This window comes from Antechinus flavipes, chromosome 1, assembly GCF_016432865.1.
Source record: "Antechinus flavipes isolate AdamAnt ecotype Samford, QLD, Australia chromosome 1, AdamAnt_v2, whole genome shotgun sequence".
Classification (NCBI taxonomy): domain Eukaryota; kingdom Metazoa; phylum Chordata; class Mammalia; order Dasyuromorphia; family Dasyuridae; genus Antechinus; species Antechinus flavipes.
Genome location: NC_067398.1, coordinates 137,730,620 through 137,802,708, shown reverse-complemented (window position 1 = coordinate 137,802,708; position 72,089 = coordinate 137,730,620). Strand labels below are relative to the sequence as shown.

The 72,089-nt window shown below is 36.2% G+C and overlaps 2 protein-coding genes across 3 annotated transcripts; one reads left to right on the top strand and one right to left on the bottom strand.

Moving 5' to 3' along the window:
• The first annotated feature begins 41,789 nt into the window (after positions 1–41,789).
• Positions 41,790–50,034, top strand: CDC20B (cell division cycle 20B). Its single transcript, XM_051990749.1, has 3 exons — positions 41,790–42,530; positions 42,768–42,839; positions 49,741–50,034. Exons 1-3 carry the CDS (start codon positions 42,468–42,470, stop codon positions 49,867–49,869), a joined length of 264 nt encoding a protein of 87 aa, XP_051846709.1. The 5' UTR covers positions 41,790–42,467; the 3' UTR covers positions 49,870–50,034.
• A 956-nt stretch (positions 50,035–50,990) lies between these two features.
• On the bottom strand, positions 50,991–57,935 carry GPX8 (glutathione peroxidase 8 (putative)). Of its 2 annotated transcripts, XM_051990737.1 has the most exons (3): positions 56,641–57,100; positions 55,773–56,034; positions 50,991–52,074 (listed from the first exon to the last, which is right to left on the bottom strand). In XM_051990737.1, exons 1-3 carry the CDS (start codon positions 56,842–56,844, stop codon positions 51,911–51,913), a joined length of 630 nt encoding a protein of 209 aa, XP_051846697.1. In that variant the 5' UTR covers positions 56,845–57,100; the 3' UTR covers positions 50,991–51,910. The 2 variants fall into 2 exon arrangements, with proteins under 2 accessions (XP_051846697.1, XP_051846704.1); XM_051990744.1 differs by lacking the exon at positions 55,773–56,034 and having other exon boundaries at positions 51,863–52,074; positions 56,641–57,935.
• Positions 57,936–72,089: the final 14,154 nt, after the last annotated feature.

The window sequence follows — 72,089 nt, the reverse complement described above, 5'->3', positions numbered from 1 at the left end:
CTCTATCCGTTGCACCATCCAACTGCCTAAAAGGGCTGGTCAGCAGTCTCCAACATGTGTCATCTATGTTTTAAGAGTCTATTCCTTGAGAGAATATAATAGGAATTAAGAGATTGTTCTAACATACTTATGAGCACTTTCACTTTGTGTTTTAAATTTCTATGAAGGAAATAGCCTCTGCACTATATCTGATTTACACTGTACATGAGTGCCTCTCTTTTTCCTTAAAGACCCTCAACATGATCCAAACTTGTTTTCTTGAAGTGATTTTATTCAGGGCTAGGTTGGGGGAAGAGTTATAAAGAATCAAAGACAAAGACTGGTTCCCCAGGCCTGAACTTGCATCCTTCTTGCACTGGAGGTTGGTACCTCTTAAGAGAGGGAGTCTCAACATCTCAGGTTATATTACATGCATGGTAGGGGGCGGGGAAGAGGGGAAGGGGGAGAGAAGAAACAAGAGATTGAGAATCTCTACACATGGCCATTTTTGTGGGTAAAGCCCCAACAGCTGGGAGATCTGAAAAGCTACATGAAGATATACCTCCCCCAACTGAGCCTTGTAGGAAATGAGCAATTGATAAGGTGTGAGGAAGACTACATTCCAAGATTGGGATACTCCGTTCCAAGGTACGGAAATAAAACTATTTCCTATTAGGCATCTTGTGCTCCTTGTCCCAAAGGATTCCAAATTTATTGTCTACTTTTGGGGGACTTTTTCCCCCAAATCTTTAAAAAAATTTTTCATTAAGGGTACATTACCATAGTCATCCTGGTTTGCAACCTCATAGTCCTCTACCCTCCATATCTAACCATTTTGCCAGGTCTTGACCCCATCTTCTTCTCATATCTGTCTTCTCTTCATTCACAAGTCACCATCCTAGTTCAGGCCCAAGTCACCTTTCTCTTGGACTATTGCAATAGCTCTTAATTGGTAAGCCTATTTTCTTGGTATTCCATTCTCCACATACTTTTCAAACTGATATTTTAAAAACTAATTTAACTATGTCATTTCCCTGCTCAAAAAGTTTCCATGGCTCCCCATTTCCCCTAGGATAAAACCAATCTTCACTAGGCATTTAAAGACCCTCACAATTTACCTGTTACTTTTCTAGACTGATTTCTCCTCATATACCCTATACTGCAACCATTCAGACTTTTACTTGTTCTCCCCAAACATATTCTATTTCCTACCTGCTCCTTTGCAAAGATTATCTCCTATGCTTGGATAGAATCCCTTTCCTTCACAATACAAAAGTTTCTTATAAGAGGCTTTTCTCAGATCATTAATATTTTCCCTTTTATCAAATTGCTTTGTATTTATTCTTATCCATATACATATTTCCTCTCCAGTAAAATCATCTTTGTACCTCCATCTCAAGAGCCTGACACAAGGTAGTCTCTCAATAAATGTTTGTATTGAAAGGATCCTTATTTGGTCTTTTTGACTTCCAAGATGGTTCTCAATTCATTCTCCCAAAGTCTATTGGAAATGCCTGTCATACGAAAAAACTTAGGATTGAAGGTTGGTGACTAGGATGTTGGTCTTCCTTCTGCCACTAAATAACTGAGCAGAACACAATACAATTTCATCTATCTATAAAGGAGTTGGCTATTGCTTATCTTTTAAGTTTTATTCTTAATGATTCTGTAATTACAAATATAAAATGATAATAAGAGGATCGGTAGGAAAATCCTACCATTTACTATTTTGAGTGGTTTGTCCATTTAAAATAAAAATGGGGGGGGGATGGAAAATAATTAACTGCCATAGCAGACCAAAAAATATTCCTTATATTTTCATTAGAAATGATAAAAATCTAGGATGAAACTTAAGTTTGCTGATAGTGAAAAATGAGAATTCTAAGTCATGGAAAGTAGTTGAGAGGTAGGCTTGTGTTTAAGAATGCTCTTGTTGCTAAAGTACTTTGACATTATGTTGAAAGAAATCAAGATAAGTGACAAATTTATTTGATCAAGAAAAGCACAAAGCATGGGTACGTTATTTTAAAAGATACATTCAGCTGGATATTACCAGTACAAAATTAAAAGGTAGGAGTAACCTAAGTCTGGCTTTTTAAAATCAAAAAATTTTTTTTCCAAATGAAATCTCTGCCTTCTTTCTCTTTCTTTCCCCTGGTCCCTCTTTCTGCCTCCCTTGAGAAAGAAAAGCAAAACCTCCAATTACCTGGTCTTATAATGTAATTATACTCAACATTTTCTTTCAATTTGTATGCATAGACAAGGCCTAAAACAAATGGCAGTAGATTTGAACAGAATTTTTCATGCAATGCAATGATTTTAATGATCAATTTTGTACAATTTTGTACAATTAATCTAGCTATAATGCCTGGCAATTTAGATTCCTACCCCACTACGTGACAGAAATAGCTGATTCCAAAGTTTCTTGGAGATTTCTAAAATTGCTAAATTGTGTGACTTTTTCTTCAGTCCTGATCCTTTACTTCTATATGACTTTTGACCTTATTAATCAACCTTTCCCTTTCCCTGAATGCTGTCTCTTTCCTTGGCTTTCCTGACACCAATTTCACCTACCTTTCTGCTTGTTCCTTTTCAGTGTTTTCTGTGTAATCATCATTCAGGTCTTACTCCCTTAGAGGGGTGTGTAGCATGTGTTCAGAGGGGACTAGTACCTCTGGTATGAGGGCTGTTTTCAGCCGTTTTCAGGACTGCTTTCCAGCTTTGGTGTGTCCACTGTTTCACCTAACTTTCATTTGTGGCTCCAACAAGCTTGTAGCATGTGCAAGGGCAACCCTTCGGTAAACTGTTTTGGCAGGTGGGCTAAACCACTTGAAGGTAACCAACAGATTTTAAACCTGTCAGTAAGTGAAGGGGCAGTGTTTATTAACCCAAACATGGGATGACTACCCCTGGTGGGACAGGCAGATGAGAACAGTCTGTTCTAACAGCCATGAAAGTAGCTGAAGCAGATGCTGTGGAGGGCTGAGAACCTGGTTTACATACTGAAGACACCAAGGTCATCTAGTGCACCTTGGGCCATCACAAATAGTCTTGACATTAAGTCTTGCTACTGGACTTGAATGACTATAGAAGAGAGTGAGAAGCTGACCACTTTGAGCAGCTCTGCCTCACTTACATCCAATTTATGCTCAAGTGAAAAGCTATCATTCAAACCATATTTTTACCCATCTCATGATCCTGTGATGACAAGCAAGTGATGAAGCAATAGGTGCAGATACACTGGGAGCTGTAGTCACAGCTCTGCACACAGGCAGCCCAAGCCATAGGGTCATTTTCTCACTGGACTGAAGCAATCCCCTTGGTATCTAAGCAATCTTTTTATAGGACTTCATGGCATGAAAGAAGAGGCTAGAAAAGTTGCCCTAACATTGTCTGCTTCACTCAACGCTGGTCTGCTTGCCTCAGTAGTCAGGGATCCCACCCCAGGGTTGAAAACATTTGTAATGATGATTCCACTCACCATGAGTACATGGAATATATGCACATTTATAGACAACACAAAACCAGTAGACCTGAAAGACGAACAGCTCTTGTTTCAAGAGAACTCAGCAGATATCACATTCAAACAACAGCCCTAAGTGAAACAAGGCTGGCAAATGAAGCTCAGCTTAGTTAAGTTGGAGCTGGATACATGTTTTTCTGGAGTAGCAGGAAGCGAAGAGGAGTGGGTGCCTTGAAGCTGGTATCAGTTTTGCAGTAAAAACTAATCTAATCAACAAGCTTATATGCCTACCAAAAGGAGTGAATGACAGGTTCATGACAATGTGATTGCCACTTGCAGGAAAGTGCCATCATCAATCAGTGCATGTGCTCCCACCATGATAATAACCCTGATGAGGTCAAAGAAAAATTTCATGAAGATCTGGAGAACCTTACCATCCAAGAGAAGTCAAGCTTCTATTTCTGGGTGACTTTAATGAAAGACTACCAGACATAGCAGGGAGTCCTTGGAAAGAATGGAGTTGGAAACAGCAACAACAATGGTCACTTACTACTGCAGACTTGTAAATCTCATGACCTTCTCATTCTTAACACTGTCTTCCATTTACTTAAAACACAAAAAAACATCGTGGATGCAACCTCAAAGCAAACATTGGATATGTCATTATGTCATTATAAAGAGAAGATTAACAGAATGTGAGAGAAATGAAGTTGATGTGGGGCATAGAATGCTGGACTGATCATAGACTTATCCTCTCCAAGCTAAACAATCACATTCAACAAAAGCAGTGGCCCCAAGGCAAGATGACTTACTACAGGACTTAAATGTCACCAGATTAGAGCACTTCTCTTAACTTGGAAGGAAAGCTGAGTCAACACATGGTTGGCAACAGTGGAGCAAAAAAGGAGTTGGCAACTTAGAGATTTGATGTACTGCTCTTACTCATGTAGGTCAGAACACTCACAAATATTAGTTTTGACAAAAATGATGGGGAAATTCAAAAGCTGCTAAGTGAGAATTCCCCAGGGGTTTACCGACAGGATAGTTCATCTCTGAGAAGGCAGTGTTAACTCCATCAAAATTAAAGTGCAAGCAAAGCTTAAAAGAGATTCAGGATTCTTGGTTCAGTAAGAAGGTAGTTGAAATTTAGTTTTATCTTTATAGTAACAATCCAAAGCACTTTTATGATGCCCTAAAGACTACTTATGAGCTAAAGACTTATGGTACTTTTCAGCTATTCAGTGCTGATGGAGCCACATTGATTAGTGATAAGGACATGATCCTAGACAGATGGGCTGAACCTCCATCGTGTTCTTAATAGACTTGTCATTAATCAATGCTGAAACCATTGACTATCTCAGGTTGAAGTCAATGTTCACTAATTGAACTTTCAACTGAAGAGGAGGTTTAACCATTTGACTCCTCTCATGGGGCAAAATATCTGGTGTGGATTTTATTTCAGGTGAGATTTATGATGCTGGGTGTCTACTGCTCTTAAAAAGGCTGACAAGTTTTCTGAGTTATATGACAAGAGGTTTCCCTCAGGAGTTTAGGGATGCCTACATTGTCTATCTCTTTAAAGAAAAGGGGAAAGGAAATAGATTGTTCTGTGACAACCACAAAAGGGTTCTTATTTTAGTTATTTCAGGCAAGAGTCTTTCCAGAGTCTTCCTAAATAAGTTAATCCTTCACCTGGAAGATAGTCATCTACTTGAGAGCCAGTGAGACTTCAGAAAGGGACAGGGACCAATTGATATGATGTTTGCTGCCCAACAACTCCAGGAGAAATGCCAGGAGCAGAACAGAGGTCTGGGCACAACACAATCTGATCAAGACCTTTGATTATGTCCATTGTGAGAACTTGTGTCAAAATTTGGTTTCCCAGAGAAGTTCATCAGTACTGTATATCAATTTCATGAAGGCTTGCTTGCCCAAGGTTCTGGATGATGGACAATGATCTCATGCTTTCCCAGTACCAATGGAGTGAAACAAGGCTGTGTGCTTGTCTTCCATGGTTTTTAGCATGATGTTTTAAGCAATGTTGTCAGATGCCTTCAATGAGGAAGAACACAGAATCGAGATCAACTACCACACTGGTGATAAATTATTTAACTTGAAAATACAAGACAAGACTAAAGTAGAGGGAGAGTTGGTGCATGCTTTTTTATTTGCAGATGATTGTGCACCTAATGCAACCTCTGAAATTGAGAAACATCAAAGTAGACATCAATTCTTCATTGCTTGTGATAATTTTGGCCTTCATAATTAAAAAAAACTCAAATTTTCCACTAGCTAGCACCATACCATCCATATGTGAAACCATGGGTTATAATAAATGGAAAAATTCTGAATATTGTGAATAAGCTAATTTACCTTAGCAGTATACTTTCCAGGGATGTACAAATAGATGATGAGGTTGATGCACATATTGCCAGAGCTATCTCAAGTGTTTGAGAGGCTCTGAAGGAAACTGTGGGTGACAAGCAATATCGGAATAATTACCAAACTGAAGAGGGTCTACATTGTGCTGACCTCATTGTTGTATGCTTGTGAAGCCTGGACAGTATATCAGCACCAAGCTTGGAAACTGAATTGCTTCCATTTGAATTGTCTTAGGAAGATTTTGAAAATCACCTGACAAGATAAGGTACCAGATATTGAGGCCCTTTCTCAAGCTTTAACTGTCAGGCATTCCAATTTTACTGCAGAGAGCTTACCTCTGATGCTCTGGCCACATTGTTCAAATGCCAAACTTATGTTTGCTTAAAAGACTATTTATGGAGAACTACAAGGCAGGCACTCATGTGGTGGTTAGAAAAAGTGCTCCCTGCACACTCTCAAGGTCTCTCTGAAGAACTTTGGAATTGTGTGATATGGGAGACATTCACACAGGACTGTCCGGCTTGGTGTGCCTGCATCAGAAAAAAAAGGCACTGTGCTCTATGAGTGAAGCAGAATTGCAGAAGCTCAAAAGAAACATGAGATACACAGCTTTAGAGATATCTCCACTCCAAATGTTCATATGGACTACTTGGGCCTGGCCCACGGTAGAGCTTTCTGAGCTCATATTGGTCTGATCAGTCCCAGCTGGATACATTGTATCTTAATTCTAACATTGTTCTCAAAGATTACCAAAATGACATCACCAAGGATAGTAATTACCCAATATTCTTAATGTGCTTTTTCCAAGGAACTGACTAGGCCCCTTGATTTTGTTTCTCCATATACTCTTTCAGTGATTTCATTTGTGCCTATGGGTTTATTACCTCTATAATGATGGCTCCCAAATCTCTGAGTCCAGCCCTAATCTTTCGAATTTCTTTCTTGCTTTACTAACTGCTCAACTGGATATTTCCACTTGAATGTCTTGTAGCTATCTCAAATATATCCTATCCAGAATAGAATGAATTATCCAACCCAAATTTTCCTCTCCCTCCCAACTTCCTTTTTTTTTTTTTTTAGTCCATCATCACACTTCCCGTCACTCAGGCTTACAACTTCATAGAAATCCTATTCTCTGATCAAAGGAGATATTGTAAATGCCTTTTGTTAAATGAGATTTATAACAAGTTCTTAGCACAGTACCTGGGCACATTTTAGGTACTATGTAAATGCTTACTTTCATTAATGCTTCCTTTGCTCTTAAGAACCAGTCATCTTGCATTTGTCTCTTCTCCATTTACATGATCTTCACTCTATAACAGATTCTTATCACCTCTCATCTGCCTCCTAATTGGTTTCCCTGCCTTTTAGTCTCTCCTCTTTATCCTTCACTATCCTTCACACCAATGATAAACTCTTCTTGAAACACAAATCTTAAAAAGCACAAAATCAAAGCACGTCATTTCTCAGTTCAAGAATCTTTAGTCTCATTATTTCTTGTCCTCAGCCCGGCATTTAAAGCCCTTCACAATCTGGCTTCAGCCTACCTTTCCAGACTTATTTCATTTAAATGACCTGCCTGTACTCAATGTTCCAATCGAAAGGGATCACTTTGTTATTTCTGTTAGTACATATCCTGCCAGTATTGGATCTTCCCCAATGAGCTCCTTGAGAGCAGGCATTGCTTTTTGCCTGTTTCTGTATCCCAGAGATAGGCACAGGGCCTGGCATGTAGTGGATACAAAATAAATGCTAATTGACTGACTGATCGTGTTGTTAGCTTAACTATTTGCTTGGGAACTTATAATCCTTTTTAAATAGAGAATTGAACTTATCCTGATTGTTCCCAGGAAAACTGTATGTATAGGGAAAAGAGACAAAGCTTCATGTTCCCAGGGGGAAATTCCACTAGGGGATATAAGCAAGAGAGTGATTTGTGGGAATTCTTTTGAATCAGCAGCTCTGTGTTTACCCAGAATTTTGAATTTGAGGCCACAAAATTTAAAAGGTAGCATATAGGGACAAATTTGAGTTTACAAGACTTGTCATAGCCAAATTCAATGTTTTAGAAGAAAGCTGCAAGTAGAAAACGTAAAATGTGGGTATAATTTATAGCTGACTTATGTGAAGGAAAATTTCATCACTTCTCTCAAATCAGACAAGCAAAACTGTGATGTAGTCACTGTTGGAATTTGGCATCTTCCCACCTTAAGTGAATCCCTTCCCTCCCTCTTTCTGCCATCTACCTATTTTTCTTTCCTATTCTGTCAGGAAGCTTTTAACTAATCTCTGCTAAGGTATTAGATGAGAATAGCTTAAAATATGACTCTTTCGGGGGACTTTAAAAAAAAAGCTTCTAAGGTTCAAAAGACTATTTAAGTAATCCAGTAATTGCCTATCTGATTTTTACACATTATAGCTATATATATAAACAACCTTATTGCTGCAATGATTTGAGGTGTGGAATTGTTATTTTCTTATTAGCTTAAAAAACCTTAAAACCCTTCAGTATATAAAATACAGGGCATCTTCTCATAATTATAAGGATTTCTATTTCCTTATTATTTACAACTTTCCCCCACACTATTATGTTTCGAAGTTCATAAGATGATTCAATTCTGAGAAATTCTTGATAAGCATTCCTCTTTTTTGAACTAAACTCTGGAAGAGGTGAAAAGTCTTAATATAAGCCATTTGTAAAAGCTTGCCAATTTTAGAGATGCCTATTACTCTTCAATTTTAATACAATTTGTGAATTTGAAATGCCTCAACTACTTGAGATAATGTGTTACTTGAGATGAAGAAATCTATAACAGTAACTTTGCTTTATTACTGATATTAGAATACAATAAAAAATAAATCCTACCATTTGCAACTCTTGCTCTCACCACTCTTATTAGTCATATAAATTGGGTTGTATGTTGTTTATCTCTCAAAATTGTGAAATACAATGAAAAGTATAATAGTTAAGTTTATGTTAGTCACCCATGCCACACGATGTTTCTAAAGGTAGCCATAGGGTGGCAGAAGAGGAAAAAAGATATCATGTTCGGAAGAAAGAAGACTAGTGGGTTTGAGCTGGTCCATATGTAGGTGGCAATTTCTCCCCTCTCTTCCACAGGCTAATTAGAAATGGGTAGCCCCTTACCCAATTTCTCAGGCTTCTTATGGATGAAAGTTTTATCAACAACAAGAAGCCCAGGCAACTTTCTCCTTTTGTTTCTCTTTATGTGATTCTTATTTTTGAAGTTGAGATGTAGTCAAGACTTGATCCCATTAAGAAATGTGCCTCAAGACTTCCAAATATTGGTTCTAAATAAGTCATAATTAGTGCTGCTATTCTTATGGTAAGTCATGTACCAGAAACAGCAAGAGAGAATTATTAAGTCCTAACTGGGTCTTTAAGAGAAGAAGTATCTAGTTTTGAAGTTCACAATCTAAGATAATTTGAAATTTGAGGAATCAGAAAACAATGAGCAAAAAGTTGGAAAGAATTGGACATTTTTAACCTCAAAAAAGGAACCCTGAAAAACATTGTATACAGTAACAAGATTATGTGATGAGCAACTGTGATGAACTTGGCTTTTCAACAATGGCATATGCGATTCAAGATAATTCCAATAATTTGGGGTGGAAAATAACATCCACATCCAGAGAGAGAACTATAAAGACTGAATATGGATCTAAGCAAAGTGTTTCACCTTTTTTTTTTTCCTCACTTGTGTTTTATCCCCTTTTGATCTTTTTTTCCTTGCACAACACATGACAAAAATGGAAATATGTTTAAAAGAATAATACATATTTAACCAAGGTCAGATTGCTTGCTGTCTTGGGGAAGGGAGAGGTAAGGGAGAAAGGAAGAAACATTTGGAATAAAGTTTTACAAAAATTAATTTTTACCAGTATTTGGAATAATATTTTAAAAGGAACCTTGAAAATGAATTCTTTCACATATAAGAAGATTATAATATTATGATGTTATAGAACCATTTTCTATTTCAACTAACTAGGATAACTAGCTAGGATAAGTTTACTTCTCTTCAAGTTCAATATGACAAAGTCAACATACTTTTTAAAAATTGTTAGCCAGTTACTTTTACCTTAGAGTTCATTGCTTGTGCTCAAAGGCTTTCTAAGGTATATTTTAAAGGCACAAAATTGTAAAAAAACAAAACTTTCTTATTTGCATGAGAAAAAAAAAAGAACAAACATATTTTGCTTGTTAACCCCACTTAATCTCAGAGTTGAAAGGACCACAAGAAGCCATCTAGCCCAGTCTAGGGCTGAAGGAGGACACCTTTATAGCAACCCTGATAAATGAGGAGGAATCAAATACCTCCTAAAAGCAGCCCAGCCCATTTCCTTTTCCATAGCTTTAAATATTAGGGAAATTTTTCTTTATAGAAAATCAAGCTGCAAGTTTCTTCTCTCAATATTTACTTTCAAATTTTGAGATTCAAATTCTCTTCCTCTTTTTTACCCCTCTCTCATCTGTTGAGAAGGCATGTGAAGTCATGCAACACTATTTCCCATATTATTGTGATGCCAAATAAGGCAAGAAAAATAAAAGTGTCAACTATCCTCAGAGTTAATCAGTTCTTTCTGTGGAGGTGGACAGCATTTTTCATCATGAGTCCTTTGGAATCGCCTTGGATCATTGTCTGGATTGGAGGAGCTAAGTTTTGCACAATTGATCACTGCTACAATTTTGCTGTTACTATGTACAATGTTCTCCTGGTTCTGCTAATGAAGTCTGTATACTTCTAAAGCTGATGAATTAAATTGGAGACATTTATATAATGCTTTAAAATTTGCAAAGCACTTGACATACATTATTTCATTGGAATTTAACCATGTAATCGTTAAATTCTTGTACCAGAAACAGGTTGTGAACCCAGATATTCCTGATTTCAGGTCCAACACTTTTATCTACTACAGCACACTATATTAAGACTATTTTATGGAGAACTCACAGGGCAAGTGCTCACGAGGTGGGCAGAAAAAGTGATACAAGAACACTCAAAATCTCTCTGAAGAACTTTGGCACAGAACCACACTCAGCATGGTGTGCCCTCATCAGAGAAGGCGCTGTGCTCTATGAGCAAAGCAGAATTGAAGTAGCTCAGAAGAAACTCAAGATACGCAAAGTTAAGAGAAGCCCCCCCAAAAAAAATGTTCCTAGGGACTATTTGTGTGTCTGATCTTTGGCAGCAGAGCCTTCCAAGTAGTGGTCTGATCAGACACAGTTGGACACACCATAATTGAACTCTAATATAGTGATGTCATTTTGGTCCTCTTCGAGAACAAAGGAGAACCAACCAACCATCAGAAACCAATGCAGAACAACAACAAAAAAAAAACCAACCTGAAATCTGGCTTTTAAGATCTGCAAAACTCTCTCTCTACATTACTCATTTGCTTTCCACCACAGCTCTGTGAGGTAGTTACTACTATCCCCATTTTACAGATTAGGAAAATGAAGCTTGAGTGCTTAAAAGACTTTCCCTGTCATACTGCCTTTCTAAAATAAACCAATCTCTATAGATTTGAATCCAGATCCTCAGAATCACTTATTTGATTCTAGGAGGTTAATATATTTATTGTGCCACAAATTTCTTTTCCAGCCCCATCATTCTATGAATACTTCTATACACTACTCCTTTTTTTCCTTGTTAAAAAAAATCCTGAGAGCTTTTACTTGTCTTAATCCACTAGTTCTAGTCCTTATATATAGTATTACTGAAATGTAAATATAAATGACAAATATCCATTATGTTGAAATTATGACCCACTCGCTAATTTCTACCTTACTAAATGTTAGCTAAATGTCCCTTTATTTGTACAGGTATATTTACTTACTGGCTATAGAGCATAGTTGGAAGTATTTAGTTTATGATGATTTGACAACTCTTTGGTCCAGCTTAGGAACAAGGTTGTATTAAGATCTCTTATCTTCTTGATTCCCATTTGCTCAGTAGTTTTGCCCACTGAAGGGTGAGAGGGTAACAGAATGAACTTTGCTGGGAAAGATCCAAAGCTGTATCAATTGGGACACAAACTCAATCCAAGATTTTCCCTTCTCCACATTCTTATGCAATTTTTCTACTTATGTGACTTGTTGAGGCTAGTAATTATTAAGCATGAGAGAAAGGAATGTCATTTTTCTGGATTATATGGGTTCAAAATTCAAGAATTATTTTATAGCCTTTAAATTAGCACCTAGAATAATAAGCTTTTAAGGCTTTAGATGCTTATTAGCCAAATCCAAACTATTGATGGAATAGGCATCAAGCAATTTTTAAAAATGTGGGTATTTAGGAATGTATGTGATCATTTTATTCTGACCTAAAAAAAAACAAGAGCTGTTTTTATTTCATTTTACAGAAATTTTAATTTCTCTTTAGTCAGATTTTTATAAGTTATATTATTACTATTATTCTAGTAGCAGTTAACAAAGGAAGACATATACCCCAGATTGCCCCCCAAAAGAAAGGATGGAGAATAAAGCATTATAAAATCTATTTTAAATTACCTGTTGAGAGTAATTTGAATTTAAGCACTTTTATTTTCAGTCATTGTAAAAGCTCATTTAAAAAGCTGTAGAATTTGCTTTAACGGTATTCTATTTGATCTCAGAAAAGAGAGGAGAATGCAGATGAAGAAAATGAATTTGAGAAAGTGTTGTAAAATACCAAGAGTCCAGATAAAACTCTTGTTATTGGGGCAGCTAAGGTAGCACAGTGGTTAGAGCACCAGCCCCGAAGTCAGGAAGACTTGAGTTTAGATTTGGTCTCAGACACCTAACACTTCCTAGCTGCGTGGCCCTGGGCAAGTCACTTAACCCCAATTGCCTCAGGGGAGAAAAACAATTGTCTGTTGTAATATTTTTTTTACTCAATAAAATTACAGAATACTTCTGGTCAAATCTATCACCTTTATTAGAATGAAGGGCTTCCCAATATAGTACCTATCCTATGCTTTGCAGTGAAGCATATTGCTTCAGGAAAGCAGAAAGGGTTAGTTCAATGAAACAGGCTCAATAAAAATATTTATGAACATCATGATGTCAGTTCCTAGAGATCAGGGATGAGGATAACAATAACATTTATACAGAGCTCTACGGTTTATGCTGCTAGAGGAGCAGCCTGGTGTAATAGCCAGAAGGCTTGCCTAGGTTTACATTCTGCTGCTGATCCCTACCCACTGTGTGAATGCCGGGCAAGATACCACTTCTGGGCACTTCTCATTTCCAGAGAAAGTTGTTGTTTGTCCTTCCAAGAAGCCCAGGGGCATCATGGGTGACATCATGACTTGTGCCCAATGAGATTTAAAAGCCAGCCAGAGCTCCACAGACTTGCCAGCCTCTCTCTCTTCCAGTGTAATCAGAATCCAGTATAGGACCAAACGCAGGTCGCCTGGCCATGGGTCAGGACACAGAAGGTGCCCTTGGCTTCTTGCTTGACAGTGACTGCTTCGGCTGCCTTCAGGCTACTGAACAAATTGTTCTCTTCCCATCCCACAAGGGGAAGGGGGCTTCACAAAGTTGGGGCAGATGTCTGAGGTTTGTCCCTTACACTCAGTCCGGTTTAGCCCATCTACCGAGATGGTTTACTGGGGCATGGCTGCCACACCACTACAGTTTCTTGGAGCCACAGGGGAGAGTTAGGTGAATCAGGTGAATGAGTATGCCTGAAAAGGGCTTGGCAAGCCCTCACACCAGAGATCCTCCCTGAACACCTCAGACACCCCAAAGAAGGTACTGATTGACCTGCATAGGTAGAAGAAGGTGGTTTCCTTACTTGGTAGTTTCTTTTTCCTAAGGAAATCACAGATATAAACCTGAGCTTTGTCTTTTAAAGTTTATACTGCACTTTCTTTATATTTATTTATGGAGTTTAGATATCTTAATTTATTAGATGAGAGGACTGACACTCAGACTGAAATGATTTGTTCAAATTCACACAACTAGCAAATGAAGGAATTGAGATTTGGCTGCCTGCTTTTTTTTTCTCTAGTATGTATGTTGCAATACTTGTTTTCAAAAGACCAATTATATTTCTTTGAGTGTCCTTAATGATCACTGTTCCTATTATTCTCCAAAAACATCCCCATAGAGACTCCTATGGTCACTTTAATCTTAGAATTACATGCTATTTTTTGATCGATTGAATGCAAACTCCTTAAAGGGGGGTGGTGTTCTAAGAGGTTCAGTGGTATATAGAACCCTGGATCTGGAGTCAGGAAGACCCAAGTTCAAATGTGACCTTGCATACTTACCAGCTGTATGACCTTGGGCAAGTCACTTAACCTTATATGCCCCAGTTTTCTCATCTGTAAAATGAGCTGGAGAAGTAATTGGTATATCAGTCCAGTATCTTTGCCAAGAAAACTCCAAGCGGAGTCTAGAAAAGTTGCGTACAACTGAACAACTAAAATGTGCTAGCAGAGACAAGTCAAATACCTGTTTCTAGGGAAGTGATTAGAATTGATCATCTAGACCAAACTCTATATAGTCTTCCTTCAATAAAGCAGAATGCCATCTTGTTACTTTTTAGGAGCCCCTGAAACCAATTTGCTAATTTTCAGTAAAGTTGAAATCATTATATCCATCAAAATATTCTTAAATAACATCCTTTGATCATACTAATTCCTGCCTTCAGTGTGCTACTTAATTCAACCTTTATAAAGCTCTACTTCCTACAGTAGCAGAGAAATACTATTATAATTGAAATCTCAAGCAGGGATCTCTGTCCTTGTTATGACATTGGGTAGTCAGGGATACTTTCTGGGATACTTTGTCCCAATCCCACATCCTTCCCCTACCACTTTTGACATGTCCAGTCCTACTATTATTTATATAGTTAAGGTTTCAGGTAAGTATACTTTGATTCCTGTATAAGGAGAAAAATAGGTTTTGCTTTTGAAAGGCATCATTAAAAAAAATCAATAGTTTATTTTGAGTAATAACTCCATTTTGAATCTGCTGCTTTTTCATTTTGTTAAGAATCTTTATTACGCTCCTCTGTTCTCACCTGCTTACTTACTCAAGCTATGACTGACACTACCTCCTTCACCATCCTTTCCCCTTAAGTTTGGGGGTCTAGAGTTTAGACTACTAAACTCCTCCCAATACCTTCCTTTACAGCAAGCAGAAACGACTTCCTGGCTCACTCCACTTTGTATCCAATTCTCGGCCTGGCTTCAATTCCATGGAACAAGATACCTTTCTCATTGGTGTCACCTCCCCCCCCCCTCCTCCCCACCTCTACTCCCCCCCCCCCCGGCCTTTTCTTCTTTTGTAGGTTATCTCCCCCATTACATTGTATGCTCCTTGAGCTGTCATACCTCCAGTACTTAGCACAGTGCCTAGCACATAAGTAGATACTTAATGTTCATTGGATTTCTATAAGTATTTGGTGATATGTTTCAATGGAATCAGAGGATATGTTTGAATGAAATAATCCACTATTCTATCACCTTGAGTTAAGACATTAAATTTAATCTTCCTGTGCTTCAGCTTCCTCATGTATAAAATATTAGGGTTGTTTTGAAGATCAAATGAGGTAACATGAATGTCTTGTAGGCATTATTGTAATATATTATGTAAGGCATTATTTGTTGTCATGAAAAAACCTTTCCCTTTCTATGTGTAGCACTGAGGAATGCTCCCTTACCTGTGGAGTGACAAAAAGCTAGCCTAGGAATTTTGGAAAAATTAATTTCCTTAAATCATAGCTTATGAGTCTCTATCTAATTGTTTAAATTGCATTGCTCTTTAACCTGCCTTCTTGCTTTTTCTAATTAAGTCTTTTGTTTTAAAAAATGTGTATCATAAAAACAAATCAGTTATTTCTGAGAATGCATGTCTCATTTTTCAAATTTTAGTCATCACCTCTCATTTATTTCATTGTTAAGTCATTGGGAATTATGACTAGTCCTTGCTTTGGTTAAGAGTTTGAATGGCTTCCCAAGTTATTTCATCTCATATTATTGCAATAATCACATAAATGTCTTTCCTGGTTTTACTCATTCAATTTAGTATCAACTCATGACTTTCTTATTTTTCAGGATTCTTAGAGCTAAATAATATTCCATTAATCTATTACAATGTATTTGGTCATACCTCAATTGATACTTTTTTCACTTCTTTGCTACTATAAATATTCCTCTAAATAGGGGTCCTTCCTTTCTGTTGTGAACATTCTTGGATAGATTACTAATGGTAGTTAGTTAATAAGCATTTATTAAATATATTATGTCATTCTTTGTATTAAATGCTGGGGATACAAAGGCAAAAATAGTCCCTGATCTCAAGGAACTTATGAGTTTATGAGTCTCAAGGAAGAGAAAAGCAGCAAATAATTGTGCACACAAGATGGATGCAAAAAAAAAATTGAATGTAGTCTAGAGGTAAGACACTGCCATTAAGGGAGATTGAGAAAGAAGATTTTAGCTATATTTGAACCTACAGAAGCCCAGGACAAAGAGGTGAAGAGGGAGAAAAGTCAGTGGAAGCCTTCGAGAGATGTCTTACGTAAGGAGCAATAAGGAGACACCAGTGTCACTTGATCATAAAGAGTATTTAGAGATTTAAAAAGAGTAAGAAGATTAAGACGGTAGAAGGGGACCATTTCTGATGGGTTTTTCATAGGATTTTATAATTGATCCTGGATAGGGAACCACTGAACTTGATTGAATGGGGTGGTAGTGGTGATGGTGGAAACATGATCAGACCCGTACTTTAGGAAGAGCAATTTGATAGCTGAGCGAAGGCAGGGAGACTACTCAGCAGGCTTTATTTAACCTTAGTCCAGGTGTCAGGTGACAAGTGTGGGATAGCAGTGAGAGTCATGGGTCAGAAGCAAATGTGAGAGATGTTATTAAAAGTAAAATCAAAGAGGCCTTGGAAACCTTTTGGATATGGGGGAGGATGTGAGAGTGAGTAGTCCAGTATAAGACACTTAGGTTGAGACTCTAGATGACAGATGATGGATGAGCTGGTGGAAGCAATTCATTGGGGTTCTCCTACTCCCAGTCTCTTTTCTATGTATGATATGATTAGTTACGAAAATAGCCCAAGATGCATTATCCAAGATGATTGGCTGGAGGATATGTCAGTTTAATGGTTCTTAAAGATCAAGCTTGGGCTCCTATTGATGTGCAAGAAAGGTCCAACTTTGACAGTAAAGAGACTGATAATGAAGAAGCAAACAAATTGATTAGCAATGGTATCAGAAGTCTTCAAAGACAGAAATCAAGAGGAGGGATTGAATGTTTAGATGAAGCCTTCTCAGAGTCAATTAAAAAAATGTGTTCAAACCTTAGGCCTCAGTTTCATTTACCAAAAATCATCTGATTTTATGAGAAGTAGGAACCCCAGGAAGTCCCCTTCCCCTGAGATGCTTTTTGCTCAAGATTTTGCCACATCAGCAAAGGTCTAGGCCAAATAAGGTTATGAATGCTTTTTTAAAAAAAAAATTTATAATTTTTTTTAGTTAAAAGCATTTATTGGCTGAATTTTGCTCTCTTATTCTTTGTATCTGGGGATAGCTTTCCACGCTTAGATTGTGAGTCTGCCTCCAAGCCACTGGGAGTGGAGGCCAGAGGTAGATGGGGGATTCCTGCATTTAGAGGTGTATAATATAACCTGGTGCTCTCTTCTCCTGTAACTTGCCTCTCCTTGCCTGACTGCTTGTTCGGAGGGAGATGCCCTTTCTCACGAGATCATAATAAAGCTCCTTTCTGCTTTCACCTCAAGAAATCTCCTTGATTATTTGAGTCGGTGGTCTTTGAGCCACACAACTTGATAGTAATAATGAAGTTAGGTAGAAGAGAGAGTTTGGGGGAAGATTAGGTATGGATAAGTAAATCTGAGAATTATCACCATAGAAAATATAATTGAATCCATGGGAGTTAATGAGATCACAGAGTAAAATAATGTAGCGTGGACAAGAAAAAGGACACCAGCACAGGTCCTAGGAAATATCCAGAGTTAGCAAGCAGAACATGGCTAAAGAGCCAAAAAAAGAGACTAATAAGGGATAAGTAGATAGGTAGATAGAAAACCAAGATGTAGTAGTGCCATGGAAATCTAGAGAAAAGAACTTCAAAGAGAAGGGCATGATCAGCAATGCTAAAGGGAGCAGAGATTTTAGAAAGGATGAAGATTGAGATATGGCCATTAGATTTGATAAAGATTGTTTGTTACTTTGCAAGGAGCAGGTTTCACTTGAATGAAGAAGCCAGAAGCCAGACTATATAGAGTTTTAAGTGAGAGGTTAACTATTGATTTTTCAAGATAGGATCCCTAGGAGAATAATTTTTAAACAGGTACTTTAGGTAAATAAATATTCTTACCTTCAAATTCTCAAAATATAGAAAGCTGTGTGAAACAAAGAAGTTGTAATTGTTAAGCTTAAAATTCCTCCTCCCTTCCCCAATTCATTTTTGTAATAGTATGACCAAATATATTAGTATTGAAAAAATAGTAAACATGGCTTCCCCAAGCCCCCCAAATTCTAGGACTGTTCTGAAAGATTTGTTTCAGACAGCAGTTTATAAATACAGGTTACCAGCCTTTCATATCTCTAAGAAGCAATCTTTCATGCATTTTTCCTTTTTTATATTTGCTCTTGGCTCAAAGTCAGATTTTCTTTTTCAAATTCCTTCTCAATGGTACTACAGTCGGGTACACATTCTGACTTATGAATTTTTGCTTATTCTATTCCCACCCTTCCTCCTCAACCTCATGACCCTACTGGAGTTTTACCCCCCTTTCAGCCTTCCTGATCATTTGGTTTCAGTTGAACTTGACTTTTTCCCCTTAATCTCCATTTCTGATTTAGCTGTGATCTATGTTTCTTCTTCCCAACGAGATTATAAACCCTTTGAAGGCAGAGATCATTTCTTAAAACTTATTTTGTGTATGTATCTTGAAGTGCCTGGCACAATGCTGATTAACATTTCTACTTAATACTTAGTGAACTGAACTAGCAATAGGCATATCAACAATATTTGGAATGAAAATATCCTTAAACCATCAGTATAATCAGAAAACAAAACAGTTCAACTTAACATTAATAGTACTGGATTTCATTAGGCTAAAAAGAGTTAATAGTGAGGGTCAGAAAACATCTTTTAGCTTTCCAAAGGTCAAATTTTAGAACTATCAAGCCTACCCAATTGATATTATATGAAACTGTTGAGGGAGAAATGATTTTTAAAAATGTAGAATGTACATAAACACTTTTAGAAGTAAAAAAAATCTGTAAGGTTTTGTATATGACCTTTAATCATGAAATTTCAATGAGAAATTTTTGTATTAGATGTTTTATATATTGCAAGATAAATTTGAGAATTTTACATTTATGATGCCTATCTTTTTTGTTTTGCTTTGTTTTGTTTAATGGGAGTAGTGAGAGACATTAAAAATATATGTAAAAATAAATAAAATACAAAAAAACCTTTTGAAGTACAAATATGCAAAAGATTGCATGTACAAATTTTGTATTATATATGATAACATATTTTATCATTTTTATCAGATAAATTTAGAAAGCTAAATAATGGAGGCACTAGAAGGAACTATACTACAAACTATTTTGACACTTGCCTATCCTTATGTATCTAAAATCATCTAGACAAAAATATCAGATTGCAGGAAAACAAATTGAAAGGAGGTAAAAAAAAGTTCAGCTCTCATGAGCCACATAAGCACCATTTCAGAAAACAGTTACCTTTTTCCTTCAGTGAACAATAAAGCTCTACTACCTTCTCACTCCCTCTGCCCTGCTGCTACCCCCCCCCCCAATTAACTATTTTAAAAATCATTTTGAATTCCATATGTTTGCTCTTTTAAAAATGCTTTGGGGGAGAGGTTCAAATGCCCTATTTAAAATGAACACTGAATGGAAGCATGATTTTATATATGGATGCTGATGATTGCCCTTCCCCTTCTCACTCACCACCACCAAACAACAAAGAAACCACAATCCAAACCAACTGGAATATTTCAGTACATAGTGCAGAGATCATCCCCTTGGGTTCTTATAGAAAGCTCTGCTAACAGTGAAAACTCTGGTAGATCCCACACCAAGCTGGAAAGGCTTCTTTCTACCATGGGCATGACCCACTGCTTGTACATTGATTATCCCCAAACCAGTCTAGCTTAAACAGAGATTCATCAGTATAGGGCTGCCCTTTGGATGATAAATTTCTTTTGCTATATAGCAACTCCTTAAACTGTATACTAATGGAAAAGTTAAAATCCACATTGATAAAGAGTTACCCATATGAGATGAAATCATAGAGCCTTGAAGAATTGAAATGTGATAGACTAGGTAAAATTCAAGCAGGAACAAATGACAAGTTCCCACATGGAAAGATAGACACATATATACATGCATATGCATATATATGTACTATGTAATTACATGTTATTTTGTCCTTTGGTTATTTTATTATTATGGAGTGGTAAAGATATATATAATGAGTTACATGACACTAAGATGATAACATTTAAACCACAAAAGTTAATTCTCTAGAAGGCTATTTTGGATTCATCGAGCTCATATATGCCATTTTTTTTTGCTAAGTATATAGTATATATAATCTCAAAGGAACATGTTTCAAAACCATAAAAACAAAAATCCATGTATTCTGTCAGACCCGTTGCTTATCCAGCATATCATTCATTCTGCTTCTTATAATTCACCTAATTGATGTCCTGAAATGGAATGTGAATTCTACTTCCCTTCAATCTATTATAGTTGTCTAATCTGTGAATTTACCTTAAGTCTTCTTGACTATTTTTACTTTCACAGGATATTAGTTTTTATTAAAATAATATTTTTATTTTCAAAATATATGCAAAGATAGTTTTTCAACATTCACCCTTGCAAAATCTTATGTTCCAAAGATTTCTCCCTCCTTTTCTCCCATACCCTCCCCTAGACAGCAAGTAATCCAATATATTAAACATGTATAATTTTTATACATATTTTCACATTTATGCTGCACAAGAAAAATCAGATCAAAAAGGAAAAAAATATAAACAGAAAGCAAGCAAACAACAAAAAAGGTAAAAATACTATGTTGTGATCCACACTCAGCCCCCACAGTCCTCTCTCTGGATGTAGATGGCTCTCTTCATCACAAGTCTTTTGCAATCGGCTTGAATCACCTCATTGTTGAGAAGAGCCATGCTCATCAGAATTGATCATGGAATAATCTTGCTGCTGCTGTGTACAATGATCTCCTTGTTCTGTTCATTTCACTCAGCATCTGTTCCTGTTGAGTCTCTCCAGGTCTTTCTGAAATCATCCTGTTGGTGAGTTCTTCCAGAACAGTAATATATTCCATAACATTCATATACCATAACTTATTTAGCCAATCTCCAACTGATGGGCATCCACTCATTTCCAGTTTCTGACCACTACAAACAGGGCTGCCACAAACATTTTGGCCCATACAGGTCCCTTTCCCTTTTTTAGTATCTCTTTGGAATATAAGCCCGGTAGAAACACTGCAGGATCAAAGGGTATGCACAATTTGATAACTTTTTGAGCATAGTTCCATATTGCTCTCCTGGATGGTTGGATCAATTCACAACTCCAGCAACAATGTATTAATTAGTGTCCATTTTTCCCACAATCCTTCCAACATTTGTTATTTTTCTGGCATCTTAGCCAATCTGAAAGGTGTGAAGCGTACTGTACCTCAGAGTCATTTTAATTTGCATTTCTCTGATCAATAGTGATTTAGAGCATTTTTTTATGTGACTAGAAATGTTTTTAATTTCTTCATCTGAAAATTGTCTATTCCTATACTTTGACCATTTATCAATTGGAGAATGGCTTGTTTTTTTAAAAACCCAATTCAATTCTCTATATTAATTTTAGAAAAGAGGTCTTTATCAAAACCCTTGGATATAAATTCTACCCCACCCCCTGCTAGTTTTCTGCTTTTCTTCTAATCTTGTCTGCATTGGTTTTGTTTGTGCAAAAACTTTTTAATCAAAATTTGTATTACATAACGTTCTCTAGTTCTTTTTTGGCCATAAATTTCTTCTCCACAGATCTGAGAGGTAGACTTATCCTTTGTTCTAATTTGCTTATAGTATCACTATGTCTAAATTATGAACCCATTTTGACTATCTTTGGTATATAGGGTGTTAGGTGCTAGTCATATGTGCTAAAAATCCAAGTCACATTGCAATAAATTAGGTACATACAGAGGCATCAAAGAATTTCAGAGTTGGAAGGATACTTATCTAACAACCATATTATGTCTATCATCTTTTCCTTTTCCTTTTTGCAAGGCAATTGGAGCTAAGTGACTTATCCAGGGTCACACTAGAAAGTGTCATGTCTTGAAATGGGATTTGAATTGAGGTCCTCCTGACTTCAAGGCTGGTATTCTCTCCATCTAGCTGCTCCTTCTCATTGTTTGAAAACATTTTCTTCAACCAAATAAGCATTAAATTTCTGCTGTGTGCCAGCTAGCTTCTGTGCTGAACCTTAAGGATATGAAGATAAGAGCTAGATAGATGATGTACTTAAGGTGCTTGCATTCTATTGTTTTAAGGGAGGAAACAATATACACATAAGTAGGTATCTAGGAATTATTTTTCTTTTCAATATATTATTTTGGCCATTCCTCAATGAATGGAAAGCAAAATAAAACTGAATTGTGCAGTCATGTGCATGGTACCAAACATTTTGTATAACAAGTATCTCAGATAATCCTTACAACTTGTCACATAGGTACTATGATTATCATCATTTTACAATAAAAGATGCTAAGGCAAATGGAAGTTAAGTGCCTTGCCCCGGATTATATAACTAATGTCTAAAGCTGGTTTTGAACTCACGTCTTTCTTAATTACATGTAAAAGCAATTTTTAACATTTCTTTAAAAATTTTTTTGAGTTCCAAAGTCTCCCTTCCCTCTCTGCTCCTTAAGAGATAATTTGATACAGATTATAAACATGTAGCCATGGAAACTTATTTCCATATTAGCTATATTGCAAAAGACCAAAAAAAAAAACCCTTAACTTTGTTTTGATTTCCATTTAGACTCCATTAATTCTTTCACTGAAGGTGAATAACATTTTCATCATTCAGTTCTTGGTATTGCCTTGTATCTTTGTATTGCTGAGAAGAGCTAATCATTCACAGTTGATCATCACACAATATTGCTATTACTATGTATGCAGTGTTCTGCTGCTTTTGCTTACTTTATATCAATTCATATTAAGTCTCAGGTTTTTCTAAAATTATATGCTTCATTATTTCTTATAGCATAATAGTATTTCATCATAATCATATCAACTTTTTCAGCCATTCCCCAATTGATGGGTATTTTCTCAGTTTCCAAATTCTTTAAAAACCACAAAGAGCTGCCATTTTTTTTTAAATCTCTTTGGGACATAGATTTAGTAATGGTATTGACTATCAAAGGCTATGCAATTTTATAGACTGTATAAACTCTTTTTGAGAAGATAGAATCACTGCCCTATCATTGGCTCCCCAACTATTTCTGAAGTTTATGTTTGTAGTCTTGATTTCACTATTGAAAGGCATTATTTATTTTAATTTAAGTTTTTACTGATATTTTCTGTATCTTTTATTGCCATAGTATTCCATGTCCTAGTAAGCCACCTCATAAGACATAGTATTTTATAGACAGGAAAAAAAGTGTTAGCGCAATTGATACACTGAAAAAAGTTCAAAACATTTACTTTGTATACACCTGTGGACCTCCCACCTCCCCAAAGAAGAACATCGGAGGAGTATCTTCCTATTTAAGTAGAAAAATATTTCATCTGCTTGCTAGATAGAACGAAGGCTGGTCACTACAATTGATATGCACCCAACTGCCTTTCAATATGTGTGTTGTGTGTCAATTATATTATTGTACTCCATCTTTCTTCCACGTTTCTTATTCTTGAGGTTCTGCTCACTATATATCAGGTCATACAAGTCTCCTGCATTTCTCTGAATTTAATAGTTATTTCTTTTGGCAAAATAGTATTTAATTCTATTCATATTATATCATAATTTATTCATTTTCCAATTGATGTGGTACATACTTATTTTTTCCTACTCTAAAATAACTACTATAATTTAAAGATTTAGCTTAAAGATTGAGCCCAAAGAGATTAAATTGTCCCTTCAAAACTATCCTTAAACTAGAATTCAATACACATTGCATAGATACTAAACAATTTTAGCTATTTCTATGCTGCAAATGAAGATTTAAAGTGCGCTACACATTATGTGTATGTATATATACACACATAACATGTATAAGTATACACACACACACAGAGGATGTATTCTTAGTGCATGCAGTCCCAGACATACATAGGCTTTTCCAAAAGTCAGACAGCTTGTGAATAATTGTATAATGCATGTGTATGCATACATATGTATGTGTATATGTATATATATATATATGTAATTACTGCACAAACTCTCTATAATTGATCCAATTAAATTCAGTTCTTTCCATTGTTACTATTTTGCCTCCTGAGAAATGTGTAGTTTTGAGGTGTTTATTACAGGAGAAGATGAACTTTGTAGTGGATAGTTCTTTTCTCATTACCATAGGAGATGACTTCTTTACAGAGGATGCCAATCAATTATTAGCCATCTCCTATGTGCCGGCCTGGGCAGTGCTGGTGACCCAGACAAAAGGCTGGAAATGGAAGGAGCACACAGCTTCTGGATGCCAAAGGGATGGGAGCATCTGCAGTTGGTCAGGAGGGACAAAATCTGGCTGCACCCTGGGGGCTGGATGGGGGAGGGCCTGCTCCAGTGATGGGGGGGTCAGAGGAGATAGGGGGATTCCAGAGATGCCCAGAGGTGCCACAGATTGGTCCCCAAGGATCACTCAGAACCACGGACCCCTCACCTTCAGTGCTCACTGTGCTGCCACTGTTGGGCTGAGCCATTAGTCTGGGTGCTCTAGAATTCCATTCCATGTTACAGATGAGGAAACAAGTCGAGCAGGTCAATGCCCTCCCAGGGTGGCAGAGCTCCCACGTATCTGAGGCTAAGGCTGCGCTAGGATCTTCCTGGCCGCAGGCCTAGCACTGCTGGCTGAGGCAGGAGGGTGAGCTGAGGAATGAATCTGGCTTCCAAGTGTGTAGGATGAAGAAGAAATGTTGGCCATTGCCCAAGAGCCTGGAAACCTTTGTCTCCTCCAAGAGGAGAATGGGAGCCTCTAAAAACACTCTGGACTTCTAAGCCAGTCCTTCCTATGCTGGTTTATCAATGGGTTCTCACCATTAAGACCCTTATTTTGACCTTCTTTGTAATTGTGGCCACAGGAACAGAGGATAATTGTTAGCAGTCATAGGGGTTCAGCATAACTCTTCTTGTAGATGGCATTTTCCACTTCCCACCAGCTCTGCTCCATGGTAGGTCTTACAGGTGCAAAATCTTTTTGGGAGTGTAATAGGATAAATGATAGACTGCCCCTTAGGAATACGTTCAAGTTCACTGAAACCAGGAGATAGATTCAAGGAGGAATTCTGACAAGATGAGAAGCATTGATTTGAGGGAAAGTGAAGGGGGTTAAGTTGGTTTTTCAAAGACTTCATCACAGAAAAGCAGCAAGATAATCAAGCCAACCACATGTATTTATTAAGGCCATGTGCCAGACACTATGCACAATGAAATATAATAATTCAACTACACTATGTGGGAATTAATCCTTAAGAGTGAATTATAGACAAACAAATGAAGAATTGAGTCCTCAACAAAGTGGTCTTAAAAGTTAGTTCTTTAAATCCAAGAGGGAGGTTAGAAGAGGGATCCACCTCCTGATGGAGCACAAAAGTAGCATGAACTAGATAAAGGAAAATTGTAAGAAGTCTTGGAGAGTTGAAAATAAAAGTGCCAAAAGAGGGGACACCACAAGGAGGGAAGCTATTCAGGCTGAACTGGCAAGTGTTGGGACAGAAGCTAGGTTTCAGAAATCTGGGACTACAGACCATATATGGTAGTAATCACATATTAATTTCTTTTCCTTTTTTAGCTTTCTCATAGAATTCTGAGTATCATGGATAATTCTGATGGGTTAAGTTGGAATGCTTGTTACCTTTCTTAGCTTTAATTTTTCACTTTATCTTTTTTAAAAGGGATAATCAGGCAATCTTTAGTTGAATTTGTAATTGTAATTATTAGGAATAAAGTTAGAGGATTCTGGAAAGGTAGCAGAATAAGTCAGAAAGCTATGGGAATAGAGAATATCAAGGTTCATATTCAGAAGATAGTGAATTTTTTAAAAAAGCCACTCCTATCTCAAAGAGCAATGTTTAAATAGTCACAAGCTCAAGAAGAGTTCTTAGAAGAACTTTTAAAAACTTCAAAAATCAAATAAGAGAAATCCAGGAAAAAATTAGGGGAAAAATGAGAGCATTCCAAGAAAATAAAGAAATTATGGAAAAAATATGAAAAAATGTTTAAGATATCAAGAATAAATGGAACAATGGGAAAAAATGAAAAACATTAACAAACAATTGATCTGGAGAACAAAATCAAGGAGAGAAAATATAAGAATTGTTGGGACTCCCTGAAAGTTATGATCAAAATCAATACAATATTCTAAGAAATGAAGATTGCCCTGAAATTCTAGAACAAGATGGTAAAGTAGAAATAGAAAATTTCCAATTAGTGCCTGAAAGAGATCCCAGGATGAAAAATTGTAGGAATATCAGAGCCAAATTTCAAAGTTCCCAGAATAAGGAGAAAATGTTATAAACTACAAGAAAAAAAATTAAGTACTGCAGATCTACAATCAGGTATTATAGCAGCTTCTACAATAAAAGACCATAGTCTTGTTACATATTTTGAAGAATAACAGAGCTGGGAGGGATTTTTAAGAAGGCTGTGTGTAGGTTAAGATTTAGGAGATGGGGGAGAGGAGAAAAGGTAAAGAGTGTTAAGGACTTGTGGGTAGAATAAGGAATAAAGAGAAGTGAAGAAGATAAGGGATTCTTTAAAAAGGGTGGATTAGAGAGGAAGTAGTTAGAAATTAGGTGAGGAGGGATTGGGTAAAAAGGGGGTGAGAGCAATAGGGAAGAAAAATGGGGTGAAAGGTGTGAAACCTATGATTACCCATCACTAAAAATGTTGACAACCAGGTTCAAGGAAGGACACTTATATAAAGTCTGGACCATGGAATCAAAGAACATCTTTGATAACATCTTCTGCTGTTACTGTCTAAAGCCCCCATATATCACATGTATAGCTGCAAGGCTTGTGCTCCTTTGTCCCATGCTTAGCAAAAATTAAAGTCTTTTTTTTAATGTAAAGAAGTTAGCATATTTATAAGTCACTCACATGTTATGTATCATCTACCCATAGACTTTATATAGATATTTATTTAGCTGATCCCTAGGTATCTGATAAACCTATGTACCCTTGTAGACTTAAGTTTCAAAAGATAACTTTAGGTGGTCCCTCAATTGCACTCCAAGATAAACCTCCAACCTTTCCCCTACACATAACTACAATTTTCCAAAAATTCTATAAAAATCCATGGTGTTGTCAGCCAACCTTAGCCAGAGCAGACCAGTCAACTTGTTCACTGAGTCTGACTCACTAGCTGTATGGGGAAGCCCACAAGGTTCCCCCCAGATGGAGGAACTAGCTCACTTAATGGGATTATTTCATATGCCTATAGCAGGGAGGGCTCCCAGCAAACAACTCCAAACTATTATCACTCTTGATTGGATCTATGTCACATCTGACAAGAGAAATACACAAATAGTAATTATAACTTTGAATGTGGATGGGATAAATTCACTCATTAAAATGGGAACGTAGTAGAATGATTAAAAATCAGACTGTTTATAAAAATATCTTTAAAAAATGAGACACTAGAGTTAAAATAAAGGGTTGGAGCAGAATTTATTATGCTTCAGCTGATGCCAAAAAAAACAAAAAAACAAAAAAACAAGGTAGCAATAATAATCTCAAAGTTAAAGCTTAAACAGATTTAATTAAAAGATAAAGAGGGAAATTGCATTATTGTAAAATGTTCTATAGACTAGGGCTTTTTTTTACATGACCTTGGTTGTAGGCCACCAAGAAAACTAACTGGGCTATTTTGGAGGAAGCAATAAAAGATCTGAGCTTTTAACACCTGTATAGGCATATAAAATGTGTTGTATATAAAATCAAACATTTATTGATAATAAATCATAATTTCACTAATCCCCCTGTAATATAGTTATGAAACCATGGGGTTGTGAACTAGTAGTTTAAGAAGCTGGGCTATATACAATATCAGTACTAAAACTATATGCACCAAATACTAAAGCCATCTAAATTTTTGAAAGAAAAATTATTGAATTAACAGACAGAAATAGATATTATAATAGTACTATAATAGTGGGAGACTTTAATCCTTTTCCTCTCAGAAATGAATCTAAAAAACAAATGTCAAAGAAGTAAAAGGAATTTTAGATAAGTTAGGTATGATAAGATTATCAGATAAGAGCTGAATGGCAAAAGAAAGGAATCTTTTTTTCTCAGTGGTAATGATATCTTTTCAAAGACTGACCATATATTAGGGTTTAAAAATTTTATAGTTAAAAGCAGGAAAGCAGAAATATTAAATTCTTTTCAAATCACAACATATGATAAAATTTTTATTTCACATGACACCAAAAACAATAAAAACTAATTAGAGACTAAACAGCCTAATTTTAAACACTGAGTAGGTTTAAGGACAAATCATAAAAACAATAATTCCATTAAAGAGAATGAGAGAGCGTATCAAAACCAATGGGATACAGCAAAAGCAGTAATCAGAGGCAATTTTATATTTCTAAATGCACATGTCAATAAAATAGGAAAAGAGCAGAGAACTGAATTGGGTTAAAGTTCCCAGTTAAACACTAATTAGATTGGAGATATTAAAAATTAAAGATGAAATAAAATTGAATATAAAAAACCATTGGATTAATAAATGAAACTACAAGCTGGTTTTATGTTAAAAACGTAATAGATAAGTCATTAGTTAATATGATTAAAAAATAAAACCAAACCACTAATATTAAAAATTAAAAGGATGAATATACCACTAATGAAAATGAAATCAAAGTAATTTTAAGTAGTTATTCGGTCCAATTTTAATATCAATATATTTAACATAGAAAAGTATTTACAAAAATATATATTGCTTAAGCAGCATATATTCTGCCTTAACAGAAGAGGAAATAGAATATCTAAATAGACATCTTAGAAAAAAGAAATTGAACAAGCCACAAATGAGCTTCCTAAGAAAAAAGGATCAGGATCAGATGGATTTATAAATTAATTCTATCAAACATCTAAAGTCCAACTAATTTCAATATTAAATTATTTGGAATAATAGGCAAAGAGGAGGTCCTACCATAAATATGATACTGATACCTAAACTAGAAAGAATAAAATTCAAAGAAAGAAAATTGTACACCAATTTCATTAATGTCTTTGGATACAAAAATCCTATATTATACTAAGTAGATTCTAATATTTTACAAAAATAGTACATTGTGACCAAGGAAACTTGTATCAGGAATGGTTTAAAACAAAGGAAAACTAGTAATGTAATTGATTACACAAATAGTCATATGATAGATGTAGAAAAAGCTTTTGATATAAAATATAACACTCATTTCTGTTTTTAACATTCAAAGTATAGGTATAAATGGATTTTCCCCCCTTAAACTGGTAAAAAGTGTTTACCTAAATACCATCAGGTATTTAAATAAAAAAATAAAATATTTTTATTTGTATTAGAGATAAGCTAGAACCCAGTAAAGATTCCAGAAAGATCAAGTGTAAAAACAAGGATGTCCACTGTCATCAGTATTCTCAAATATTGTATTGGAAATTCCAGTAATAGTAACAAGAAGAAATCAGAATGAAGAGTGAGGTGATAAAATTGTCTCTTTTGCAGATACAATGATGATATACTTGGAAAATCTTAAAAGACTAAACTAAAAAGTTACTTGGAACAATTTTTTTTAAAGCAAAGTGTAGGATGTAAAGGATTTATATACATAAATCATCAGTATTCCTATATATCATAACAAAACCTTACAAGAAAAGATAGTAAGAGATACCCCATTTGAAATATTATAAGACAAAAAATACCAGGGGAGTACACTTGCCAAAACAAACCCAGGAACTATATGAACAAAATTATTAAAAAACCCAATTCTTTATATACAAATAAAATTAGATGTATTAAAGAAATATTAATAGCTCATAGTAGGCAGGGCCAATCTAATAAAAATGACAATTTTACTTAAGTTAAGCTATATATTCAATGCCATTCCAATTAAATTACCAAAAGTTTATTTTGCAGAGATATTAAAAAATGACCATTTGGAAGAACAAAAAGTCAATTATCATATGAACTAGTGGAAAAATATTAAGATGTTTTAGCAGAACCAGATCTTACCTATAAGACTTAAAAGGAATTTCGGTGGAATGGAGGAGATATATAGACAAGTATAAAGATTTTAGTTTTTCAGCAAAACTGGAAAGCTGTCTGGTAGAAATTGAGCATAGACCATTGTCTTAAAAACAAGGTCAAAATGGGTACATGACAGATATAAGGGAAATATTTTAAGAAAATTTAAAGAACATGAAACATTTTACCTATTGCATTAAATTCAATTACTATTAATTGAATTAACAGTAAGATCAGAAGGAAAACAGAAAATTGAAAAGTTTTTAGATTTTTTTAGATTAAAATTATATTACGTTAAATTCAATTACTATTCACAGTAATATCAGAGGGAAAACAGAAAATTGAGGAAAAGTTTTTATATATATTTTTAGATAAAGGTCTCATCTCAAATTATCAAGAATTTTGTCAAATTTCTAAGAATATGAATTATTTCTGAATAAATGGTCAAAAGATATGAATAGGTAGTTTTTCAATGAAGAAATCAAAACAATTTTGATAAATGATAAAATGATCTAAATTATAGGAATGCAAATTAAAAACAACCTTAAGATTTTATACCTACAAGAAAGATTAGTTAAAATGATAGAAGGGGGAGTGAAAAATGTTGGATGGAGAGAATGTGAAATAATTGGAACATTAAATTTACTGTTTGGTGGAACTGTGAACTAATCCAACAATTTTGGAGAACAATCTGGAAATATGCCCATGCAGTTATTAAATTGTCCTTTCCTTTTTTTGACTCAGCAATACCACTTTTAGATATGCTTCCCAAGATGGATGGGGAAAAAGGAAAAGAACCTGCATATTCTAAAATATTTATAGCAGCTCTCTTTTGTGATGGCAAAAGAATGAAAATTGCAGGGATACATACCATCAATTGAGGAATAGTTAAACTAAACAAGTTGTGATATACTTGATGGAACACTATGGTGCTATAAGAAATGAACTTAATTTTAGAAAAACATGAAAAGACTTGTGCAAAATAGTGAATGAAGAGAATAATAAGAATCAAGATAACTTTGCATATAGTAATAGCAATGTTGTTTTAAGAAACTGAGCAACCAGTCATTTTGACTATTATACCCAAATTATTTAAAAAGGACCTATGGAAGAAGATGCTATCTGCATCCAGAGAAAGAACTGATGAATAGAAATATGTATAGTATGGCTTTACATATATACATACACATATTTGTGTCTAATAGTAGCCATCTTGGGGGGGAGTGGAGGAAAAGAAAGTTACATTACATATTTAAAAGGAAAAAAGTAAGTTGTACATAATAGACTTGAAATTTCATGTGCGATCTTTTTATGTTTCCTATTCTATTGCTATGGAAATGCTAGTTTTATTTCTTAAGTTCAGAAAAAAAAAGAACAGGAGGCAAATTTAGAGTCTAAAAAGCCTGAATTAATTTAAAATCCAGTTTCAGACACTGACAAGTGTGACCTTGGGTGGCAAGTCCCTCAATTTCTTTGCTTGAATCAGTCACATTATATGCCTACAATGTAGACAATGTGCTAAGGATACAAAGAAGACAATATAATCCTCTGCCCTCAAGGAGCTCCCAATCTAAGAGGAGAGATGATAAGCAAACAAACAGTATCAAGTATATATATATATATATATATACATGATAAAGAGTAATTAGCAGAAGTAACGAATGGGGAAAAGCCTCGTGTGCAACATAGAAGCCAGGGAAAGTATATAGGCAGGGTTGTAGAGAGAGACAGAAAAGATACCTTAGCCAGAGAGATGTGATGTTTAGTTTGTGGAACAGCAGCCAATTTCACTGGTCCAAGAGTACAGACTATAAAGCTGAATAAAAAGACTACCAGGCAAGGCAGGAGGTAGGTTCTGATGCCTTTTAAATTCCTAGAGGGGTTTTCTATTTGGTTCTGCAGGTGTGTTAGGGAGCCAATTGAATTTGTTGAACCTGGGAATGACATGGTTAGATGTGCAAGAAAAGTACTATAGTGACTGACTGGAGGATGGATTGTATTGGGAAGAGACTTGAGGCAGGCAGCAGATTATTCCATGAACCCAGTGGAATAACAAATATTCTGAAGACCTGTACCAAAGTGATGGCAGTGTCAGAGAAGGCAACATATTTGAGACATGTTGAGAAAATGAAATTGACAGATTTTGCTGATAGATTGGTCATGGGGAGGGGGAAAAAGAGAATAAGGAGTTGAGAATGGTTTCCAGCTTTTGAGACTTGTAGGATGGTATTGTTGACATAATTGATAAGTTAGGTTGGAGAGAATATAGGAGGAAAGAAATCAATTTTCTCAATTGTAAAATGGGGATAATAATAGGACCTACTTCCTAGGGTTATTCTGAGAATCAGTGAAATATTTGTAAAATACTTTAGCACAATGCTTGACATGTTAAGTACTATATAGATGCTATTATTAAAAACAACAATAAGCATGCCCAAAGGAGGGAGATAAACTGATGCGTTATAGGAAGTTAGATTTCTGGCTAGAAGCTTGATACTACTTCCCAGAGTGAAGAAGCTTTTGTATCAAGACAACCCATCTAGACAAAAAGTAAATCAGAGGGGCAAATAGGAATGGTTGAACAACTTTGGTTACTACATTATATGCCTTAATTTCATTTAAAAATACTTATTCACACATAATTGCTAAAAAAGCGAGGATGGAAATAATCAGGATTGGAAGGATTGTGTAATGAAAGATACGGCAAATACATTGTGGAGCTGTGAAGGGAAATGAGTCAATGCATCTGCAAAGTAATTTGAAATTATGATAAACTGTCTGAAGTATTCATACCTATTGATCTATCCATCATATGCCCCAAAGGAGAGTAAAGAGAAAGAAATGTCCTATGTGTGCCATATATTTGTAGCCACCCTCTTTATAGATATGAACAGCTGGAAACAAATCTGCCCATCAAACTAGATAGAGTATAACTAAAAATATTGTGGTGCATTAATATAAAGAAATATGTAATAGAGTATAACTAAAAATATTGTGGTGCATTAATATAAAAAAATATGTATAATGGAAAGTGCATTGATTCGAAGCAGAGAAGCTGATTTCTAGCCATGTCATTTAAGCTTGCTCATCTGACAGTTTCCTCATCTGAAAAATGAAGCAGTAGGAGGGGACTATTAAATCTATGATTCTATTTTGCGTATGAAGAATGCAGAAAAATATGGAAGACATATGAATTGCTGATAACTGAAGCAGAAGTAGAAGTAGAATGTATAGAGTCACTACAACCACGCAAATGGAAGAACTAAAATAAATCCAGATTAATGCAGAAATTTAAGGATGACCTTGTAAAGGGCTGAAACTCTGAGTAGATGCACTGGAATCAGACAATTGAGCACTTAAGGCTAATTACCCATTGGACAATATTCTATTAGCATATGCTTGGGAAATGGCCCTTTTCACTATTCTGTGCTGGCTCAATCTTTTGGTGTATACAGATAATTGTAGGAGAGATTAGGGATGGAGTAAGACAAGCCAGGGTCACTTTGGCTATGTGGAAGAGGAGAAGGGAGGTCGTGGAGAGCTTGTGTCCATTCTTTTCACTTCTCCCCCTAAAGACCAAGAAATTTTTTGCTTATTCTGACGCTGGCTGATTTCTAAGGCATCTAGAATGCTAACCCGGACATCACACTACCATTTGTTCCAAAGGAATAGATATTTACCTTCTTTCTTTGAGGAGTTAAGGGATTACACGTTGTAGAGAGTGCTACATATTCTGTCTCTGGGTAGGAGAATCATTGCAGCTTTGTATTTCAAATATAGTCTCTTTAATGGGTTTTGTAAATAATGCTTAAAGATTTTTGTGGGCTCTCCCCACATAAAGATACTCTCCCCACATAAAGATACTCTTCCTATGCAGAAAGGAGATATAGGATTAACAAAGATGGTTCTAATAGAAACATTCTTTCCTTTTCTTGTATCTTGGAATCATTGACTTTTAACCTGTATTAATGTCATTGGAAACTTGCTATCTAAAATAAAACCTAGTTGCATTCCCACTACAGAATTTCTTAAAACTGGATGGCAAGAATGAGATAAGAGTTACATGAGCTAGATCTAGGAAGAAAGTCTCTTTCCTTTTCTAAAGGTCAGCAAACAATGATTTGACAATTGTTAATTCTCAAAAATCTGAATACAGAAGTTGATAAGCTGTGTAAGCACAAGACAAAAGTGCTTTTCAGTGTTTCTGAGTGGGTTAAGCCATCTATGAGGATCTAAGTGGGAAAGAATGATGCCAAAAATACAATTGTTTCTATTTCAGTTGTTATTGTTCATCCAGGAAATTATAATAAAATCTAGTTGTTGACTGGCACAAAATAATGATTGTAGATTTTTTAAATCTTATATGCTTACAAGAGTTGCTTTGTGATATATACCACACAAGGAAACTTGAGGGAAGTGTTAAACTTTAGGATTATCAACCTATAGCAAACTACTTTGCTAACTGTGAATTTCTATAGCTTTAACTTCATCTTTGTCTAAGATCAGTTACAGATGTAGACATAGTAATTTAACAGTAGAAGTTTAAGATTTAAAATTGTTATTTATAAATTCATAATTGACATTCATCATTAAATATTTTAGTCAATCATTAGTTTTTGTCATTTAAATATTTTTAAAAGCAAAATCTTCAGTAATATAATCCCTAGTCTCAGATTATATAAAATATATCTTTAAAGTTTACAAATTGAAAGATGGATGATAATGTTGTGGATAGGCCTATAAAGAAAAGAAACATTTTCAATGTCGATCTTCATTTCTTCTATACTCCCTTCCTTTTGAATAAGAATGTAATCAGCAATTTTTTAAATCTTATGAGGGCATTCAATCCATGTCCTTGTAGTCATATCAGAAATATCTTTTCTTTTAAAATCTCTGCAGAATTAATCTATACTTATAACTTTTTTTTGTAACTTTCTTTGGGAAAATATAAACTGTATGTTAATTATAATAAAATGTTCTGAAAATTATAATTATAGTACAATATATATACAGTACAATATAGTACACAATATATCTTTTATCATTCCCTAATAAACTGAAAACTGGATCCATTTCCATAAGTTTCTTTTATAGGACCAAGCTTAGGCAAAATTCTTCCTACTTAATTCTTCCCCTTTCTCCCTCAATTTGCCTCTATTCACTTCTATTATGCTACAGTTTATAAATGTAAATTTACAGTTGCCTTACAAAAACCTTTGGGTAAAATCAAGAGTGATATTTGTCCCATTTTATAGATGAGGAACCCAATGCTTAGAAATATGACTGTCCCAGTGTCATAGAGCTAGCTATTAAGTGTTAATACACTACACCAAGGCCTTCTGAATATTTTTGTGTTTTCCATTATGTTAATAGTGAAACTGATAAAACTAATTTACACTGTGGTGTTAAGAGTCTTAACATTTAATGAAATATTTTATTTCTTAATTGCCTTGTATTTTTCTCCCCCTCCCCCTAGAAAAAAATTTATGTTTTTTAAGGGCAGGGACTATTTTTGTCTTTGTAAGCTCAGCTCCTGGCACAGTTCCTTGCAACTCAGAAGATTTAATATGTTGAATTGTGTGGCATTGACCATCAGGAGAGGATGCTAATGAATTTTGAAAAGTTGAAGACAAAAGTTTCACTTGTGAGATTTTGGGGAGATGCTCAAAAAGGAAAGCTGAGGCAGCTCTCTTCAGTTCATTCTCAAGGTTAGTACTTCTCTGATAAGTTATTTTTTTCCTGAATGCTGTGTATTTACAGATTTTCTGACAATTCATTCTCCAAATAAGACTTTGAGAATCTATTTCCTTAAATTTATTTTAATGAGTTGAGTTAATGTGGAAGAAGTTATAGCAGAAGAAATTCTAATAAGCAGATAATCTAGGACATTATGGAAATCAGTAAAATTTGAGATTATGTAAATAGAAAATATATAATGACAAAAGAGAAAATCTCAGAAATACTATTCTACTTTTCAAAAAAGTTTTCCCATCTAAAGATAACTATGAAGATGCAATAAGAGAACACAAATTGATGTGGTTAAATGATTTAAAAGAAGAATTGCTTTTAGGATAGCCATTCTTCAAAGTCAGGGAAATCTAAATTCAGGTCTTCTGATACATACTGGCTGTATGACCCCAAACAAGTCCCTCAATCTCTCAGTGCTCTGGTCAACTTTCAAATGCTCTGGTCAACTTTCAAAGACTAAAATTGAGGAAAAGGTGCCCATCTGCCAAGTAAAAGAGGTTGGTCCCTCTACCAGTGATATGTTATTTATCACAGACCCCTTCCTATCCTTTTATATATAGGTAGCAAAAACATGAAAAAGATAAAGCTATTTAGTTAAGATATAGTTGTGTTTTATGTTCTGATTATAATGAATTGTTCTTTGTGACCTAATTATCCAAGTTCATATTTTCTTTACAATTTTTTTCTTTTGCTCTCTGTCGTCTTGTCCATTTTTATCCTTTTCTAAGCATCTGCAATAAATGGCGAAGGTGAGAGAAAGAAAAATGAGAAATTGATCACCTTGAACTTGCTACATTAATAGGGCTTGTTAAGGTATCAGTAGAAAACTAAAATTAGGATTATTTTTTGAAACAATTTGACCATGCCACCATAGTCACTATTAGTTACATATTTGGGAACTGATTGCAATATGGTTTTCCGAACCTTTTGCCCCGCCTTTAATTGGTGGAACAATGGTAGAAGTAGAAACAAGAGAATGGAGAGTTTGGCTCCTCTACAATCCTGAGGATCTATCTGCTTGTAAATTCTTCAGACTATGGGAATGAATTTCAAAGTATATCCCTAAGTAAGAAACCTCTCTCTATCCTCCCTAACTACTATCCCATAACTCTCTTGCCTTTTGTGACAAAATTACTTGAGCTTTGTCCACAGCTGATACCTCTACTTCCTTTCCTCTAAATCTAAATTCCCCATAGTGTGGTTTCTGACTTTTCATCATCGGAAACTGATCTTTCCAAAGTTAGTAAAGATCTCTTAATTGTCAAATCTAATGGTCTTTCTGAATGCTCATTCTTCTTCAATTCAATGTAGTCAAAACAATTATCTTTCCCCCCTGAACTCTTTTCCCAATCTAAACCTCTCAATAATTGAGGTCATTACCATTCTTCCAGTCCCCCACACTCAAAACCTGGGAGAAAACGCCTACATATTTGTATATGTCATCCTCAACTTTCCATCTTTGATATCCAATCTATTGCCAAGATTCTGTCAAGATCACATTTGCCACATTTCTCAAACATGCCCCTTTGTAATACTGCCTAAAATGCAGTTCTAATCATGTCACCCCCCCACTTAATATACTCCAGTGTATCTACACACCAGTTAGTATTATTACCCCAATGATCAAATATAAAACCCTCTATTTGGTGTTCAAAGTCTTTCATGTCAGCCACCTCCTTTTACTTTCCCAGTCTTCTTACATCTTCTTACAACATATCATATTTCTCTACTCCTGCCATATACTCTTACTATTACCTCAACAATTTCTCAGCTCTGAGCATTTTCACTGACTGTCGCCCCTTCCCCCCAAGCTTGGAATGCTCTTCCTCATTTTTGCCTTCAAGCTTCCCTGGCTTCCTTCAAGTTTTAGCTAAAATCCTATCTTCTATGATTTCCCAACCCTTCAATTCTGGTATCTTCCCTCTATTGATTTTTATCCCTTATATGTAGTTTGCTTGTACAAAGTTGTTCTCATATTATCTTTATTATATTGTGAGCTCAAAGATGGGGATTATTTTTTCCCTTTCTTTGTATTTCCAACTCAGTATAGTTCCTGGCACACATAATAAATGCTCACTGACTAGTTTGCTGAGTACAAAAGAACCTGGCAAAAATTCTTATTTTATATTTGTAATTCCCAGAAACACTTTTTAAAAGAATGTGTAGGATAACAAGGTCGTGACACTTTATGAATAAATTGCTTTTTTTATTCACATTGTAGTGTCTTTTATACTTAAAATTCTGGCTTCTTATTCTTTCTTTCCTTTCTATTTTCATTCTTGCCTGCCTTCCTTCCACCCATCCTTCCCTTTTCTTCTCTGCTCCTTCCTCCTTTTTCCCTTTTCCATTTTAAGTGCAACCAAAGCTCCAAATTGCCCCCTAGTGGTGGGCTTGCTTAATTAAATGCAATTACTTCCAGCAAATTCTTCACAGCAAGGTATTGAATTTGGGTGAAAAGGAAAATGACAATTTTTCTCCCTCAGGCCTAAATATATTAGATGTTACATTCACAGAAATGTATTAAAATCGACGAAGTATATACCAATTGGTATAAATAAGAGTATTACTAAAGAGTTAAGATTAGGATTTGAATCCTTATCTTGTGAAATGAATCAGAAAAGATGTAAATCCGTATCAAAATATAAAATAGCATTATGTTCTACTCCATAAATGGAGAAGACATCTGGAAAAAAATCCAACTTTGAAGGATAAACGTATAATGCATAATTTTTTAGTTTTAGTGACAGTAGTAAATTCTGAAGCTTGGTTTTGGTATCAGATAGTGAAAATAAAATGTATACATCTGTTTATATGATGTATAATATATATGTAGAATCATTTTAATTTATACAGGAATTACATATCCATATAATTATATAGGATCACAGATTATCTAGAGCTAGAAAGAACCTTAGAGATCATCTAATCCAGCCCCCTCATTTTACAGGTGAGGAAACTGAAGCCCCTAGAAAAGCCATCCAACGTTCAACGTCATGAATGAGTTTGTCGCAATATTATAATAAAAAGGCTACATTAAATGTAAGGGGTGTACTACCTTGCCTAGTACTACCTTGTCTAAAGGATTGCCTTGTGAGGCTGTTAGCATTGTTGCTAATATTGCCTTCGCAAAATTACTTGCAAATGACTCATGAGGTCGAATGCATAATAATGCTGCGACCGTCATAAGTGTCCCTATTAAGTTGCCCTTCGCTCCATTGCGTTGCTCTTCTCAGGACAACGGTTAAAAACGGATTTTTCCCCCCCGGCAGGAGTGGGTGTGGGTGCGGGGAGGCCGGGTAGCCTGGTATCGAGACCAGGTCCTACTGGGTCTAGTTTCACGCTGCTCCTGTTTGTATGACTCAAAGTCAACTTCATTGACCTTTCCGAGCCTAAATTCCCTAGTTACCTCACAGTTTTTGTGACGATAGGATGCGATAATGGACCTTACAAAAGTTTGGGATTAACTACTTCTGCCACTGTCCTCAAGACATCTCGCGAAATAATAACAGCTCGTCTGTTTCAGACCTCGCTCTCGTCATTTCCCTTCTATATGTGAATGAAGCGCCTTTCCCTTTCTATATGTGAATGAAGTGCTTTGACTTCAGCCGTTTTTGGGCCTCCCCTCCTCAGTGCCTTTTTCGGAGTCTCACCCTCCCACAGCCTGCAACAAGCTCACGTGCCCAAGCGAGCGTTGAAGTGAAATATCTAACTGTCTCTTTTGTCCAGTTGCTGCTACGCGGGAGCGGGAGGCGGGAGGACTGGCGCGCCTGCGCGCGCGCGCGAGCTCCAGGGCGCGGGATTGGGAGCAATCCCCTCCCGCTCTTCCTCCCTCTCTCCCTTCCCCCTCCATGCCTAAGCTAGAACTGTTTGGCAAGCGCGCGAGAGGACAGTTGGAAGCGGGGAGAAACTGGAGTCGGTTTCCTTTTTTTTTCCCTCCTCGAAGCAAAGCGGTTGGAATCCTTCATCAGCCGCTGGGTAACTCCGGACGACGGGGTCTGGTCCAATCAGAGAGCAGCTGTTCTAAACCTGAAGCGATCCCGCGAAAAGGATGTCTTGTGGTTTTTCTGAGAGCCGAGGACTTGAGTGGATAGGAAATTGAAGACAGACAAAAGTCTACTCAACACATCTCAGCTCCTCTTTTGCAACTCTGACTTTGACTGTCACGGTCCTTACAGGTCTTCCCCGGGCTTTCCCTGACTCAGTTTCTTGACTGCAACTTTCCCATCTCCCTAATCCCATTGCCTTTTAATAGGATATTCGCATCTTGATTGGGAAAGCCCACAGGCAAGACCCTTCAGGGTTATTCAGGGCAAGATTTTAGGTAGTAATATATCTGTTTAAATCTTTTAAGAAAACGAGCACAGGAATGAGAAATTACTTCTCCATCACTGTAGTTAAGAAAATTAACTTTTCAGCAAAGTTGTGTCTATAAGTAATACTAGTTGTGGTTACTAATTACAAATTTGCACTTAGAAGTCCGAGTACCCCAAGGAAAGACATTTGCTTAATCTCTCAATTTGATAGTTCAAGACAAGACATAGGATAAGAATGTTGTTAAAAGCTAAAAATTGAATTGTAGTTGTTTACATATGTATGTGCCCATTAATACAACTAATACACAAGTGAATTTTTAGCATTTGTAAGCCTAGACTTAATTCCCAAGATCCCATAGATTGTATTTTTGGAGTATCAAATTTGAATTTTCATACTTTAATTTTGTGGTCTTAGTACCATGATATTAGATAAAAATAAAAATTAGAAATCAGAAATTTATTTATGTAAATATATATTAAATTATATATTGCGTATTTATAATCTAGACAATAAATCTAAAATTTAACAATTGGAATTGAAAATCATTAATGTTTAAGTTCATTATACTGTTTCATCTTTGAAATAGTTGATAGCAATAGTTAGAAAAAAGTTATATAACTATTTTATACACCTGTAATATTGCTAATGTACGTTTGCTATTTTATTGGCTATAATATTTTGGCTGTAGTCAGTGATGTGAGATTTCTGTCAGTGTTTCTATTGAACCTTTCTATTGAAAGGTTTTATTTCAGTTGGAATCAATATTCAGTTGAACTAATGTATTGCAAATAGGATTCTTGTAGGGGTAAAATCTAATTGCACGTCAAAGCCAGCGATTAAGTAGCTCGTTTTGACTTTTAGGACAGCCTTACTGTTTCTGTAATGGTTTAATCTTTACACTGGGAAATTGGGTCAAGGATTTCCTCTTTTCACACTATAGATACTGTGGATTGTAAATCATCGTTTACTAAAGTGGGACTTCTTGGGAACGAATAAAAGATTGACTTTTAGAAGGCTTTCATAGACATCCTGTACCAACTCCAACCACGCGTTATCTTTTTTTTCATCATAAATTAAGATTCCATTCCTTTATAGCCTTATTTGGTCGGCCATTTTCATGTTTTCCAGATAATCTCTTCCTTTAAATGCTCCCAATATGAATTCATTTTCGTTTATAATCATGTCCCTTGCTTTTTCGGCTTCTTCTAAAGTTCCATCTATCTTTTCCAGTTCTCCTGTATCCGATTCTCCATCACTTTTCTCTCTAAATAGTAATAGCTTGCTATAGCTAGATAAATCGGTTTTGGAGAGAATATGATAATTTATCCAATGGGTCAAAGAACGAAAGATGCTTCTATGATGATATTCTCCAACAGTGTGGTGGGTTTTGTTGTGGGTGGGAGTAGGGAATCAGAAGACCATTGTCTTGAATCGAGTTTAAGTGATTTTAAAAGTGCAAAAAGAGCAACGCATCACTTTCCAAAAAATAGAGAAAAGGGATTAATATAAAATCTATAAAACTCGTGGAAGCTGTCAGATCCCCCAAAACTGTATGGGATCGGTGTTTGTGTTTTTTTAAATTGAAGTGATAAGAAACCTCCGGACCCGCTTCTTGTCCCGCCAAACTCCTTGCTGCCTGCAACTGCAAGAACTTCATTGCACTCAGCGGGTCCCGAAGCCCGCCACTTGTCCCGGACTTGTCACTCTTTGGCACTCTGCTCGCGCCTCCGCCCCCCGACAATGAAAAGGCGGCGGCTGGGGCGGGCAAAGCTAGGCTGGATTTGGGCTCTCCGCAACCGCAGTCCCTTGTCCCCGCATTCCTAAGCAAAAGGGGAATCCCCTCCTGTGCTCACGCGTCACTGCGTGATCAGCCAATGAGATTTCCGAGAGGGGAATTCCCGCTCTGGTTGCCGCTCGCAGCAGTTCTTTAAACCCTGGTTTAGCAGCCTCGAGCAAAGCTCACCAGAAGGCGCTTTGGAGCAGAAACAGCAGCTTGTAGTGGGGAAGATCCGGCGAGTTTAGGTGGCGTGTCTGAGAAAGGGGGCCAAGATAATAGTAGCTGGTTGGGCTGGAAAGTCTCCAAGTAGCTTGTGAGTCAGTGGGGATGGAATGGAAACTGGAGCGATACGGCTTTCGGAGGGTCCGAACTGAAGAAGAGATATTGTGGGTGAGTGACGTTCCCTTCCGTTCCTTCCCTAGGACTTCCCAGAAAAGTAGTACCTAGAAGGTTACTATGGGTCAGCGCAAAGTGCTTGATTCATTTTGGTCTGAGATTTCGAAATTGTTTTTTGTGCTTTTATTGCATGGGTCAGAGGGCATTTTGGAACACTGGGATTTTGAGATAACCAAAATGTGATTATAATCCCAAATAACTTGCTTCTTCTTATGTTCATATGTTTCAAAGGAGAATGTCATGAAAACGTTTGCAAAAGGTATTAAACGGAACAGAAACCAATGCTTACAGAAAGTTAGCAAGGTAAGTTTCCAATGTTGGTTTTCTATATTTCCGTGGTTCAGGAAAATAGTTCTTGCATGGTGTATCTGGGAAAGGACTGCAATCTAAGAATCAGGAAATCTAGACTAATTAGAAAAGATAATACAATGCCCTTATTTTTCCATTTTTTACTGTTCGCTTTATAAAACAATTATATTTTAAAATTAAAACTAAAAAATGTTAATGGAAAGTAGTAAAAAAAAAATTCATTGGAGTTGAAAAAATTGTAAAATGTACTGGATAGAGAGCCCTAGACTTGGAATCTGGAACACCGGGATTTGAAATCTTATCCATTCAACCTCTCAAAGCCTGTTTTCTTATCTGTAAAATGAGGGCATGACTGACTGGACAAACCATTTGTTGGAGGCAATGATACTTGACTTCTCCTCATAAGCTCTTGTGAATAAAATACAGTCTTTTTTAGGTAGTATAAATGCAAACTCTTTTTTGCCCATTATTAATGGTTACATTCTCTTAACCTTTGAGAAAGTTTTGGACAAAGTTCCCATGGTCTTTGCCCTTTTCTATGCACTATGACAAAATTATTTATTTGATTGTCAGACAGCCTTCTGAGGGAGATAGGGCAGATACTTTGATTTTGCAGACGAGCAAACTAAAGCTAATGACTTGTCATGGTGAGAGATGAGTTAATGGCAGACCTGGGACTAGAACTTTGCCTTCTGACTCCTAGCTGGTCCTTTGCAGTCTTCTCTCTGTAAATGGGTATAGAAGTTTCTGTAAGAAAGATATTTTATTAGAAAAACATTTTTTAAACATGGGTATTACAGTGGACTATGGTAGATGCTGGGGATACAAAGGTAAAAACTAACATGGTTTCTGTGGTAAAGGAGTCGACATTCCACTGGGATCAATCAAGTTTATTAGCGGGGTGATATGGCACTGGAACTGGTTCTGCATCGAGTGGAGCCATGATTTTCTTGGGTTTCGCTTTCTTTGTCTGCAAAATGAGAAGCTTCTGAGATCCTTTTCACTTATGACTCTGTGAAATGTAGTCTATCCCAGGAAATTATGGGGAGAAAGTATTTTTTGGAGTGGAGAAGTGTACTTGACAGTACATGAAAGGATTGGTCGAAACTGTGTTTGAAGATAAAAGATTTTGCAAAACACAGATGAGGAAGTACGCTTGGGGTTTGGGGAATATTAGAGGTTTGGATAGTATAGAGTGGAATAGTGTGAAATAAGAAAAGTATGTTGGAATCATAAAATGGAGGGCTTTAAAGTTAATCTAACTAATAGTATTTATCCTTTGTTATTATGGAAGCTTTGTAGCAGGTGAATGACATGATAAGATCTATGTTCTAGAAATATTTTGGGAGCTGTGGCTTTTAAAGGTTGGCTGAGTGAAAGTACGAGAGAGAGAAAGAGAGACTCTGTGTGTGTGTATCTGTGTGTGTGTGTGTGTGTGTGTGTGTGTGTGTGAGAGAGAGAGAGAGAGAGAGAGACATACCAAAACAGATATTAGAGGCAGGAAGACCAATCAGAAGGCTAATTAAAATAATTCAGACAGTAGTAGTGAGATTTTGAACCTAGGATATTAGGTAGATGAGAAGATAGAAGAAATGGATTTAAAAGATGCTGTAGTGGTAAGAGATATAGAGGGAGATTCAGGGAAAGTAAAAAGTCAAATGTGACTGATTTTGAACTGGGGTGATTGTGAAGTTGGTGATGACATCACTTAAATAGGGAAGTATGGAGTAGTGGATTTAATAAGGAAGATCTGAAGTTCAGTTTTGGACAAGTTTGAGATACTCTCAGGACATCAAAATCAAGCAGATTGAGGACTGAAAAGCCATTGGATTTAGCAATTAAGAGACAATTGGCAATTTTGAGAGTAATTTCTGTAGAGGACTGAGATTAAAGCAAACTGGAATGGATTCAGGAGTGAATGGAGAGGAGGCAGTGAGAGTGTAAGTACTCTTGGGAGTTTAGCCTTGAAAATTTGAGAGTATGGCTAGGGCAAGGGAAAGCTTTTTTCAGTATAAGGGAATTCTGAGCTTGTCTGTGAATGTCAGAAAAAGAGCCAGTACACAAATTAGTGAATAATGAGGGAGTAAACTCCCCAAGGAACATGGGAAGAGATAGTCAAGGATAAAAGTGAATGGATGAGCCCTATTTGTAAACTTGGATAAATTAAGAAAAGGAAATATATTTTGACAAATTTGAAACATTAAATACATTTTTAAATAATGCAATAATTTATGAGTGTAATATATTATTTTTCCTGCCAAAGTAGGTTATTTGTGTTGGATTATGACTTTTAGAGAAGCAAAACTATAATTTTTGGACATCACATGCAAAGTATGAGAGGAAAAGCAAAAGTGTGTCAATGGTTCATTGCAATGCTAGAACATTCACATTCTATAATATACTTCCCTTATGTGTGGTTTTTACAAATCTGTCTTCCCCCTCCTCCATGTAACACCTTCTGGTTATTAGCTTGCTCTCCCCCAAGTCTCTCCTCATGTCAATCTAGCCTCTATTCAGCTACTAAAGTGATCTTAAAGTACAGGTCTGACCATGTTACTTCAGTAAATGTCAATATTTCTCTTGTCACCTCCAGGATCAATATAAAATCCTCTGTCTAGCCCTTCACAACTTGGCCCTTTTCTACTCTTTCCGTCTCTTACTCCCTACCACATACTCCATGAGGCACTCTATCTGTGGTTATAAACCCTCCCTCTTTTGTCTCCTTGCCTTTCTCTGCCTTTCACTGACTGTCCCTCATCTCCAACTCCTGGCTCCCTTCGAGATGGAGCTCAAATTTCTTCTTCTGCAAGAAGCCTTTGCTGCTGTCCACTGCACTGCTATTGCCTTCCCTCACTCCCATTTCTATTGTCCTTGCTTTGTCATATACACATAAAAATGTATTTTTATACATATGCACGAATGCATGTGTGTGCATTGTCTCATTAAAACGTGAGCTACTTAAGTGCAGGGATCATGTTTTTGCCATTTCCTCCCTTCAATGCTTAGGTCAATGTCCATTTCCTTTACCATCAGATTTAAAAAAAAAAAAAAAGTGTGTGTGTGTGTGTGTGTGTGTGTGTGTGTGTGTGTGTATACACTGCCATCTGATGGCTTTCTAGGGAAAGCTGTAGAATCCAGGGGTTAGACTTTCCCTTCTGCCCTTATCTCAGGTGTTTTCCTTGATTGCCATGTGAGCGAGCCATTCCGGCAAATTGAGCATCTTTAAAACTGAAGGGCCTTGGATCCATGATTTGTGTCCCCTCCAGTCTTTATGTCTATGATCAAGTCCAATCCTTTTTAACTCTCCCTTCTAGCTTCTAATTTCTGACCTTTTCGTTAATTCCTTACTTTTCTATATACCCTTTCTCACTATTCCTATATTTCTAGTTGTGGAAATGTCCATTACACTTTATGAAATGTTTGACAATTAAGTAGAATATTAAAAAATTGTATACAAGAAACTTGTGTTCATCTTTAATGAATGAACAGCATGGACATGACTTTATCTTATGAACTCTGAATGGAAGCTGAAATTGGCATAGAGTAGTAACTTTGAGAAGCTGCCCTGTTATCTGTGTAAAGCAGCATTCTTTCTGCTCTGCCGTGCTACCTTTCCAAATGAAAACCATGGAGGGACACGGTCATCATCCAAGGCTGTCATGTAATAATGGATGGTAGAGCTTTGGCCCTACTATCTAACCACTGGACATTGGAAGTGTACGGTATTTAATGGAGTTAATGTGGGTAGACAAGCTTCCTCTTTCCATTTTCTAACAATGTTGTTGAGTTGTTAGTAAATTTCTGCCCTTTTTATATTGGAAAATCACCATACACAACTAAGCTATCTGTAGTAGCAGTTGTTCCTATTTAGCAAAAGTTGTCCCCAGATGATAGCCATGTAAATACATAATGCAACTATTACCTCCATCTTATGGATGAGAAGCTGAGCTCTACAATGGGGAACAGATTTGCCCACAAGAGGAAATAGTAGAATTGGGACTGGAATCAAGGTTTTTTGGCCTTTAAGGTAAATGTGCTTTCTTCTAGTGGGTTGACCCCATTTCCTGGGTCAGGTAGGCAGTGTGCTGTAAGCTGTCTGCTTGGGTTCAATTGAGCAGTCAGGGCTAGCCTGCCACTTGCTCCTGGACTGGTTCATCTTTTTCGGTGAAATCATCAAGAAGACTCTGAAAAGCCTTGCGTATCTGGTTGTGATGGGATGGCAGTGTATTGTTAGCTGGTTGAATATCTGAATGCACCAGCTAACATGCAACTGCTGTCCTATTGCATCTGCCACATAGCATAAATTAAATGTCCATGCTTTTAATTGTTTTGTTGTTAGGATGATAAAGGAAAATGATTCTATGATTTTACTGTTTCATTCTTTATTATCATTGATTTGTTTTTGAGGCATTTGGGATTAAGTATCTTACTTGTCTAGAGTCATATAGCTACTAAACACCTGAGTCTGAATTTGAACTCATTTCTTCCTAACTCCAGAGCTAATGCTATATAGCTAGTTTCCCACCTAACTATCCCACCTTTTTTTTCCTCATTATTGAACAATTCCAACAATTATAATTTAGTGAATGACTTGATAATTATTATGGAACTTGTTAAATATTTTTTGTTTTTAAATTAGTAGTTTTGACATTGTCTAATATATGAAATAAATTTGTAGCATTTTTTAAAAATTTAAGAAATATTTGAATAGAAAAGCTAAAATATTTCTAGACATTTTAAACCAAGATTGATTGAGGTAAACACAGAAGCATACATACATGTGAATTTTACATTTTAAAAATACAGGAAATAACTTTTATTCAACAGATACTTTAAAAAACCTTTTAATTCTGGCAGTCATAAGAAGGGAAGGAGGTAAAGAAAAAAAAGATGGAGAAAGAGAAAAGGGGGATGGAATAGAAGAATCAGATAAATACAAGAAGAATAGAAGCAAGAAAAACAAGAAACGAAAAGGATGAAGTCATATCTATAGAGACATGTCTAGAGAGAGGGAGAGAGGCTTAGAATACGTTGTTCATAGTTCTTTAACTATTTGTAAATCTGAGAGGCTTTACCCAGGGTGAGCTCTCTCACACATGGGGAAGTGGGAGGATGAAAAACCATTTTCTGGATTATAGCAGCTCTGATTCCAGTGACAATACTCCAGAAACAAGATGAACTCAAATGTAAGGTTGAATCTGGTCTCCTGTTCAGTTTTCCCTGGGTGCTGCAGTTTAATGGCTTTTCTCCTTGCCCCAATCAAATCTCACTTGAAAAAGATCCCAATCCCTTGAATGTGCATCATTATATTACCAGTTGATTCACATATAGTTGATTCAAAGATGAGTTGAAATTTAGAACAACATATACCTGTACTTTGGCTATATGTTCATTTTCTTTTTCTTTTTTTTTTTGACCTGAAAAGATTTTTTGTTTGAGCTGGCAGAAGAGCTAGTTGACAAAAGTATGGTTTTAGTATATGTGTGTGGTGATTGGGCAGTGTATTGTTAGTTAGCTGTTTTTCTTATTTTCCAGCAACTGCATACACTTCCACATTTCCACATGTTCTGTCATCAGGGCAGGTTTAAGCAAATTGTTTAAAGCACTTATATGACATTTCTTAGTATTTCTTTATTTACATTAAGTTTAATGAAGAAATACTTTTTTTCTTAACCCTGATTAGAGGTACTTTGGTCTTTATTTTGTTCATCTTTCGTCACAGGAGAATCAATTTTGTACAGCATTTCTTGCATAAATGAGAGAAAATCCATTACAGGATTTCTTCTGAGAGTATCTAGGTATTCTCCCCTGTATTCAGGCAGTAAGGAAGAACATTCAGATAACTAGTTTTCTTATTTTCCTGAATGTTGGGGGGAGGAATGTTTATTATATTTAAGAGTGATATAAAGTTTTCTACCTTAAAATCCAGTTGTAAGAGTCCAGTATAATTTGGAAGTGCCCCACAATTTCAATGTTATATACTTTGGTTCAGTACATACAAGTTATAAGACCCCTCCCTGGAGATGAGGGTTTCTTCCTTCTCCTCATAACCATGCAAAAAAGAATTCTTAATTGGCTTTATAATATATAGGAATGCTTTCCTTGTGAACAGAATTAACCATTAAGTGTTTGTTAACCTTTCTAATATGTGTGGTAGAAACCAAGTAGTGAATAAATAACAAGGTCATTGAAAGGTAGTTTGGAAAAGGATATGAGGAGTTGGGGGCATTGGCGGTGACTTGTAACTTAAGGGGGGGATCTGGGATGAAAGGTGCTGAGGCAAGAGGTGGAGAGCAGAGGTGGCTGGTTTGGCTGAGGGTGACCAATGAAGGCCTGGAGTAAGGTGGGGGTGAAGAGAGAGGGCATGGATGGGAGAGATGGGACAGAGGTTGAAAAGGCAAGTTTGGAAATTGGTTAGATCCATGAGTTAGTTATGAGCCTTGGAAATGGGAGAAATGGGGGTGCTTTGGACTTAGGGAAGTTTGGAAGGGAGAAGGTTTTTGGTTGATGAAATGAGTTATGTGTCAAGTTTTGAGTTATATGCAGAATATACATTTTTGAGTGTGCAAAAGGCAATCAGTGATGTGGGACAGAGGCTTGGACAGAGAATGGGAATGGATAGATAGATTTGTTGATCCTTCTGCATAGAAATGATGATCAAATCCCTGATAACTAATGAAATCACCAAAGAATATCTGTCGAGAGAGAGAAGGGCACAGGACACTAAGAGCATCCAGAATTCGGGGCTGTGAGGAAGACAGAGGAGTGTTTGATAGGTAGGAGGTCTGCTGCTGTTAGTGCATCAAGGAGGGGAAGCCATGACATGACATGCAAGTGACTTGGATTTAAGGGAGAGAGGGTTGTGCAAGGTCACCTGCCTCACTTTTTCTTCCAGAGCCATCTGAATCCGTGGCAAGATAACAGAGCAGGACGGCTGGAGCTGGCCCTGGATGCAGTGGGAGACCTTGGCCTTTTTATGCTAAGGTCTTCAACAGGTCTCAGTTTGAGAAAAGACTCAGACTAACATGGAAATGTTTTACATAACTGCATATGTATAACCTTTATAAAATGCTTGCTTTTTCAATGGGAGGGGAGAGAAGGTGAAAGATAATTTTGAACTCAAAATAAGAAATGAAAATTAAGAACTGTTTTTACATGTAATTGGAAATTAAAGAGAAACCTATTAGCATTTGATCTTATTTTCATATTTCAAATATCATTATTGTCAGATTCATCCAAATGGTCTGGGGGGAAGGGGCTTTAGAGAGGATTTGGTCCAAACTCCTCAATTACAGATGGGGAAATTGAGATCCAGAAAGGTTAAATGATTTGCTCAGAATCATATAACAAAATAGCGGAGAGCTAAGAGTGGGATCCAGGTCTCCTGAACTCTTCCCAAAAGCAAAGAAAGTCTTTGTCCTTAAAAAATCTATAATTTAGAATGCTGCTTTAGTTATATAACAGGTGAGTTTTAAGAATTCCAAAGCCTTGACCTTTTATCAAAACTTTAAAAAAATTATTAGGCAAACTGAGGTAGTTAAAAACACATGCTGGTGTACTTCTGCAAATATTTCTTGCTATGTCCCTTTAAGAACTTTAGTTTCAAAATTGTTTAGAACCTAATTGTGGAATCTCTTCTATCTTCACCTGAATCTAGAGCAGTAGCTTCATGGCAGAGGGGCAAGGCTGCCTTACCTTACCAAGAATCCCCACCAACAGAGCAAAATGAAGCTAAACCAGAAAAACTGGCTCCTGTCCCTCTAAGCCAAATTTGAAGTGATTCTTTTCACTTGGCTGTTAGTCCCACTTCGTTGCTCCCTTGTCTTCATAGGAAGACATAATTAGAACACAAAATCAGAAAGGCTTCTTTACTGTTTAGGGGTTGATTACTTGTGATTAGAACATGACTATGATGTGACTGACAAAACTCTGAAATTGATTTTGGGAAGAAAAATTGTTACATTCAGACTTAAATAAATAGCTTTTGTAATAATTATAGTTCTCCATGTTTATTCACTATAACTATCTAGGGGTTGAGCTCTCCTGTTCCCCTACTCCCTGCCATCACAATGGTCAAGAATCAAGCAAAAATTACTTGCTAAGTGGACAGTTCACCCTTAACAGAAATGATCAATCTGTGGTTAATTGTTTTGAATCATTACATATATATTTGGACATATTTTCAGTTATTTTTCCAAATTCAAGGTAGATAGACTGGATATAAGCACCACTTGTGGAATTAGAGGAATGTTAGGAAATTAAGAGAAATGCTTTACTAAAATTTAGAAAGTTCCTAAATAGTATATGATATGAAAATTGTGACAGATTTGTCAAAATAATAAAAAATACTAGGATGCCAGAGGGGGAAGCTAGGTAGCTCAGTGGATAAAGTGACAGTCCCAAGTCAGAAATTCTCATTTGAGTTCAAATCTGGACTCAGATTCTGGGCATGTCTCTTAAGCCTTTTGAGCTGAAGGAAATAGTATCTTTTGCCAATAAAATCCCAAACGGGGTCATGAAGAGCTGGACATATTTGGACAAAAGATGGAAGAAGAATTCTACTTAAAAATTTATTTACAAATTTGAAAATGCATAAGATTGAACATTTATCTTAGGTACTATGATACCTCCAATACCTCTCTTCTGCTTATACTGATCATACAAAATTTTTAGTAATATTGTTCAAATTTAATTGTCCTTTACATAGCAGTGGGGTAGTATGTATTTAATCCATCGATTATAAACACATAAAAGTTTCATGTTAAATGGATAGTAGTGAGCTTTGGTGGTGAAGCACTCTGAATTTTAACTTTTTGATGAGGCTATATTTAATTTTGATTTTATGTCCAGCTTGAAAAATCTCTTTGGGATGAGGGACAAGGAGAGAGAGGAACATCTATATCCTGGGCACTTAGAGATAACATTCTTCCACTTAGAGATCATATTTAATCATATTTAATTGGGTTCTAGAATTGTTGGAATGATTTAAGATAAATAACCAAAATGACATTTAGACATTTTGATGCTCTCACTGCTGCTTTAGATTCATATACTTAATGACAGTTTCAAAGGTCTTCTTTCTTTTTAATGATAATTTGTCTAACTAAAGCTGCCACATCTGGTCTGATGGCTTCCAAGGATTCCTCAGGTCTCCAGAATTTCACAACTTTACCCTCAGGATTGACAAGATATTTCCAAAAATTCCATCTTGGCTCCTTCTTTGATGAATCTAAAAAAAATGAGTAGACAAATTAACATTAAATTTCAGTGTAATTCAAAATCTTAAACTTAATTTCGGGCACCATCTTTCCTGAATTCATTTCAACTCAACAAACCTTTATGTAAGACATTGTGCTGGGTGCTGTGAATACAAATACAAAAATGTGTCCCTAGCCCAAGGAGTTTACATTCTGAGTGATATAAAACCAGTAAATATAGGATAATCAAAAGAGACAGAGCCCTAACAACTAAATATTGCTTAAATGAGGATTTAGGAATCAGTTTCCTGAATCTGTAATGTTAGTCAAACCATTTTAGGAAAAAGTTGAAAGATCCAGATATTGATGTACTTAAAGATTTTCTACAGATCTTTTGGGGATGGTGTGAAATAGTTCATTTTGGAAGAATGTTAAATAGAAATTTATCTTGTTCATTTAATTTTAATGGATAAAATAACTAGGTGACTGTGGTTTAATTTGTATTTAGTATATAGTTGTTTGAAATGTTAAAGAACATAATAGCTACAAAAACTGAAGAATAACATGAACCTTAAAGTAGGTTTAAGGTAGGAAAGGAAATTTTTGCCTTTTAAATACCATTTCATGTCAGTTGATGTGCAATTTAAATTTATGGATGAAGATCATTTGGGCCCACCTGATTGACTGATTTAAAGATGCAACATTTAAAGAAACATTTCTAACTAGAAGAAAATTTCAAGGAATGGAAATTCTACAATGGAGAAGGTTTCAAAGCATATAACAATTTATGGTAAAAAAAAAGTTTTCATTACACAAGGAGATGAGAGTTAAAATGCTGCTTTATCTAGGTCCACCCTGTTCAAAACTTTAAAAAGACCTAATTCTCAATAGCATTTGAAGTTTTTATACGTTAGTCCCAAAATATTGCTTGGCTTCAAAGCAAACCTAGAATCAACATAGCTTTGTAAATTCTTTCACTTTTTGAGCAATGGGATTTCAGAAATTAACAAGGAGAGGACTATTACTATAATTCTAACATTAAAATTAGAGGACTGATTTTAAGATTTGGGTTGTGAATGAAGATTATTGAGCTGCAAATAAAAAAATGAATACTGAATTTTTAGGTGAATATAGCCAAAAAAAACCCCCAAAAATAGTCAGCAGCATCTGATTAAATATCTCCCATCTATTCCCTCCTTTCCATTGCCATTACCTGTCTCTCTTCCACTGAATATAGCTTACAACTGAGGCCAGATTAATATGAGACATATTTCCATGATTTCAATAGTTCCCCATTATCTATGGGATAAAATCCATTCTAATGCTCGGTGATGTATTCCCAACTTTGTTTCAACTTTTAATACTTCTCATGCATGTGATGTTCAGAAAAGCTGAACTATTCCATCATTCTTCAAAAGAAATCCTGTCTTTGACTTTGGATCTTTATCTCCTTAGCTTGTCCTAGAATAGTTATTGAAATTCCATTTATCCTTTAAAGTCTAGTTATTTCAAACGTTTATGAAGCTTGTCTTGATCCCCCAGACGTGATATAATCATTTCCTTTTCTATGGCTTCCACAATACATTGTTTAAACTTTTTAATGCTTCACACCTTTGGCTTTCTATTTAGTTTCAATTTAAGGAGAACATATATGCCTGCTACATGTTAGGCCCTATCCTAACACCAGTGATCAAAAGATAAAATTGGATGGCACTCAGTCCATGTGTTTCAAGAGCTCATAATCTTGCAGGGGAGAGGTCATACATAACTGATAGAAATTAGTCCAGAAGATGCAGTGATCCAATGAGGGATGTGAATATGGAGAAATTGAGTATTTGAGGAAACTTCCTGAAAGTAGTGCCTAAGATGGGCCCGAAGGATTTCCCTAGGAAGAGATTAGGGAGAGGAGGGGAGAGCAGAGTAAGAAGAGGGAAAAGGAGCAGGCAATCTGGCTAAGCATTTGTGAAGCTTGGAACTAAGGACCACAAGGGAGGCTGGAGTTGGGCTGGAGGAAGGAGGAGCTCCGAATGTCCAGCTCAAGATGTGTGTCCAGGGAGGACAGAGTATGAAAGAAGTGTGCCTGTCGGCTTTGGGATAGAAGGGATAAATGCTTTTATAGTGAGCCTGAGGGGCGTGTCCATATGAGAGATGGTCCAAGATTGAGTGGAAAGTGGACACCTAGGATCCATCTTTGTAGAGGTGATGAGAAGCCTAGAAGTACATGGGTGGATGTCCCAAATTTTTGGGAAAGAGCAAGCAAAAGACATGGAAGAACGAACTAGAAGATCACAGATATGAGAGGGCAGTCAGTAGCTTGTTGGCTTCTTGAAAGCAAGGATAATTTGTACTTCTTAAATCTAAAATGCCTATGGTGCTTTTCATGGAATGAAAAAATCAAATGTTAGATTTGAGTCCAAGCACTCCTTGCCTGGACTATGGCAGTACTTCCTAATTGGTCTTCCCAGAAGAATGTAGCTCCTGGAAGGAAGGACTTTTATTTTTGTAGTAGTTAGCACAGAGTCCCTCACACAGGGCAGAAAAGAAAAGCTTATTGAGTTGGGGCATTTCTATTTGAGTAGACGTTGTACCCATATATTTTGAGAACTACAACCAGTAATAACAGTGCTCCTACTGGCTCCTTTGTCTACACTGCTAGATAGTCATTACGTTTATTTTTCAGGATATCAGATCTTAACCTGATAAATTTTCCCAGCTGCTTCATATAATATAATTAAAAGGGATACATATACACCATGGAAGAATATAAAGAACTTTTGATTCATAACATGTATCAGTGGTGCTTAAAATCACAAGGATCCATACTGAATGTGTTATGATATAGGACTGGGTAATTCAAGCATGAAAGCTATTTTACTTTGTTAGCAAGCTTTTGAAGATAGCCAAACAGGTTTTTGTAGCTGGCAGGAAAATTTCCTTTCTCATTATTTAGGGTTATAGAACAATTAGGTGTTTCCCTATTAAATTTGGTGAAGCTATGCTAATAAGAATTTGCAAGGTGAAATCTGTCATGAAATAAGTTGCATAGCTATGGCAATGCTTTCTGAATTAAAAACTGCAATTTAATTGGATCAGATCTTGTGTTACCAAAGAAAATGAAACACTAATTTTGGTGTAACAAAACTTGCTAAGTCTCCACTAAAATCTTAAAAATGCCTCACCATGGCATGGAGTAGGTGAATAAATGCTGAATAAACGGAAGTAAATTAAATTATGCAATGAAGAATTTGCAAGGTGAGATAAACGAAATACATTTCATAAGTATATGTTTCATTAAAAAGTTTGCCAATAACTAATTGTAAAGGAACGTACTAAGGTGAGGATGAACCGTGTTTTTGTCTTACCAGTAAAATTAAGACTGGAGATTACTTTCTGGGTCATCAGATAGTGAATTTAAGAAACCATGGCAATTCATGAATATTGTCTACTAATGTATGGAAGCATCTACATTTGTCAACAGAATAATTACATAAATGAAGTCAAGGATTCTTAAAATATTTGTATATGAACTCACATTTAAATAGCGCTTTACTGTTTACAAAAGTGCTTTTGCGGTTTGCAAAGCACATAAGATGAGATGATTGTTTTTGTAAGACTTTGTTAATGAAACATTTCTGAAATGAAAAACAGAAAATTAAGGTCTGGGAGCAGAGGGGTTTAATCTCAAAAATGAAAGACAATTAGAAAACGTAACACAAGTGAAGATATTTACCAATAAGGAATCTAAATGCAGGTTCTCCTTCGGATCCTAGAATCTTAATCTTGTGGAAAATAGGGAAAGTTACGCCATAGTTGGATTTTACAAAAGCTTCTATTTCGTGACTGGGGCGGGGCTCGGATTCTCCAAACTGATTGCACGGGAAAGCCAAGACGTTGAAGTGGAACGATCCAAACTCTCGGTGCAGCTCCTGCAGCGCTAAGTAATTTCTGTCTGTGTGCTGGCAGTTACTGGCCACGTTTACAATCAGTGAAGCCTCCGGGAAAAAAAGAAATGCAACCATAGAGTGAAGCCTAGATTTTTACAGAAAGTGCGAGGTCAGGGAGAAAAACTAGCTCGGAGATTACAGCATCGGACAAAGCAGTTCCTTTCTGGGATTAATACATTTCTAAGTACATTTTTATAAAAGATAGCATTGGCACAATTATCGATAGTAAGACAACTGGGAGTGCAAAAAGGAGTTTTAGTGATAGAAGTAAAAGTTGTATCTGCATTTTCACATAACAAGTCTCATTCCCATTTCCATCCCCATTCCCATCACCATCCCTTCCCCCTCCCCTAGTTATTCTCGAAATGATCCAAAGCATTAACACAAACAAAGCTTAGTTTAGAAAATTAAAAAAAAAAAAAAAAACTTTAGTTGGCTTGTGATATTAAAACCTTTCCTTAGGGGTTAAGTGACGTGTCCTAATAGTTCCCCCTGGGATATATGCCTCAAGCTTTTATGTAGGCAGAGTGGTTTAAATTCATCGATCCCTCTAATCAAGCCCCATTACAGAGCATAAGGTTGATTCTGCAAAGCGGGGAGAGAAAGGGCGTATTGGGAAAGGCACACCAATGAAAATCACAAGATGCAACTTACTTTGCCTCTGTACTTCTCCAAAGAAACAGTCCTTCCCTTTGAATCCTTCACTTCAAAAGAATAGAAGTCTTTGATTTTAGGCTTTAGGTACCTCAGCTGCAGCAGGAGCAAGGTCACCGAGCACAGGACCATAGACAACAAAACGGCAATCAGCCTGGCCTTGGGGATGGAGTATTTCAACGGAGTCGCTGCGAGAGGCTCCATCTTGGAGGCTTCCCGGGGCAGTCTCGGCAGGCCTGGAGCTGGAGGAGGAGCCGAAACCCTCCGCCCGGGCCGGGAAGGGCCAGCCGGGTCTTATGTCATCCTGGAAGGACCGAAGGGCACCGAAGGATGCTGCTGAGCCGGCTGCGGGCCCCACGGGCTGGCGGACTTCAGTGGGGAACCGATGGAAAGTCTGGCAGGAAAGAACTTTAATCGAACTTTAAAAATCGTCCTCCTCGTCCCTAAAAGAAGTCCGAAAACATGTGGCCAGCAGGTGGCGCTGCAGCAGCTCGAAAGGACCGCTAAAAAGGCTACAATAACTGCAGACATTGTAGCTCGTGGAACCTGGGGGGCCTCCGGGGACCGACCAGCGCACCTCATTTGTTTTGGGATATGTTGGATTCAAGCCCTAGAATTTAGGATGGGGAAGGCCGGATGCTGATAAAACCAAAAAACATATTCCTTCCCCAAACACATACGTGTATATATATAACATTGCTTGCCTTCACAAGGAGGATGAAGAGAGAAAATTTGGAATTAGTTTTAAAAGCATGTTAAAATTGTTTTTACATGTAACTGGAAAAATCTTAAAGAGAAAAAATGACTAGGATCTTCTCAGTCTAAGCTTATAACAGAGCCGTGATTAATTCTTCAGGAATTGAGCAGATAAGCAGATTTTTGGGGAAGCCTTTGTGCCTGCTTGAGTTCTATGCTTCTCCTTACCAAGGTTTATAGGAAACAGGCTGCCACACTATGGGGTGAGGTGCAGAGATGAGGGCTCAGGACAACCAAAGACTTCTTAACATTCCCCAATTTATAATGTACTCTTGACCTGCCTAGGAAAGGTGACAGGCTGCATGCAATGAATGGATATTTTTATGTAGTTCAGGGGTCAGTTTGAGCTGAGCAGGCGAGGATGTATGTATTTTGAAAAAGGAACAAAACTCTAATGATGAGAATGTAAAGGAGGAATAAGCAATTCTCCCTGTGCAACAAGAAAACTGTTCGGTTCTGCACATGTATATTGTATCCAGGATATACTGTAACCTATTCAACATGTAAAAGATTGCTTGCCATCTGGGGGAGGGGGTGGAGGGAGGGAGGGGAAAAATCGGAACAGAAGTGAATGCAAGGGATAATGCTGTAAAAAATTACCCTGGCATGGGTATCAATAAAAAGTTATTTAAAAAAAAAGGGAGGAATAAGACAAGTATTTACTGAATGGCTACTACTCAACTGTCCAAATCATCCTTGAGATTAGGTAGAATTTTGAAAGCCAAATATGTCTCTGGGTTGCACCATCTCACCCTGTATGCTTCCCTCGATCATTGTACTCGCCTACCTACCCCACCAGCTCCCCTCATGATGCTAATGCAGGCAGCAGCATCCTCAGTGCTGTTCTGTTGTCCCTGCATCTTGTGGGAGCATTAGATTAGTGGTGTCAAGCTCCAAGAAATCTGCGGTTTTAGGATCTCTGCTGCTGCATGACGTAGAAAACCATACATTAATATCATTGTTGTTTGTCCTTTGTGGTTGAGGACCAAGGACAACACAAAGGTGACAGCTGGTCCTGCCAGTTATTTGGACCTGAGTGAAGCAGAGCAAAGCTCCAAAGTCCAGAGGAAGGGCAAGATGTCTCCTCCTCCTCCTCCTCCTTTTCAGAAAGCTGGAATGATTTACTTTTTATCCTGCACAGTTTTTGTTTGTGGTTTCCTGAAATATATCCCAGAAAAGGCAGGCTTACAAGTTAATATTGCTTATATTACACATTTTTATATGTTTTGTTAAATATTTCCCAATTACATTTTAATATTGTTCTTAGGTGTGTTGGACCATTGGACATGTTTGACATCTCTATTCTAGATTGGTCTTTTTCCCCTTCTCTGAGTCAAAAACTGACAGTGTTGTGTCCTATTCCTTTAGCACCTTGCAAGTGAGTGTTATGTGGATTCTTGATGACACCATACATGAACACATCAATAGATGTATATGTTTCTCCATCTAAGGGAATTTGCATTTTGTAAAAAGGAATGATGATGAGAATTTCACATTTTTTCCTCTATTGTATTCTTGTTGGGTAGGTGAGGCTTAAATGCTTACTTTTGTAGACCAATTGTGGACATATTTTTGCATAAGAAGACCTCAAAGAGGAAGAAATAAAATCATTTAGGTAACTGCCAACCCCACCAGCTAGCCTCTCTAAGGATCCCTGAAAATGGGAAGGAGGGAAGCAGGACAGACATTTTGTTGGCCTGGTGATAGCTCCAGCTTGAATTGTTCTTAATGGTTGCACCTATGAATGTGATACTTTAGTGACTCCTCTTTCTCTTTTTGTGTCTAGGCAGAGGGAAATTCTTTAGATATTGCTATTGTACCGTTAGAAGTAGAATAGAGGTAGGCAGTATACAACCTGGTTTTTAAGAAAGAGGTATTCAGATGCAATCTGACATGATAAGGCCAAAATATCTTCTACATTTTTCAATCCAAAATATTTTTGATGCTCAGAAATGTTCTGAAATTTAGGAGCTACTTTAGTTTCAAATATACCATTTATCAGAATTGTCATATAAAGTTATAGGCAAAATGGTTAGTGCATTTTACATGGGTGATGAGTAAAGAGCAGAGGTTCTTAACTTAGGATCATGACCCCCTTCCTGCCCCCAAGAAGACCATGAACCTTGGAGGGAAAAGATCCCTTCTTTATTTCAATATAGTTTTCTATTGTAATCCTAAAGAGTTTATTTTTTGTAGTTAAAAAATATTCTTCTGTGATGGGGTCTATAGGTTTCATTAGGCTGTCAAAAGAGATCTCATGACTCAGAAAAGATTAAGAGTTCCTAATATAGAGTTTGAGCTTTAAAAAGTGATAGGGACAAATACTGGGGATGGATATGGAGACTCAGAGAGGGGCAAAGAGACTCTTGGTTTTGCATGGGTTTGGGAAGAGGCCCATCATACTTGTCTCAACACCTGGGATCTGTGAACATATAAATAAAAAATTTTGTTAACTATTAAAAAACAATTATATTAATAATTATGAAATTAATTTTTAAAATAATTGGCTTCGAATCCTATGTCTTTTATTCATTTAAAAGCATTATTCTGAGAAGAGAAGAATCCATGTAGAGGTTTCACTAGCTTCCTGAAGAGGTCCTTGACACAAAACAGATGAGGACTCTCGGTTCCACAGTGTATCTAGGAGCCAGAACCAAATTGATATATAGGAAGAGAAGCCTCAACAAGAGAATATAGGAGATCCAGTTGTGTAGTCTGATTTAGGCTTCAAACGAAGTCCACAGGACCAGCTTTGAAGAGCTGTTTCATGCACTTTCTGAGTAATGATTCCAGCGTATCCCTTCAATAATACTGTGTTGTGTGAAATTTTAAGTCAAGAATTAGAACAAAGCCCCCAGACAGTCCTTTGTAAAGGGAAGAAGAATTTTCTTTTTTTTTTTGGTAGGACTTGTATGTAAGACCTTTGCATTGTTTTGTCAAGTTAAATTATTTTTTTCCTCCATATGATGTCTTATAAGTTGGAGTTCTTTCAGGAAAAGCCAAGTGACCTTTAAGATATACGAACTAGATTTTACTGGTCTCATGGTACTTCCTGATTTGAGGCAAAACAAGAAGTAGAGACTATTTTTGAGAGACCCCCAATGCAAACTCAACATATTGTGTTGGTCTGGGGCCCAAAAGGTATAGCTCATTTATTTGTTTGTTTTGTGTGTGTGTGTGTGTGTGTGTGTGTGTGTGTGTGTGTGAATATCTTCTGATGACCAATATGAACCACAGATTTAAAGGCAATCTATACAATATACTCATTAAAGATATTTGTTACTGTTATGGACAATATTCATAGCAGAGCACAAAAAGAAGAGGAATTACATATAGAAGGTGAGGTCGTCCAGGTACTATTTCTTACACATCAATGAGCATTAATTGTTTCACACCCTAAGCTATTCTACAGTTGCCCTGATGAGATGCACAATCTTTAAATAGTCTACACAGGAAAAACCAAGTGGTTGAAGAATAGCTCAGGGATCTACTTATTATACATTTTGAACTGACACTGAAAATGGACAATGACGGGAGAGTCAGAATTGAATAGGAGGAGAAGAGCTGATTAGATTTTGTTTTAGAAAGTGCACAGTGGTGCCAGTGATCTCAGATTGCTTTCTGAAACAAAAACCCATCTTTTTAATACAATTAGTTTTCTGGAAATGCTATGTAGCTAGGAATCAGGTAACATTTTATTCTCAGGAATTGAAATTGCAGGTCATCCAAAAGGCAATGGAGGGAAATATGCTGGAAATAAATAAATTACAACATATTGCCAATGAAATCTTGTATATTAGAAATGACTTTTTAAAAATCCAAGAAAAGTGTGATTGGAAATGAGAGAAGGTCAATTATGTAGCTAGAATTGAGGGTTTATGATGGAGAGCTCAGGACCTTCACTGGTACCTACAGAATTCTAAGGAACATAGAGTAAGACCTCTGGGACATCGGTTAAATTCTCTTTGAAGGAGTCATAAGAGAACATGGAACAAGAGCCACACAAGATGAGAAATTGTGGGTGTGTTCCAATCTGTACTTTGGCAAAAGCACTCAAACTGATGAGATCATAGATTTAAAGCCAAAATTTAATAACAAATCTTAGTTAATTCACTTTTTGATACATGGAGATAAACCAAATAACATAAACTAGGGGAAAGAACAAAAAAATCTCTAAGAACCAAATGTATGTATAGTGTATCACTTCTGGATTGTGATAAGTTGCTTTAACTCTTTATCTCAGTTTCTCAAAGCATTAGTGTTTATAATCCATATCTACATCATTTTGTTACATACACAAGTGCCATTATTTTTTAACTCAATGAAAATTTATTTAGAACTGAATCAATGAAAATTTATTTAGAACTGAATCAATGAAAATTTATTTAGAACTGACTGCTTAAGATACTGTGCTAGGCTCTGGTTCTGGTTACAAAAATGAACAACAATAGTCTTTTCTCTCTATTTACTTACCAAAAAAAGGGAAAAATAGGATTTGTTTCTACTTGGATCATAAGAAGTGGATAATGGTCATTAGGCTTTCCATCATATCTCAAATATATTTCTTAAGAAGATAGTATTCTACCTTATTCATATCTGGTCATTATTTGGCTACCTTGATATATCTTTCAGTGAGAGTCACCAACTATTACAACTTAATTCTACACTAACATTTGTGATAGGGTGTGCATGAAGTCATTATTCATACTTTTAAAAAAGTAAAAATGAATTAAAAAAGAAAAAGTATCTCTCAGGATGAACTGACCCTTGTTTAATATCTCTGATATCTTTTGTGTTAAAATTTTACTTTGATGCCTCATTAAGATATGGAGATGATCTTGAATTTTTTAAGACTCTACCAATAATGGATAAACTCTGGAAGGACCTTCCAAAATGGAAGGACTACCAGTCCAATTTCTATGGTAGACTTCATGTCCATCATATGAGTACCCATCTAGAAAAGTTCATTGTGAATATTCTCACAATTGTGGGAATTGTGACATAAATCACAACTTCTCCATGTACTAATAGATAGTAAGTGTTTATTTTCCATAGCTTAATTGTGTTGCGAGTCTCTGGCCTTTTTGATGGGGATAAGATACTACCTTAAAGTTGTTTTAATTTGTATTTCTTTTCTTATTAAAGAGCTCAATTCAATTTTATAAATTTGTTAAGTGCCTATATTTAGTTGTACACACACAGAGTGACTACAATGTAAACACAAACATATATACACATATTACTATGTACACACAGATACATTTCCTGGTTCTTTTTAGTTTCCTCATAATCAATTCATGGAAATCTTCTCACACTTTGAATTCTTGATATCCATTGTTTCATATGAAACAGTTATATTTCATTATATTGATGTACTATAATTTGTTTGGTCATTCCCTAGGAAGAATTCATGATTTTAGCTGTCTATATATAAATATATAAATTACTGCTGATATAGAATGTAAAATATAAATATTGATGTAAGGAAGTAAATCTGACCCCATAGATATCATTAATAATGTCACAATAAAATGTGATTTATGACTGGAATTTGACTATTCAGAAGTGACAGGTTAGATAAATATATATAGAGAAATTATATTTATTGAAGAAATCTGAGAACTAGAGAAATGAAGCAATTAAATAGGGTAAATATAGTGAAAAAAGAATACTGTGGCAAAAGTAATATGCTGGGCCTGAAGGAGAAAATGGATGATAATTGTGGGAAGCACATATGCATTTAACACAATGATACTGGTTGACTTCAACTGTCTGGATGGCTGCTAGACTTTGTCATTGTTGTTCATTTGTTTTAGTCATTTCTGAGTTGTCATGACCTCATTTGGGGTTTTCTTGGCAGAGATACTGGAGTAGTTTGCCATTTCCTTCTCTAGCTCATTTAACAGATGAGAAAACTGAGGCAGGCAGGATGAATGGCTTGCTTGGGGTTACACAGCCAGTGGGCGCCTGAGGCTGGATTTGGGCTCAAGAAGATCAGTCTTCCTAAGTCTAGGCCTGGTACATTATTCCACTGCACCACCTAGCTGCCTACTCTGGATTTGGAGGCAGTATTTTTTTTTTTTTTTTAAGAATTCAAGATAGTACCTAGGTAGGATCTTCAGGTCAAAATTTTTTACAAGTCTTAAAAGTAATAAAGTAATATTCTCAAGGGTAGAACTGGCATGACATAAACACCAGTGATTTCAATGATACTCAACTACCAAAACCTTATTTTGCTTCTTTATTCTCTACCAAAGAGAATAACCTTTTTGCCTGGCAAGGCTAGAATAAAGATTAACAGAGAATTAAAATCTCAGATAAATAAGAAGATATTAGGAGAATATGAGTTCAGATCATTATAACTGGATATACTATATGCCAGGATGCTGAAAAAACTTGTATGTGAATGTCTGTGTGTTTTCAGCTGTGAATAACAATAGTGGTAGATTATCCACACTCTAGATTTGGCAATTTAGTTTTTATTCTGGGCAAAATTCTAGAATGAAATATTAAAGAGATGGTTTTTGAATGCTTAGAAAGAGAATCAATGATAAGTAAAAGTCAATTTGTCAGGAATATATCAAAAATCATTTCAACTTTTTGTCAGGATTATTGGATGAATTTCCATAGATGTAATACGCTTTGGTTTGAGCAAAGCATTTGATAGTATCCTTTTCTTTCCAGGTAGACAAGTTATAGTAATAGAGATATAGATGTCCTTCAGAATTTCTTAAACTTTTCCCACTTGTGACCCATTTTTGTCTGAGAAATTTTTACTTGCTGATAGGCATATAAAATAGGTATACAAATCAAACATTTACTGATAATAAATCATAATTTTGTGACCTCCACATTTATTTGTAAGATCCCATATGAGGTTTTGACCCACAGTTTAAGAAGCTAGGGGCTAGATAATAGAAAATTTAGTTGGATTTGAAACTGTTTGAATGACTGGATTCAGTAATAATTAATAAATTAATGTCAACTTAGTGAGTGGTCTCAAATAGTATGTTTTTATCAATGGCTTTCATTATCTCTGACTTTAATTGAAAATTTAGATTATATTTATCAAATTTATTGAGGATGAAACTGGGAAGGAGAATTTAACTACTGGATGGATCACAAAGTCAGAATTTTGACAGATGGGATAAATTTAATAAAATGAAATTTAGTGTAATAAATATGAAATCTCATATTTGGGTTAAAAAATAACACTGTAGAAGTCCATGTCTGAGGAATCATAGAAAGATAACAGTTTGTGATGACCTAGAAAAAATAACAACAAAGTTCATATGGAAAAACAAAAGGTCAAGAATTTCAAGGGAATTAATGAAAAAAAAATCAAATGAAGGTGGCCTAGCTGTAACAGATCTAAAATTATATTATAAAGCAGCAGTTACTAAAACCATCTGGTATTGGCTAAGAAATAGACTAGTCGATCAATGGAATAGGTTAGGTTCAAAGGACAAAACATCCAATAATTTTAATAATATAGTGTTTGACAAACCCAAAGACCCCAGTTTTGGGGATAAGAATGCATTATTTGACAAAAATTACTGGGAAAATTGGAAATTAGTATGGCAGAAACTAGGCATTGACCCACACTTAACACCAAACACCAAGATAGGGTCAAAATAGGTTCATGACCTAGGCATAAAGAATGAGATTATAAATAAATTGGAAGAGCATAGGATAGTTTATCTCTCAGACCAGTGGAAGAGGAAGGAATTTATGACCAAAGAAGAACTAGAGATCACTATTGATCACAAAATAGAAAATTTTGATTATATGAAATTGAAAAGTTTTTGTACAAACAAAACAAATGCAGACAAGATTAGAAGGGAAACAATAAACTGGGAAAACATTTTTACAGTTAAAGGCTCTGATAAAGGCCTCATTATCAAAATATATAGAGAATTGAGTCTATAAGAAATCAAGCTATTCTCCAATTGATAAATGGTCAAAGGATATGAAAAGACAATTCTCAGATGAAGAAATTTAAACTATTTATAGACATATGAAAATATGCTCCAAATCATTATTAATCAGAGAAATGCAAATTAAGACAACTCTGAGATACCACTACACACCTGTCAGATTGGCTAGAATGACAGGGAAAGATAATGTGGAATGTTGGAGGGGATGTGGGAAAATAGGGACACTGATACATTGTTGGTGGAATTGTGAACATATCCAGCCATTCTGGAGAGCAATTTGGAACTATGCTCAAAAAGTTATCAAACTATGCATACCCTTTGATCTAGCAGTGTTTCTACTGGGCTTATACCCCAAAGAGATACTAAAGAAGGGAAAGAGACCTGTATGTGCCAAAATGTTTGTGGCAGCCCTGTTTGTAGTGGCTAGAAGCTGGAAAATGAATGGATGCCCATCATTTGGAGAATGGTTGGGTAAATTATGGTATATGAATGTTATGGAATATTATTGTTCTGTAAGGAATGACCAGCAGGATGAATACAGAAAGGACTGGTGAGACTTACATGAACTGATGCTAAGTGAAGTGAGCAGAACCAGGCGATCATTACACACTTCAACAACAATACTGTATAAGGATGTATTCTGATGGAAGTGGATCTCTTTGATAAAGAGAGCTAATTCAGTTTCAATTGATAAATGATGGACAGAAGCACCTACACCCAAAGAAAGAACACTAGGAAATGAATATAAACTGCTTGCATTTTTGTTTTTCTTCCAGGGTTATTTATACCTTCTGAATCCAATTCTCCCTGTGCAACAAGAAAACTGTTCGGTTCTGCACAATATATTGTATCTAGGATATACTGTAACCTATTTAACATGTAAAGGATTGCTTGCCATCTGGGGGAGGGGGTGGAGAGAGGGAGGGGAAAAATAGGAACAGAAGTGAGTGCAAGGGATAATGCTGTAAAAAATTACCCTGGCATGGGTTCTGTCAATAAAAAGTTATTAAAAATTCAAAAAACCAACCTCTCCCCCCAAAAAAAAAACAAACAAAAAAGAAAGATAACAGTTTGTACAAAAAATATTGGGATTTAAATTAATTGCAGACTCAATGAGACAGTAGCATGATATGGCAGCCAAAAAACTAATGTTCAGAATGATAGAGGTGTTAAAGAAGTGGAAGACGCAGGACTTAGCAATGAATGGGATGTGGATGGTGGAAGAATGTGAAGAGTCTGTATTAATTACATTAATTTTTGTTTTCAGGGATATCCTTATATGCAAAAACTAGAAAGAACTAGACCAGATGGCCTCTGAAGTTTCTTCCAGTTCTAGATCTATGATGCAATGATGAAATAGAAAGAGTGAATTTTTTTTATCATGTTGAACTTATAATATTAGTAAGATACACAAGTAGAGATGTCCATCCAATTGATAAGTGGAATTTCTGGACTGAACCCAAAAGTTGAAGTCTGGGCAGAGATAAATATTTTGGAATCATCCACATTGTAGTGATAATTGAAGTTAAAAATTGGGAATGTGTGTTTGTTATAAAAGAAGTTCAGAGAGAAAAGAGAAGGCAGCTATGAATATAATCTTTAAATAGATGGGCTACAATTGGGTGAAAGAATAAGGAAGGGATCAGTAAGATAGTCAAGTTGGGGGGAGATGATGACTAGGAGAAAGCAATCAATATATATTGGTTTATAGTGAATTGATAAATTTTAATATAGGCAAATTTTCCTGAGAAGAATGAAAAGATCAGTAGGAGGAAAAATATAGGGTATTCTATTGCAATGGAAAATATGATTCTGAATTCTGGTATTATGGTATGATAAGACCTTTGAGGTGAACAGTTAAAGGATTGGAGGACAGATCAAGATGGATACTAATAAGGTAGTCATTTAAACATAGAAGAAAGGATAGATTGTTGGCAATGCTGTAAAGGCAAAAATGGTACCATTTCACATTGGATTATGGATATAGTAAAGTCAACAATAACTTGTAAATGAACTTGAAGTTTCTTGCAGAGGAGGGAAAACTATGTGTTGGTATTGCCCATTTTAACCTTCATATTTTAATTTAAAATGTTTTTGAGACACTTCAGTTTTCTCATTTGAATTTAAGATGATATTGAGATAGTTTAAAATTTCTTGTATTGAGAGGGGCCAAGAGAAAGTTTAGAAATCCAATTATATTCTTTCCAGAAGACCACTTGGTTTCCTTACCACTTATGGAACTGATTTATTGACTTTTATTCAAACATTTACCTGGTTGTGGGAGAGAGAGGAGAGAGAAAGAAATAAAGACATAAAGAGACACAGAGACACACATACAGACAGAGATGTATTTGCTGTAATGATGGTTATTAAATATTTTTTATGAACAATGTACCAGATGAATTCCATTATAATGAATCATAAACATTCCCTTCCGGGTATGTTCACAACTTTTGGATGGTGGGCCAGCTGGGAGGCGATAGTGGAGAATGTTTTGGATCATCTCTGTTAATTTTATCTCCACAATATACTCTAGTGGTTCTAGAAAGACTTTAGCATCACTCCTTTGCCTTTCCTGGCATTTCCAGGTTTTTCCCCCACCCACTGAATATGTGTGCCAGATTATTTATCATCAGATATATTTGTTTCCCAGTTGGTTCATTTTGTTATTTCCTGACCTTATTTTTACCCTCTCTCTAGGTTCTATTTATTTTTTGGCCATGGTGCTCCAAATTCCTCCCGATTTAGTGCCAATGTAATGTGAACTTTAAAGGTAAACAAGCCAAACAGATTTGCTCAGGGTATCAAGCCATCCATCCCTTTTCCCTTCTTTGTCTTGTTTTTCTCATCTTCCTCTTCCTCTCTATTAATAAATACTTGAGTCATTCCAAACTATGCAATAGGCATTTCCTCCAAGGGAGATCCTGCATCCAAATTGTAAAAACACTGCAGAATGAAATGGTATCATCTAGTGGGTTAGGAGTGTCCCTCGAGACCCTCTCACAATGTACACAGTGAAATGGGAAGCTGAACAATCTTTGTGAATGAATTTGAACTAGTAAACTAGCTGACCCTCGGCTAGACTCTCCTCACAAAGTTAAATAGGACAGATGTCAAATGCGACCAAGACTAAACATTACAGCTTGCAAAATTATGTTGTGAGTAATGGCGCCTTTGCTCCAACACCTCCAGGGCCAGGGAAGGCAGCAGAGTCACAGAACTGGGCCCAGAGGCTTTCTGCTCATGATGTCCTGGGCAGGCCGGCAACTCACAAGGCAACCTGAACTCACTCCGGGGTCCTTTCTGCAATGTCCCCTACAAGTGGTCCCCCCTCTTACTTTGGTCCTGAGGAGGGGGCAACCCAGACTGCCCTGAGAAGCCCCTGAACATTTTGTTAGCTTGCTTTTTCTCACATCAGACGGGCACTCTGCAACTTTCATGCTGTAATCCTGGCTTAGTCCTTTGGGACTAATTAAACAGAGCCATTTTATCTTCTCCATCCTGGCTGATAAAATAGCATGAAAACAGCTGACATGACCACTTCCCCTCCACAAACTTTCTCTTTTTCAAGCTCAACATCTCCAGTTTCTGCATCTGATCCTCACAGGATAGTTTCAGGAATCCTCAAGTTCTGGTGGCCTTCCTCATGCTTGCCAATGTCCTTAAAATGGTACGCCGGGACGGAATATAATGCTCCAGATAAGCTCTGATCCCAGCGGTGAACGGTGGACAGTGATTCTATAGCCTCTCTCACCTCAACGTAGCTTAAGAATCAGTAAATGTTCTTAAATTTGGGTGGTGCTGTTTATTCATATGTAGCTGCTATAGTTCTCTAACTCCCTCAAATCCTATTCCTCCCCATCACCCACTGTTTGTTTTAGTTGAAGCAATTGTATCATAATCTTCATCCTTAGCCATGTCCACACATCTCATCCAGTTGCAGATCCTTGGATTCTGCTTTTACTGAAATCTTGTTTTTGTTTGTTTTTCCATGAGAACTGGACCTCCCCAATATCTTTCCCAGACTGGAAGGCCCCTTCCAGCTGCTCACTGGCATGGAAGCTTTGGTTTGCTTTGGGTGCTCCGTATCTGGAGTCTCACCCAGTGGAACCATACTTAACCACTTCAGCCCTACTGCAGTTTGGATCTTGGGAGCTCAATCATCTTCCTTTGGGATCAGGGATTGCAGGTGGGGGCCACCACCTGCTTATTTAAGTCTGAGATGCTTATTTAAAAAAAAAAACAAATCTTTACTTTTTACATTTTTCTTATTTAGTCCAGGTAAGAACCAAGTGGTTTTTGACACTCATTTCCCCCAATCCCCTCCTTTCATTGCCTGAACAAACTTCATCAGCAACACCTTGATTTTAAGAAATGCTTATCACTCCATCTCCCTCTCCCCTCTCTCCTTTCTCTGGGTTGCTTCTGTCATACCACCGAAGCCTGTTTTCTTCTTGTTCTCTCAAGTCACTAGACTATTTCCTTTTTGCATCATGTAAACACTGACACCAAGACCACCTGGCCTTTTCATTCTATGTGTAAGTATTTATCTTTAAGCTTTTTTTTTATTGTTAAAAACTCTGCTCAACTCTGACTTTCTCAAGAGGAAGGTGAAAGAAAGCCATTTTGCTGAAGATCCATTTCTTTTGCTTATGCTCAGGTCCAAAAGTTATCCTAGGATATAAGCCATTTTCCTTTCCTTTTTGGAATATAATAAAAATCAAGCCTTTTATTTCTTCTCATCAAAGAGTATTATCGTTTAGTCATTTTTAAGTGATGTCTGAGTCTTTGCGACCCTATTTGGGATTTTTCTTGGCAAAGACACTGGAGTGGTCTGCTATTTTCTTCTCTGGCTCATTTATAGATCTCAATTTATAAATTGAGAAATTGAAGCCAACTGGGTAACTTACCCAGGATCACAGCAGCTAGTAAGTAGCCAGATTTGAACTCAGAATAATGAGTCTTCCTGAATCTAGGCTGCTTTTCATTAAAGATTAGTCTTTAATTATTTGAATTAGTGTTTTCTGAAAAATGAATATCTATCTCCTGGAAATTTGCAAAGTCCTTTCCTTTACTCTAAACCTTTGCGATTATAGTTCTGGGTAAGTTAATTTGCCTTCTCTCTTTCAGTATCCAGTGGAGTCTGTTGATTTCCATTGTCCTTGAATTCTATACTATCAGGACATTGTCTTGTATGATTTCCTGAGATATGACCTTAGGTTCCTTTTTTAAAATCATTTTTCTTGTTAATTTTAATCTTCAAGATCAATTACTTTGGTTAAAATAACCAAATTGTACTAATAACTGTCTAATGCTTTAATATTTCTTGCTGCCTCTTTGTATTTTTTGGTACTCTGTCTTTGCTATTCTCATTTTCAGGATCCACTGATTTATCTATTGATTTCCCCACTATCTGTTTTGAACTACTCACTACCTTATTTGGTTTTGCAATTTTGGGTTAAGATTTTGTTCCTTATCATTTCCTTTAATACTTTTATTAAACTTTTCAATCACTCCAGTTTTTTGCCTTTTGGATCAAACTTATGGAGGATGGTTGTAATTAGAATGATATTATTCCCTTTTTGAGAATTCTTTCAAGATCTTTTATTCCTTAATATTTCTTTCTATATCATTGGGATTTTTTGTTTGTTTGTTTAATTGCACATTTCTTCAGTCTCTCTATGATGTTTCTTTATCCTGTGGGTTTTTATTTGTAAGGATTTCTTCTTTTTCTCTTCATTGTTTGGGTGTTTTAAAATTTTGTTTGCTTTATTGTTATTATTATTTTACTGTTTTGCGGTAATGTAGGAGATACATAGTTAGACATGATTACTAAGCTATTTCACTGGAACTCTTGCAAAAATATTTCAGTGATCCTAGCTCTGTCCTTCAGAGTCAACTCAACAGAACCAATCTATCTTCTACGGTGTAGTTTGGCACTTAAATAAATTCATTTGAACAGGTTAGTTTTTTTTCCAGTTATTCCCTATATGGTTTGGGATTTCATTTATTTCTTGATTAAAAAAAAAAAAAAAACCTTTCCACTTTGAAGATAATCTCCTCAGTGAGCAAGAAAAAAGCAAACAAGGGTCAATTTCCTCAACTCTCCTCAAAGTCCTTGAGTCTTTATTTATTGATCTCTTGGACCCTTCAGTCATCTTTAGGGCAACAGATAGAGGCAGTGACAGCAGCATTAGGGTATGGAACGTGGATTTTATTTCAATAGATATATGGTATTTGCCATGAAATTCATTGATAACACCAAAAAAATTTACCCTCATCCTATATCATTTTCTTTTACTGTTATTCAGTTGTTTCAGGCATTTTTGACTTTTCATGTGGGCTTTTCTTGGCAGAGATACTGGAGTGGTTTGCTATTTCTCTAGCCCATTTTACAGATGAGGAAACTAAGGCAAACAGGATTAAATGATTTGCCCAGGATCACACAACTAGTAAGCTAGGCTTGATCTCAGGAAAAGGAGTCTTTCTGACTCCAGGCATGGCATTCTATCCCCTATGCCACTTATTGGCATTTTTTACATTACTGTAGTTATTTCCCCCCCTCTCTCATAGAATCTATATGACAAATAATATTTCTTTAGAAAGGGGGAAAAGTCACTATAGCTGATGAACATATTCAAAAAGTCCCAAAGCAACGTGTAATATCTGTGGACCTCCTACTTTTCCCTTTCTTTGCCTATTTTTTCCTATTCTTTGCCATAATTTCTGTCTAATTTATGTGACCCAAACTATTAT

What these genes read in the sequence shown, in the direction of transcription:
- CDC20B (XM_051990749.1), top strand. Translation starts at nt 42,468, where the DNA reads ATGGAATGGAAACTGGAGCGATACGGCTTTCGGAGGGTCCGAACTGAA. An exon ending in CTGAAGAAGAGATATTGTGG is followed by an intron (nt 42,531 to 42,767) that starts GTGAGTGACGTT and finishes TATGTTTCAAAG; the next exon opens with GAGAATGTCATGAAAACGTT. An exon ending in GCTTACAGAAAGTTAGCAAG is followed by an intron (nt 42,840 to 49,740) that starts GTAAGTTTCCAA and finishes TTTTTCTTCCAG; the next exon opens with AGCCATCTGAATCCGTGGCA.
- GPX8 (XM_051990737.1), bottom strand. Translation starts at nt 56,844, where the DNA reads ATGGAGCCTCTCGCAGCGACTCCGTTGAAATACTCCATCCCCAAGGCC. An exon ending in TGGAGAAGTACAGAGGCAAA is followed by an intron (nt 56,035 to 56,640) that starts GTAAGTTGCATC and finishes TTTTTCCCGGAG; the next exon opens with GCTTCACTGATTGTAAACGT. An exon ending in TGCATTTAGATTCCTTATTG is followed by an intron (nt 52,075 to 55,772) that starts GTAAATATCTTC and finishes CATTTTTTTTAG; the next exon opens with ATTCATCAAAGAAGGAGCCA.